Source organism: Canis lupus, chromosome 7 (assembly GCF_003254725.2).
Source record: "Canis lupus dingo isolate Sandy chromosome 7, ASM325472v2, whole genome shotgun sequence".
Classification (NCBI taxonomy): domain Eukaryota; kingdom Metazoa; phylum Chordata; class Mammalia; order Carnivora; family Canidae; genus Canis; species Canis lupus.
This window is the reverse complement of record NC_064249.1, coordinates 46906281-46978369: the sequence shown is the minus strand read 5'-3', so window position 1 is coordinate 46978369 and position 72089 is coordinate 46906281. Positions and strand designations below refer to the sequence as shown.

Below are 72089 nucleotides of genomic sequence, written 5' to 3'. Positions count from 1 at the left end.
TATGCTCTATCCCTAGCTCTGCCTTCTGCTGTGTTGGCTTCAGTCTCAGGTCCCACCTGGTAGCAAGCTAATGGGAACTGATCCATACAAGTTCATATTCAGCAGGAGAGAGTAAATGCACTACTCTGAAGGCTCAAACAAAAGTACTTGCATTGCGGCTGTGGAGTTCTGATTAATCTGGTAGAAGTATGTGTCTATCTCTAAACCATCCAGTGTTGGGGGGCAGAATGAGCTGATGGGTTCATAAGCATTGCTCACATATTCCACTAATAAGTTTCGGTTAGAGCCAGCTTTCTAGAAACTACACATCCTGAGAGTAAGGGAAAGGGTGGGAACCCTAAACAGATATGAGAACTCTTTCTCATAAGTATGTAATGGGATGTCTCGTAGCTCAAAATACAACGAATACCATATTGACGTCTTACTGCATTCATCAGATACAGAGAAAAGAAACTGAATAAACTCACAAATCAACAAAAGCTTATTGTTTCTAAAATTGTAAACATATACAGAAATCTGTATAGCTATTTTTTAGAGGGGAATTGAATCTTTGTAGATGACTCTAAATAAAACAAATTATTATTTTAAGGATGTGAATAAAAGATTCAGAACTCTAAAGACCAATATTACCAAAAAAATGGTATTTTAACAAAGTAATTTTTATTGACTACTAATGCATTCATAAACATTAGATATAAAGGTTTCTTAGCATCCCGTTGTAGATATTTTTTATACTAATACATTCATAAACATTAGATATGAAGGTTTCCTAGCATCCCGCTGTAGATATTTTTTAACTGTTTAAAAAACAAAAATAGTCATGAGCTCCCACCCATTGCCTCCATCTTAGAAAGAGTGAAAAAAAAAAAAAAAAAAGAGGTTGTTGTTGATTAAGCTTATTGAGAATGACATGGGCATTGTGTAGCTTCTCGGGTAATGAATGACCTTTCTTCCCCTGGTATCATCCATATTTCTCTCTGTGAAAGAAATTGAGAGAAAGAGATACATGGGTCTACCTGTTAAGATTTCTAACTATAGTGAATGTGAATGTTCAGAGTGAATTCAGACTTTAGTGGAGGGAGAGAATAGGCATTCGTTCTTCTATGCCAGGATATAGAGAGCCATTTTGTGCAATAAATGGTATTTCTGAGCCTAACCACACCTGCTAAAATAGTACATTTATAATCAGGCAGTAGTTCACTCATCTACCAGAGCCACTTTCAATATATAATTAGAATTCTGCTGCCTCAACTCTGTTCTCCAATGTCAGAATTATTTCTGGCCTCATACTGCAAACAGTATTCTATTTAGGATACACGGCTTTCTTGAATGCTTTGTTCTAGGAACTATTTACCATTAATTTGTGTTCAGGTGCATTTATTATGTTAGCCCAGCACAGTAATTAAATGGCTGAAGTCATTCTGTATGTGAATACACTATGCTCATTATTACCATTTCACTTAATTCAGCATCATCTGTAGACTTCTAAATATTGCTTCTACATCATCATCAGCTACATGCTAAGTAAGATTCTTGCAATTTAAATGTCTTTCATTTCCCGCTGTGATTTTTGCTCCTAAAGTTTCATCAACTGTAGACCACAATATAGATTTGTATAGTAATGAAATTGCAGCTCTGAGAAGGACTTGCATAGTTCATATGGTTTGTCTCCTGCATTTAGACTGAATCACATTCTAAAAGATTGGATTGCATTTTCTTTTCACATACTACTGAGACAAATCCTCAGTGTTCTCCCAGTGCTTGTTGGGCCTTATACTGCAGATATGATAGTGCTCAGCTCAGTTCTTATGTTTCGGGGAGTATAACTGCCATCCCTCTAGATCCACTATTTTCGCCAAGGTCATACTTCCTGTGACTGCCCGCAGGAAATGACTGAGCATTGCAGGAGCTAAAAGCAAGCTTAGTCCAGTAAGACCTACTCCTCCTCTGACAGATGACTTGGGTTTGAGGCTTTCCGTGGGCCTTGCCAAACCTTTGTTGGAACCATGCTGCAGTCAGAGACTCCCTGTTCCCCAATCCTTTTTACCTTCCCTCTCTCCTAGTCTGACGGCTTTCTTTTTCTTTCTTGCTTTGTCATCTGATATACCTCTGTCATTTCTAATTTCATCTTGATGTCTGCTTCTTGAAGGACACAAACTTCAAACACAAACTAATGCAATTTTCTATTAGGAAAACTTTCCTTAGGTCCAACTGTAATTCCACATACTGGGGGGAAAGAGAAAGATTCACCTCTTCCAGTTTGTTGGGGGTGGAGAAAAACCATAGGAGGATAAAATATTCCTATAACTGAAGAGTTGTGTACTAAGGTATTTGAAAGCATTTTTTCCTCCTCATTAGTGTAAAAACTCTGTAATTTAATGTGTTCTTACTGACATACACTTAATTTATTGTTTCTTTTGTTTCTACCATGTCATAGATTCTAAGGTAAATGTTTTTCACATTTTTACATCTCTGAAGTTGTGATGTATTTTACAAGTATGACTGTGTCATAATTTAAGTGGTACCTCTTCTCTTTAGTGTAAATTAATTAATGGAGTATCTTATAATTATTGGCATCTAAATTCTGCCAAGTTCTGTATTTTCTCTATTTAGTTTCTCTGTATTTTGTGTATACAGTGTGTATGTATGCATGTGTGTGTGTAGAGACCTGAACCAAAGCATTTTGTATTTTATCCATCTCTATTTCATCTGTGATTTATATGTCTAATAGAAGAGAATCTTTGAATTCCTCCATATTTCATCTCCATTTAGTCATTCTAGTATATCTTTCCTAGATATCTGAAATAAAATTTGTTCAGAAGTTGAAATGCTGGGACTCCATGACTTTTTTTTTTAATATCTTTACTGTGTTAGGTTTGGTGAATATATTGAAAGCTTATGATAAGAATGCTTGTTTGGAATGTAGATTCAATTTATTTTCATCAGATGAAGTTCCCATTTTCATTCATTTTTGGTGCATTTGCTTCCATGAAGGAACAAAGATCATTTCGGAAAAAAAAAAAAAAAAAAAAAAAAAAACTGCTGCCACCAAAGATCAATCTTACAATGTAATCTATTGATAAACAAGTTAGAGTTCAGCACCAAGAGGGTGTAATGTAAGGGAGTGATTATGGAGTGATTAAGAACAGGTTGTACAGAGTAAGCTCTACTTGAGTTCAAGTCTTTATGATATTAACTTGCCTTAAGTATTTTATATTTATTACAAATTACATCAGTGACCTTATACCTCATTAGGAAATTGCACCATCATCTCTCAGTTCCAAACCCACTCTTCTATATTCTGCTTTGTGATGCTGAGCTTCGGACTCTACAAATCACTTTTCTGCTTTGCCAGTGTTTCCCTGGTGGGTTCTGCATGTCAGGGAGACTGCAAAGCCAGAAGAAGAAGGGGCTCTTTCCTTTCTGCCCATCTGCTTTACTGTCGGTGTCACCATAGCAACACTTCTTCACTACAGCAGCAGGGATTCCTTCCTGTGGCAGCAACCAAGTCCAATTTGTAGTTGTTCCAATGTTTGTAGGACCAGCTTTATGGCACTCCTCTTTAGAGACATCAGCATCAGTAAACGTACTGGTGTCCACCCTTCAGGTATCTGGGGCCTAGTCCCATAGTGTCCCTCCTCCAGACGGAAGACTCCAGGACTAGTGAAGCAGCACCTCCTCCTCAGAGGTCAGGGTTTCCACTCCTTGAGGCTTTCTTCTAATCTTCTAGGTTTCCCTAATTCCAACAGTTTTATAGAATTTCACAATTTCATTAGTTCTTTGTTTTCTTAGTTCTCAGTGCCTGTGGTGTGCTGGAGCTCCTTGCAGCAAGCTGACAAAAGCTGATTATACTTGTTCCCCAGCTTTGTATTCAGTGATGTCAAATTGGGAGCTTGATATTAGCCAGAGGAGGAGTAGGTACACCACTAATATCAGAAAACACTAAAACAACAACAACAACGACAAAACAGCAGGGCTCTCCCCCAGCTCACAGCACAGGGCCAGGTGACTGGCCCACCTCTTACTTCCCTTTTTAATTTTTAACTTTTCAGTTACCTAGTTAATAACTTCATATTCAGCTGAGAGGTCTTTAACTTAAAATCTTTTTGTTTAAATAACTAGTGTGATTTTTGACTTCTAACTGGACCCTAAGTGATCCAGTATTATCTTTATCAACTATAAAATAAGGAAAATTGTGTTTTTTAAAAAAGACTTCATTTATTTATTCATGGGGGAGACACACACACAAACACAGAGGCAGAGACATAGGCAGAGGGAGAAGCAGGCTCCATGCAGGGAACCCATGCGAGACTTGATCCTGGGTCCCCAGGATCATGCCCTGAGCTAAAGACAGATGCAAAACCGCTGAGCCAGCCAGGTGTCCCAAATGAGGAAAATTATAATAATTACACCATAAGTTTCTTGGCAGGGCGGGGGGGAATTGGACAATGTAGATATTTAGGCTAGTATGTTTGAAGCAATTTTAAGTGATTTGGGGGCCAATTTATTAAATTTCAATCTATCTTTTTAAACCTGTAAACCTTTGTAAACCTTTAAAACCTTCCACCATTATTAGATCAGAAATGTCACAGAGGGGATAAATTAGTCCTCAAGAAAATATTTGTTAAGGTCGTGAGATGTTTTTAGTTGTCACAGTTTATAAGAGAGGGTGCTATAGACATCTAATGGGTAGCATCCAAGGATGTTTCCCAAACATGCAGTGTGTAGGACCGCCCCTCACAAGGAATTATCTAGCTTAGAATGACAATACTGCTGAGATGGAGAAACTCGGAGTCAGGTTCTGAGTATTTTCTTTCTCCAGCAATTTCCATTAAGCAGGAAACAGAAATGTTTCAAAGTCACTGGGTCTTCCCCATTTTGTAAAGGTGTGGGCTCACTGAAGAACTGATACTAAGAGAGAGAGACAGACAGAGACTGAGAGGTAGAGAGAGAATGAGAATGAAACAGAGAATGGAATTCCATGAGAGGATTGTAAGAGAGTAGAGAAAGGGAGAGGGATTTTTCCAAGAAGTCAGATAATGGAGAAGACCAGAGCTGTACCATTCCTGGCAGCAAGGTACCTAGAGCATTTGCAAAACTTCAGAGGCTGATAACTGTGTCAAGGGGGGCTAGAAGCTAGGTCCAAGCTTCCCAGCCTTAAAAAGGGGACCTGTGCCCCAGTGGCTCACAGAGGCAGAGGCTTGAGATCCTAGCTGCCGTGATGTGACCAAACAGATCCCCCATGCTTTGACTGTTTGCATAATTCTACGAGGAGGGAGCCCTCCACATAATTCACTGAATGTCCTACTGGCATGGCAGATTGGAAGTTAAACTCTGATTTACAGAAAATGGAAATAAAAGTGATTTTATTTTTTACACAACTTATTCTGAAGTCTGAGTCAAACTCCGTTATTTTACTATGACATACTGAATGTGGTAGATGGAACCTTAGTGGTAGCGTGGCGGCTGTGGTTCTGGAGTCAGTAACACCCTCAGCAGCTAGAGCAGCAGCTGCTTTCATCTACTCAGAGTAATGCAGACATATGTTTCTTCAAGTAAGTTAATGTTTCTATTTTCACAGGCTCTTTTGGTACAAACTTGCATGCCAACATAAATAGAAAAAGAACTGAGGGCAAAAAAAAAAACACAGTAGTGGTAATAGGGTGAGAGGCATTTTTCAATTTATGGATTTATAAAACCCAGAAAGATGTTTCCAGAAAATGACTCTTATTTTTAAAAAATTATTATTAATTCAAACTGTTTCTTGTATATGTGAATTTTTACTATAAGGTATAGATGTGTTCATCTGTATTATCAATGTTGCATACAGATATAAATATATACGATTAGATTTTTATTAATCTGTCATATATAACACAGGTATATAACTTGATCAAGGGTTTTGATTTTTTTCCCCTCATAATGTTTCTATTGCCCTAAAAAAGTCTAATTATCTACCAACATCTTCATGAATGAAATCAAGATAAAATGTTGCACTGACTTGATTTCCTATTACACAAAGTAAACGATGTAAGGGAACCAGTGCCAGCACCTTCAGTGAGAACTAAACACAATTCATAAAATGCCTCACCTACAAGCTTGGTGTACACATGTTTGAGGGTGTTTATGGTAAAGAAGGCTCACAGATTCGTAGTGGAAGGAATATGAAAAGGATATTGAGTTCTATCCCAGCCTTCAGGGAGGTCTGGCTCTATCATCTACATTGAAAAATGAGGTCAGTGAGGTTCCTGAGATTAAGAGACCTGCCCAAGGATCCAAAAGTACTAGTATACTAATAACCTCAGGAATCTTGTATCTATGGAACCTGTTATAACATGAGGTATTACCTCATGGTATCCTTTAGGTTACATTTGCTGTGAGTAATACAACCCGTCTTCCCACCAAACAGACAATGTAGCTTAAACAAGGCAGAAGATTCTGTTTTTCTCACATATGTAGCCTGGCTGAAGTCAGTCTAGATTTTGCATGATATTCCACAGTACTAGGAAGACAGATTCCTTCTATTCTGTGGTTTTGCCATGTGTATCTTCTATACTCAAATCACTTCATTGTCTAGGATGTTGCAGGGCCCCAGTGCGTATGTCTGCATTCTAATATGTACAAAGGAAGACCAGCTGAAAGGGGGAAGGCAATCCTTCTCATTTTAAAGGTATTTTTGGAACTTGCATGTATCACTTCTTATAAACCACTAGCTAGAACTTAGCTTCAAGAAAAGCAAGAAAAGAGGTCCTATTCCAGGTGATCATATGCTCAGTTAAGAATCTGGTATCCTATTACTTTAGAACAAGAGTAGGCACCTGGGTGGCTCAGTTGGTTTAAGCATGCATCTGACTCTTGATTTTGGCTCAGGTCATGATCTTAGGGTTTGACAATTAGCCAGGTCAGGTTCCTCACTCAGTGGGGAGTCTGTTTCAAATTTCTTCTCTCCTTCTCCCCTGCTCCTCCTCACCATGCTTTTTTTTTTCTCTCTTTAATAAATGAATACAACTTTTTATTTTATTAAATCTTTTATTTATTTATTTGAGTGAGGGAGACAGCATGAGCGGGAGGGGCACAGGAAGAGGGAGAGATAATCAAGCTGCCTCCAGGCTGAGTGTTGAGCCTGATGTAGGACCTGATCCCAGGGCCCTAAGATCATAAACTGAGTGAAACCAGGAGTCAGACATTTAAGCAACTGCAACATTCAGGCCCCTCAAATAAATAAATCTTTAGAAAGAGTCAGCAAATTTTTCCTTTTGCAAAGAGCAAGGCAGTAAGTATTTTAGGCTTTGTGGGCTGCAAAGTCTCTGTTGTAGTTACCCAAGTACTTGTGCTGTTATAGTGCAAATGCTGCCATCAACAAAAAGTAAATGAGTGATCATGGCTGTGTTCCAATAAAACTTTATTTACAGAAACAAGTGGCAGGCTAGATATGACCCAAGAGCCATAGTTTACCAATCCCACTCTAAAAGATGAGGCAAACAGATAACGAGACAGCTAGTGGTCTCTGACACCATGCAACTGCCAAACACAATATGGGAGTAGAACTATGAATTGCCTTTTTGCCAGGCCAATTCCTATCAACTTGAAAAGTCCTCTTTTGGTAGCCTGTCCTTAAGATGACTAAGAACTGGGTTTCCCAGGATTCCCAGGACAGACCAGTTCATTCCTGTTTTCCTGTTATCCCATCCTGTCTCTTTTCACCTTAGAGTGCCCCCAAATCTAGCCACACTCTTAGGAGATATTTACTAAGAAAAAAGAAAGCTTAAGTCTATATAAAGACTCATGCATAAATGTTCAGAGTATCCTTTATATGTAACAGCTAAAGGCTGGAAACAATACAAATGAACATAAACAGGAGACTGGATAAGCTGCAGTACATCCATAAAACAGAATACTGCTCAGGAATAAAAATAGCAGACCACTGATATATAAGACAACATGAATAACACTCAATAATTATGTTGAGTCAAAGAAATTAGACAAAAAATAATATTTACCTTTTTATTCCATTCATTTAAAACTCTAGGAAATATAAACTAATGTGTAGGGACAGAAACAGATTAGTTGATGCCTGGGGAAGTTGGAGGGGGGCAGGGTAGGAGCTAAGGATTACAAAGGTGCAAGAAGAAAGTGTTGTGGGTCATGTTTTCACAATGCTCATTGTGGTGCTGGTCCCATGGGTGTATACCTATATCAGAATGTCTCAAATTTTACCATTTAAATACGTGCAATTTATTCATATGTTCATTAAATTTTAATAAGGCTATTTTGAAAAAGTGTCTCAGTTTGAATCATAAGCTCTATCTAGCTCTATCATGCCATGTATATATCCCTAGTGTATGTCAAAGGAATTTTTGTTGAAATGAAAAGCTGTTTCTTTTTCAATAGCACCAAAACCAAAGGCATAAGATTAGATGAATTAGCAGGGGATGGGTGTGGGGTGAGAATTAAGGAAAGGGGGATCCCTGGGTGGCGCAGCGGTTTGGCGCCTGTCTTTGGCTCAGGGCACGATCCTGGAGACCCAGGATCGAATCCCACGTCAGGCTCCCGGTGCATGGAGCCTGCTTCTCCCTCTGCTTGTGTCTCTGACTCTCTCTCTCTCTCTCTCTCTGTGTGACTATCATAAATAAATAAAAAAAAATTAAAAAAAAAAAAAAGGAAAGGGAAAATCTCTGTAATGAGACCGTTAAGTTACCAAGTTAAAACCATGTTTTCTTAACCAGTAAATTCATCTTTAGTTAAAAAAAATCATAGGAGAATGTCTAAGATTTTTCATGGTTGAAATGGCTAGCTCTGCTACTAAATCAACTTCATTTAATTTATTGACTTAAAAATGGATATGACTGACTGCTTAGAAGTAATTTATTTTTCTCTAATTGGTCTCTCAAAGTGTCAATAAAAACAAATTGACATTTACAGTGATGAAACTTGTTGGGCATCTGTGCATAGATGTAGACAGACATCTATTCTTACTCTGTTATACGTGCTCTAGCACTTTATATTACCTTTGGGCTTTCCTTTTCCTGTCTAGATAGAGTGAGAGGAATTCACTTCTAAGATTTTTTCTAATTCCGAGATTCTGTGATTCCTTTACACAAATCTACTTGTACCATTTCTTCTTTGGTAAGACTTCTGGTTTTTTGTTTTTTGTTTTTTTGTTTTTGCATGTCTATCTTCCTTCTGTCTCTCTTCCATGAATATACGTATATTTCCAATCTTCCCTTTCTTCTCTGTCCTCCAATCTAATGCTTTTTCTATTTTTGTATTATTAATGACCCACATTTAGCAGGTTTTTCATTATAAGTATTTGAACTGAAAATTGTCTACAAAATTCTTAAAACAAAGCCCTGTTACTTAAGTCTGAAACAGGGGTGCTGCAGCCTATTTTTGCCAAGGTGTAGGCTTGTCTGTATTTTAAGAAATCAAATTCTTATGCCACCTGGTGTCTATCAAGAAAAACACAGTCAGAAATATTAAAAGTGCATTTTCAACAAAATCAGAGAGGCATATTCATTCCACTCTACCGAAGTTATGCATGATTTATTCTCTTCATATGACACATCTCTCCATGATGACATGCTGTCCCTCATTGAACCTCACCACTGAGCAACCCTAGTATCAGCCTACACAGGAATTTGTTACTCCTCCTTCATACTCCCTAGTTCTCTATTTCCTACAGAAAAAAAGAAATCCCTCATTTCCTCACTTCTCTGTTTATTGATACAATATCCGAAATTCTAGAGCTGGAAGTGACCTCAAAAATAAGCAGATGTAAACTTCTCACAAAATGCAACTAAGAAATTAGTGGCAGATTCATTGGAAGAACACAGGCCTCCAATAAAAAAATAAAAAATCCTCTCACATTATTTCTCCATGCCTATTTCAGAGTTTATGATCAATTGAGGAAGATGAGACATAACTAAGAGAAATAACTAAGAAGCATACATAAAAGAAAGAAAATACTATGAAAATTATGAATATGTAGCGCCTTTACAGCTTGTCATTTTTTTTAATTCACTTATTTATTCATGAGAGACACTGAGAGAGGCAGAGACATGGACAAAGGGAGAAACAGGCTCCCTGTAGGGGGCCCAATGCAGGACTCGATACCAGGACCCCGGGATCATGAGCCGAAGGCAGACACTCAACTACTGAGCCACCCAGGTGTCCCATACCTTCTTGTCATTTAAAATGAAGATTGTTGGTATAATTACATGTTTATTTACTTAGCTAATAAAAACAGAAAGAAGGCAGAGGTTGCTTGCCATATCAAGTGGAACCTAAAATATGCAAAGAGTTGCCATTTTCTGGAAAGAATAGTGCATCTGAAGTGGAAATGAATAATGTTTGTAATTAGGTGAGGCTCCTACATCACAATTCTTTAGGGGACTTGAATGGCAGAGTTACCTTTAATTCTGGGAGAAGGAATACTGGGAAGAATGAGGGCAGCCTTATGCTAAGCTCTGAATTTTGTTGCTGCAAAAGAAGACTTGAGTCTCAGATGTTACTTGAGCTATAGACAAGAATATCAAAGTAGTGGTTCAATATTCAGGGTAAGACAACATAGCAATGACAGAACCAGGCTGAGTCACTCTGAGTACACAGGAGCCCTGAAACTATCACTCCAAATGCTGAGCCAGTTGGTGCTAACGAGACTGTCTCTAGCTGTCCCCTATTAAAGAGAAGCTTCCTATTTCACACTCTAAGATTTCTTCATTTAACACTATTTACTGAGGGCTTACCCTGTGCTGGGTATAATGATGATTTCTAACATAGTAGTTAAACACAAAATGCATTTTCTGTCAACATGGAGCTGGAATTTCTGTGGGAACTACATGCAGCTGAAACTACAGGTTAATACACTAATTTTCTGCTAGGAGGTATGGCTGGAAAGTTGTAAGTTAACTGTGTCAGCTTGAATTATTTTTTATAATTGATAATTGTGGAAGCAGATTCAAATAATAATCCCCAAATTCAATACCTTCACTGTAATGTTTTAAAATAAAGTAAAAAAAATAAAAATAAAAAAATAAACTAAAGTAACTTTGGCCAATTGTAGACACTGAATTAATGAGTAAGAGGCAAACATCACTTTTGGCAACACAGCAGATAAAGAGCAAAGAGATTTCACTGAACAAGTGAAACTGTGCCAAGAGAGGCGGTGATGCAGGTAAACTTGGGACACTACAGGGTAACGCATTTCCTCAGAGCCTGTGGAGAAATGGATGCTCCTGAAGCTCCTATATTTCTCTGAATACATTAATGCCTTACTTGAGGATATTGACTGGCTCCCAGTCGGCATGCCATAAAGATTCATGGAGTGAATGAATAAATGTCCATGGTACTTAACATGACCTGTACTTCATTCTCCTTGGCCTGTGGTGACGAGCTGAGTAGACAGCCAACCTAATACTTTATCCACTTTCATTAGCAATTTGTATCTTAAGTATATCCTTTCACCATCCCTTCTGTTTTACTTGTTGGTCATTAAAAGCTTTGGAAAAGGGATCCCTGGGTGGCGCAGTGGTTTGGCGCCCGCCTTTGGCCCAGGGCGCGATCCTGGAGACCCGGGATCAAATCCCACATCCGGCTCCCGGTGCATGGAGCCTGCTTCTCCCTCTGCCTATGTCTCTGCCTCTCTCTCTCTCTCTTTCACTGTGTGCCTATCATAAATAAATAAAATAAAAAAAAAATTAAAAAAAAAAAAAAAGCTTTGGAAAATAAAAAGTATCTCTTCATTGATAAGAACAAAGGTTGGGGAACTATAGACCACAGAGTTAATCAAGACTTTTAGTTCTTGAGTCTGATGAGGCTGCTTTCAGTACACACCAGCCCGTCTTATTGACAATGCAGCAGACTGAACCATTCAGAATGACTGGCAGCTCCATTTGCCAGGCAGCCATCGTGAGTGGCAGTTTCACTAGCACAGTGTCCATTCTGAGTGGCATCTCAACACCAAGAACACCTAGTTTGATTGACAGCTTCATATACAAAGACATGAAGCCAGGATATCTCTGAAAAGCTGAGGAAAGGATGTGGGAGACTTATGTTCTTTGGGCCTTGGGTTCTTCCCCACTCTTTTTTCTGTGAATATTTCATCATCATTGCTAGAAGAGCATAAATACACACACGTCAAGAAGACAGCATTTGATTTCTCACAGCTGTGGTTCAAATCAAAATTGTTTTGTGTTGTTCCACATGAAAATATTTGCATCCCTCTAAATGATATGAAACACAATCTTATTCTTAAATTATTATTGAAATTTTAGGCACACCTACTAAAAGGGGCTGATTAGCCAGCAAAGAGAACTGATAAAACCCAATACTTCTCCAAGTGTGTGGCATAATTCTCATACTATTTTGGTGAACATTTTTGACTTTAGATTTGTGTTCAATGCAAAACATAAAACACAAACATTACCCACTCCATGTGAAAAAGTAAAATGATTGATTTTTTTAAAAAATAGGCTCTATACCCAACATGAGGCTTGAACCCATGACCCTGAGATCAAGAGTCAAATGCTCTATCAACTGAGCCAGTCAGGTGCCCCCTGGGAACTAGCAGTCCAAATCAAGGTGTTGGCAAGTTTGGTTCTCTTCATGGCTTGCAGATAGTAGTCTTATCACTTTGTCTTCACATAATCTCTCCTCTGTGTATGTACATCCCTGGTGTCTCTTGGTGTGTCCAAATTTTCTCTTCTTTCAAGGATACCAGTCAGACTGAGTAGGAGCCCACCCTAATGGCTTCATTTAGCTTAATCACCTCTTTAAAGACCAATTCTCCAAATGTAGTTACATTGAGAGGTACTGGGGTTCAGGGATTCAACATATAAATTTTAGGGGGCACATGAGTCAGCCTATAACCATCCCCTAACCAAATCTTACACTTAATTCTACAGAAATGTAGAATTCCCACTCCCTATATTTTCTCACCACCCCACCTTTGAGCTGAGTACTTTTGAGATGTAAGATAGGGATTACATAGGTCTAGTCAACTCATTAATATAAGAGAAGAAACCTGTGGCTTTCTGAAAAGAAAAATTAACTGACTGACCCAAGGACTCAGAGCTGGTCAGTCAGTGACATTGTTAGAAGTAGATAATGCCTTGCAAACAGGGCAGGGACTTTGTACTAATGGTAATGTTTCCTCTAATCTATTTCTTCTGATTAAAATGAGGCTCTCAGACGCTTTTACCATTTGGAAACTTATCTGAACTAAAAAGATTCCCTATGTGGAATCTTTCAGATGAAGACCTTTTGATTCCTCTAGATAGAAATTAACCTTCTCTTTCAGAACATTTAAGGCTTCATTGTATAGAGTTTCCCATGTTATATTTAGCTGTGTATTTGTTTCAATTGCCTCTATCTATACTATAAGTTTTTAAAGTAGTGATCTGATGAAAAAAAAGTCATTTTCTTTCCATGGTCACACTTAATATCTTTGTTTGCAATTGTATGTATCAGATGCTCAATAAACATTTTTTTTTCCTTTAGATTTTTTGTAGCGTCAACCTTACTATAAAACTGCCCCCAGTTTTAAAAAAATGAAGTAGTAGGAAGAGGCAGAAGCACTTAATAGTTACTTCAGGTGCTCCTCAAGTCAGGAACTCTCAGAACTTCTTTCTTTTTTTTAATAATAAATTTATTTTTTATTGGTGTTCAATTTGCCAACATACAGAATAACACCCAGTGCTCATCCCGTCAAGTGCCCCCGTCAGTGCCTGCCAACCAGTCACCCCTACCCCCTGCCCACCTCCCCTTCCACCACCCCTAGTTCGTTTCCCAGAGTTAGGAGTCTTCCATGTTCTGTCATGGAAGACTCAGAACTTCTTTCCATTACGTACCTATCATTGACAATTTTAATTAGATTGCAATCCCCACCCCCACCTCAAGAGGTTATGAGAACCTAACAAGAACCTGTTCTTGTTAATCTTTGTAGCCCTAATATTCGGGCTGCATATAGTATTGCTCTGGAAGTCCTGAATTAGTAAATATGTAAATGCAGAGACCCTTCTAATCACTGGAGTCCAGTATTCTGAAGTGCAACTTCAAGTTGCAAATGCTTTGTATTTAAAGACATCAAGTAGACATAGATTGCCATCTAGTGTAAAATATACAGCAATGCTACCAGAAAATGGAACTCCTCTCTTAGGACATCATTGAATTTTTACTGAGCTGCATTTGCCCTTACAAACGTCATCATCATTCTAAGATGAAGAGAGGATATAACTATTATTGCCAAACACCACAATTCATGTTAGAGATTCTTTATTATATATTTTTAAAACATTTCTTTGATTAAAAATTAGTGAAAAATTCTCTGAATTTATTGAAACCAGGATGCACCTTCCACTATGCTTACATGCAAATGTGTATCTATCCTTTTAAATAGAGTACCTCTTCATGCCCCACATTGGGCTCCACATTGGGGTTGGAGCCTCCCTAACAAAACAAACAAAAAATAAACAACAATAAAAAATCCTAACAAAGTCAAATAATGTCCATCTTGTTAATCTCACTCCTCTGCTCTGCTTTGTATGTCTGTTAGTTTTCTACCAGTAGACACACATTGAGCTATAGGCAACTTTTATCCAGGCAAGCACAGTCTCTCTTAATATCTTTACATATTCTAAAATTTAACAATATTTTAGGATGCCAATGACTTTTTTGTTGAAATGGCTTGAAACTGGAATCTGTGTTTATATTTTTGTATGCTTTTTTCCACTGTCTCTGAAATTAAAAATAGGACACTAAGATCTCAGAAGTACATTTGCTGATAAGGTATATGGTTTGAATGATTTTGCAAGCCACATCCCATCCTTGGTCATCTATTCCACACTTATGTAAAGAATTTAACATATTATACTATTAAGAGCTATTTATTTAATGTTATTCTATTGAAATATTTTATTTAACTTATATAACAGTTTAATACATGGCCCTAGTCTAGAAAAGTTTAGTCCATTAAGGGAACTCATATTTTTATTCAAAAATCTATATTAGGAATACTTTTAGTTCTGGCCATAATGGGGGTTTAGGTGTTGAACTTATTTGGATGCCACAGACACACACACACACACACATCAGACAAGACAAATATAATGAAGCAATTTTTTTTCAGTTACTAGGCGATAGGTGTAAAAGTGTTAAGATCCTTCAGAAAAGGAAAGCACATTAGATGAGTTCCACAACCACATGGGCTTTCTACCTGGGACATTTTTCAAATTGGCATAGCAAACACACAAAAGAAATGAGCACAGCATCAGTACGTTTGGGGAAAACTCCAAGCACTTTAATATAAAAGAGAGGAAAGAAAAAATATTTGAAAAAATATTGGAAAATTTGAAAAATGGCCAAACATTTTTCAAATTTGGTGAAAATTCTAAATCCACAGATCCAGAAAATGAATGAATCCCAAACAAAAGTATACCAAGTATTACTGTAGTAAAATTACTCAAAGTTAATGATAAACATAAAATCTTAGATTCATCATGAGGAAAAAAAATACATACAGAAAAACAAAGATTATAGCAGATTTGTCATGGAAAATAATGAGACAGTGAAATACCGAAAGGAGAAAAAAAGCTGGTAACCTAGAGTCCTATATCCAGCAAAATATCTTTCATGAATGATGCTATAGATTAAATGTTTGTATCCTCCTCAAGTTCATAGTTTGAAACCCTTCAGTGTGATGGAGTTAGAAAATGGAGACTTTGAGAGGTGATTAGGTGAGAGCAGAACCCTCATGAGTATGATGCATATCCGTATAAAAGAGACCTCAGAGAGAGCTGTCATGTTTTCCATCACATGAGGACACAGCAAAAAGATCGCTATAATCAGAAAGTGAGCTCTTGCCAGACACTGAATCTCTTATAGCCTTGATCTTGAACTTCCTGGTCTCCAGAACTGTGAGAAATAAGTTTCTGTTCTTTATAAGCTACCCAGTCTATGATACTCTTCTATAGTAGCCTGAATGTTTCAAGAGGTGGGGGTGCTACTGTAACTAACTAGAAATGTGGAAGTGGGGGACGCTGGGTGGCTTAGCGGTTGAGCATCTGCCTTCAGCTCAGGGCATGTTCCTGGGGTCCTGGGATCAAGTCCCACATCGGGTTCCCTGCAGGGAGCCTACTTCTCCCTCTGCCTGTGTCTCTGCCTTTCTCTCTGTCTCTCCCATGAATAAATAAATAAAATCTTTTAAAAATGTGGAAGTGGAGATCCATAATAGGTAGAGCTCCATAATAGGCAGAGGCTTGGAAAAGTTCTGAGGTGCACTAGAAAAAGTCTACATTGCCATGAATGGACAATTAAGGGAAGCAATTCTCTTTTGAGAGCTAAGAAAGGAAAGAGGAGAGCTTTAGAGAAAGCCTCAGCATTCTTGGAGAATTATCTGAACAATCATGAACAGAATGTTGATGGAAATAGGGACGGCACAGGCCATTCTGAAGAGGTTTGAGATAGGAATGAGGAACATGCTATTGGAAACTGGAGGAAAGGCGATCCTTGATAGAACATAACAAAGAACTTGGCCTAATTGTGTTCATGTCCTAGTCTTTGATGGAAGGTAGAACTTGTGAGTGATGAAACTAGGTATTTACCTGAAGTCACTTCTAAGCCAAGTGATGAAGGGTGGCTTGGCTCTTCTTGACAACTTATAATAAAATGTAAAAGAAAAGAAATGACTTAAATGCAAAGTTGTTAAGCAAAAAGGAACTAGAACTAAAGACCTGGAAAATTCTCAGTTTATCTATATTGCAAAAAAATAAGAAAGCTTGTTCAGAAGAGAAGAGTACAGCTGTTATCACCAATCAACTCTCTAATAAGGAGATTAGTATGAGTGTGAATCATGGCCCTAATCACCACCTAAACAGAGATGTGCTGTTCTGCCAGATGGAAAGATGATTCATAGATCATGAGGGCTGCCTCTTTGATTTCTAAGGAGGAACCACTGTCTCAGGTTCAACCAAGTGAGGACAAATGGCTCCTTCCCAAACCATGGGAGCCCAACCACCCTAGTAAAGCTGTGGGCAAGACAACTATTGCAGTGGTAGAAGGCAGAACCTCAACCCCAGCATGACTAGAGGGCAGAGCATTGAGCCAAAGAGGAAAATTTTTGAACCTTAATATCTCATAGTTTGCCTTATAGTTTTGACTTACTGGGTACCTATTTCTCCTTTCTTCTTGCCTGTTTCTCCCATTTAGAATGAAAACGTCTATCCTATACCTATCCTGCCATTGTATTTTGGAAGTGCCTAACTTCTCTGAATCCACAGGTTCATAGCTGGAAAAATATTTGCCTCAGAATGAATTGTACCTAAGTCTCACCCATATCTGATCTAGAACATATTTAGATGAAATTCTGGATTTCAGCCTTTAGAGTTGATGCTGGAACAAGTTAAAACTTTTGGGGCTGCTGGGATGGAATGAATGTATTTCGCATTCACATGAGAAGAACATGAATTTGGGGGTTTGCAGGGGTAGAATACTGTAGACTGAATATTTGTGTCCCCCTAAAATTTATATCCTGAAGCATAATCTCCAATCTGATTGTATTAGAAGGTAAGGCCTTTGAAAGGTGACTGGATTAAGAAAGTAAAACTCTTATGTATGGATTTAGTGGTCTTCTGAAAGAGACCTAGAGAGCTCCCTTGCCCCTTCCTCCATGTAAGCCCATAGTGAGATGATATTCCCCTATGGACCGGGAAGCAGATTCTCACTAGACAAAATCTACCATTAGTTTGGCTTGGACTTCCCAGCCTCCAAAACGATGAGAAATAAATCTGTTATTTATTAGTCATCCAGTCTATTTTTTTCTGTGATAGCAGGCTGAACAAACTGAGAAATGAAACTAAAATAAAGATACTTAGGAAATACCAAAAAGATGAAATAAATAATCACCAGTGGACCCCTACCAGCAGGCAGAAGGAAAATGATACAGTATATGAATTTGAATGTACACAAAGGAAGGAGGAGTATCAGAAATAGTAACTATATAGAAAAATATAAAAACTTCAAAATTTTATTTAAATTTATTTTAAAGATAATTGAATGTTTAAAGAATAACAACAGTGTGGGGATCCCTGGGTGGCTCAGCGGTTGGTTTGGCACCTGCCTTTGGCCCAGGGCGCGATCCTGGAGTCCCGGGATAGAGTCCCACGTCGGGCTCCCGGCATGGAGCCTGCTTCTCCCTCTGCCTGTGTCTCTGCCCCCCCCCCTCTCTCTCTCTCTCTCTGTCTATCATGAATAAACAAATAAATCTTTAAAAAAAAGAATAACAACAGTGGATCGTAGGACTTTATTCTACATAAAGGATTAAAGTGACATCAATAGAACAAAGGCTGGGAATGGAAAACTGGAATTGTGATATTGTTGCAAGTGTTTTTATTACAGAAAAAAAGGGTAAAAATAGCATTTGAAGGTCGATTGTGGAAAGTTAAAGATATATACTATAGACCCAAAACATCCACTGCAATAACAAAATGAAGAGTTACGGTTCATAAACTGACAAGAAGCCAAAGGGAATCATAAAAATAGCACAATTATTCCAAAAGAGTATGGAAAATATGGGAAAAGGAAGCAAAGAACAGCTGAAACAAATAGAAAACAAACTGAAATATGGTAGATTAAAATTAACAAAATAAATAATTACATTAAATGTAAATAATCTAACCATCCAGTTAAAAGGTACTGATTGTGAGATTGGACAAAAGACCATGACCCAAATGCATGCTGCCTATAAGAGATCCACTATAGGGGCCCCTGGGTTGCTTAGTCCTTTAAGTGTCTGCCTTCGACTCAGGTCTCCCAGGGTCTTGGGATCAAGCCCCAAGTCTGGCTCCCTGCCCAGTGGAAAGTCCCCCACCCCCATCCTGCTCTCTCTCTTACTCTCTCTCTCAAATAAATAAATAAAATTAAAAAAAAAGAAATCCACTGTAAATCTAAAGATAAAAATAGTTTAGAAGTAACAGGATAAAAAATAATACACTATGCTAACATTAATGAAAAGAAGCCTTGAATGGCTATATTAATATCAGTCAAAGTATATTTCAGAGCTAAGAACATTGCCAGTGATAAATATGTTCATTTCATAATGATAAAGAGGTTAACTCAGCAAGAAAACATAAGCAAACACTGAAATATTTATGCACCTAAAAACAGAATTTGAAAATATATGAAGCAAAAACTTATTTAACTGCAAAGAAAAACTGTCAAATAAACATGTTGGAGATTTACATACTTACCTCTCATTTGGTAGAACAAGTAGACAGTAAAATAGAATGGACATAAAAGACATTAATAACACTATCAGCCAACTCATCCTAACTAATATTTATAGGCTATTCTACCCAGCAGTAATAGAAACACAAACTTACCAAGCTAGACCATATTCTGGGCTTTCAAATAAGTATTAATGAATTTAAAATGAATTTGTTATAAAAAGTATGTTCTCAAGCCACAATAAAATTAAAAATCAATGTTTGAAAATCCCCAAACTCTAGGGTACCAAATATAAGAGAAATGATATAATTTCTAATTCAATAGAGTGGAAGACAGAATAATAAACTATAATTAATCCAAAAAGGAAGCAAGAAGGGGGAAAAAAAGGTAAGAAATAGGTAATTTATGCATGAATGAAATATAAGTTCCAATTAAAGCAAAGCCCAAAGGGGTAGGAAACATCACTACCGATCTTACAGACATTAAAATAGAAGGGTTTATGAGCAAATTTTTACTAATAAATTTGAAATTTTAAACAAAAAGACACATTTCTAGGCAAATAATTATTTGTAAAACTGAAACAAGATGTAATTTAAAAATTGGGATAGTCGTATGCCCCTAAAAATGAACCTAAAGTTAGAGTGTTTCCAAAAACAAAATTTCAAGTCAATAAAGATGATAAAAGTTGGACAAACAAAAGTGTTTATGTACATAGATGGTAAAGTTTTATACATAAAAAGTTAAATAATTTATTTTCAAATTTTCAGAATTAAACTTGTTGCATAGCAAGTAGATACAAGGGTAATTGTGGACAGTCTAGAAGGAGACTGTCACATTTATGATGAAGATGGCCCATAGTAAGTGGAATAAGTGATGATATTTCACTAAATGTTGATTGCTGGATCAATCAACATGGACAAAGAAATGAACTGTGATGACTATCACCTCTTACCATAATAAGATGTAAAAAGTGACTTGAGAAGGAAAAAATGATATTGAATTAGGTTAAAAAAAACCTCTTTATAAAGGACACTTGAAAGAAAAAAATACAAGACATAGAATGTGAGAAAATATTTAAAATCCATGTACAAGATAAAGAATCTATACTTTGAATACATATAAGGACCTACAAATCAATACGAAAAAGGTAGAAAATCTGATACAAATACGGGCAAAAGACTTACTGGGACACTTCACCAAAGAAAAAATGTACTTAACCAATAAACATTTGAAAGATTCCCAACTTAATTGGCTACTAGGAAAATGCTAATTAAAACTATAGTTCAATTTCACTGTGAGGATACACAGCAATTGAAACTTTCAAAAACTTCTGGTACAACCACTTCAAAAAACTTTCTGATGATATATAATAAAGTTAGTTAAACACATAGATTAAGACCAACCAATTTGACTCCTAAATAACAGATTTGTATACATATTTTTACCAAAATATCTGAACAAAAATTTCTATAAAAACAAGCGTAAAAGCCATAAATTAGTAATAAATAACCAATACAATGATAAACATAATATACTATATACTATGAGTTGATAAGTAATTGTGGTTCAATCATACAGAGAAATATTATACAGAAAGACAATGAACTACTTACAATTATCTGCAATAATATGGATGAATCTCACAAACATAAATTAAGCAAAAGACACAACAGAGAAATGATGCATATCATATAATTGAATAACATAAAGTTCTAAAGCAGGCAAAACTAATTTATGGAGCTAGAAGTTAGGATACTAATTAGCCTAGTCAGGTATGAGAAAGCTAGGAAAGAACACAAAGTTTCTGGTAATGTTTTGTTGCTTGAACAGGGTGATGGCTACATAAGTGTGTTTACTTATGAATATTCATCAAGCTGGATGCTTCTAAGGTGTGCATTTTTCTTTAGGTATATAAAACTTCAGGAAAATTTCCACTAAAACTGTAGATTGGATTAAGGGCCCTATGCTTAGAATACCCCAGGGACTTACCACTGTAATTACAATAACATTTATAATCATGAAATAATAATCAAGTCATAATTGTATGCCAAAATATTGAAAAATAAATGTGTACTCTGAAAAATATATTATCAATATTAATACTTGAAGAATATTATGGAGAATCTAAAGAGTCTAAGCATTACAAAAGAGAATAAAAATATTACCAAAGATCTACTCTAGAAAACATCAGTCCCTGAGAGTGTGATGGAAAAAAATCATACCAATTGTTTAGGGAACTGATAAAGCATGTGTTAAATAAACTGTTACAAATCATGATGAAAAAGAAAATTCTGCAACTCATTCTATAAGTCTGTAATAGTTTAGACATCAAAACCAAAACAAGATACTATAATGACACAAGCATCTGAATAAGCATAATAATACACACCTACACAAACACACAGAGAATAAAAGGCTAATCTCAGCTATAATCATAGACACACAAATTTGAAATAAAATATTTTACATCTACACTAGGCAAATAATAATACCACCACAAACAAGTATATATTATACTAGATATTCAAGAATGGTATGGTATTGTAAAGTATCTTGATAGAATTTATACTACTAATGGATTTTAAAAAGTAAAATAAATGTGATCCATTTAGTACATGTTGGAAAAAAATCACTTGATAAAATTCAGTAACTCTTCTTTATAATTTTCTCTTTATGATAAAGCTCGTCTATCAAAAACATATAGCATACCAACATGATTAATAAGGATAAAATGCTTAAAGATTTCTTGAAAGAAGTTAAATATGCCCACATTCAAGGAGAATAAACTGACAAGCTGTTATAAATAAAAAGTAAGTTTAACTAGGAAGGAAGAAACATTATCAATATACAAAAATCTGATTTCCAACATACCAGTTATACTTAACTAGAAAATGATTAATAAATTTAATGAGATATAAATTACTACAGCTATTTATTTAAGATTTCCAGCCAGAGAGAGATTCTTTAACATATAAGAACACTGGTATCCGAATGAGCAAGTAGGAAACAGAATGTAGAACATCTTAAAAGGAGAGTATAAAATAAAATGTATTCCTATGATACACAGAGCCAACTTCGGACAAAGTTATGAAATGCAAATGTTGACTCAGGCCTGTTGTCTAACCACTCCTAAGTTTCATTCCAGCTCCTGATGGATGTCAAAATCTGTCAGTGCAAATGTGTTGTTCACAGTGTTTGTGGTCTTCGCTGATATTGAGCTGTTCTGTGAGGTTTGCTTATCAACTAATGACTTAGTGATCAAACTGTGCAGTACTTTGTGCATTCTGGATTTTAAAAGCTTTATTATTATGCGTTATATCAAATCTACCACTGTATGAGTGGAAATTAAGACTTTATGTAGTTTTTATATGTTGTCATATTTCTTCAAATAAATCTCTCCTGGGATCCCTGGGTGGCGCAGCGGTTTGGCGCCTGCCTTTGGCCCAGGGCACGATCCTGGAGACCTGGGATCGAATCCCACGTCGGGCTCCCAGTGCATGGAGCCCGCTTCTCCCTCTGCCTATGTCTCTGCCTCTCTCTCTCTCTCTCTCTCTCTCTCTGTGTGTGTGTGTGTGACTATCATAAATAAATAAAAAAATAAAAAAAATTAAAAAAAAATAAATAAATCTCTCCTATAAAAAAAAAAAAAAAAAAAAAACCTGATGGATGGTGGTCTGATGCTGCTCCACAGATGTAACAGTCCCATTCTCCCAGACATGGAGACCCATGAAATACTGCCAAAAAAGGCCTCTCACAGCTCCCTCTTGAAAACATAGACTTCTCCACAATCCTCAGGTTTCAGGGCCCTGATCTTGCTTTTTCCTTTAAAAACTGCAGCTCAATAAGTATTAATGACTTATGCCTCCACTCCTACAAATAACTGCTTGTTATGGTAAACTGGAAACTTCACTTTAAAGGAAGTGACACAGGGTGACGTTTAAGAAGTAACTAAAGTTAACACCTAAGTAGGCTGACAAAATAAATTCTGGTTTCCTGTCATCTCATTGTGCTTACACACATTTGGATAAATAACAGTAACATTAATAAACTAAAAGGTTAAAACAGTGAATGAATCCAGCAAAAAACAAAAACAAAATGTTACACACATCTATGTGATGTTTAAAACTTGTAATTTTTCACCCTTGAGAGTAAGTACTTTGGTGATGGTGATGGCTTAAGGGGAAAATGAAAAGGTCTGTACAGCTGTGTCAAGAATAGTTCTGTGACAATACTTTCATTTAAAAAGCAGGAGACAGCCCGTGCTTAACACAGAGCGTTGCACATACCAAATGTGGATATATGTACCAAATTCTATGGCAAGTACTCTCTCCTCTCCTCTTGGTCAGCTTGTTGAAAATACAGGACCACAGTCTCCATACGGACACATTTGGTGGATTTCTGGGGTAGCATCCAAGAGCTATTATTTTCCATGCAGGTGACCTAGGGTCACACTTTAAAATACTAGAAATGTGATTACTTCTTTGAACAACAGATGGCAGTAAAGCCAAAAGAAAGATGGGATTTTTTTCCTAGCCTCAGAATTGTCAGGAAGCATCTCTGAACCTTTACTTCAGCATGGACACACTTTTGAATAAAGAGCTTCTTTGAAAGGTTGTTGGTTCAAAACATAATTCTTATACAGAATAATATATTATTATTTTACCTGATAATTTCTGTTTAGTAATTTAAAAATTTAAAAAGTCCTTTTAAAAATACATATTACTGAACTGTTCCATGAAGACTTTATTTACTCTAACCACTGATACTTGATATGAGCAAGTGTATTAAAATAATTATTTGTGTGTGTGTATTTCATCATTTTATCTATTCAACAATAGCTCTTAAGCTCATGCAATGTGTTCTCAGACAGGTTGTGAGAAAACAAGACTCACATAATTCTGATGGATATAAATAAGTCCAGAGATAAATAAGGACAGAGTCATTTAACAAATTTGGTAATGGGAATAATAACATGATACCAGTCTCTCTTTGGAGAATTAAAGATGTTTTTCTGCATGAGGGGACATGAGGATTGAAGCCTAATTTCTAAAAAGAGTAATCCAAACAAAGGAGTTGGAGAGAGAGAGAGGATGGAGTATTCTTTGCAGAGAGGGAACTCCATTATGAAAAAAACCTTCAAACCAAGAAACACTGCAGTGACTTTGAACAACTTCAGTTAATTTACTGTGGTTGGAGCAAAGATTTAAGGTAGAAATGAAAGAAATTTCATCCAAATGTTAAGAACCAAACCATGAAAGGTCTCAAATGACCAACTCAGTAATCTGAAAGCATTGCAAAGAAAGTTTTGGGGGTGTGGGCATGCCTGGGTGGCTTGGTGAGTTAAGCATCCTACCCTCATTTTCAGCTCAGGTCATGAACTCAGGATCCTGGGATTGAGCCCTGAATCAGGCTCCACCCCTAGCACAGTAAGCTTGAGATTCTTTCTCTCCCTCTCTCTCTCCTCTTCCTCCAGTTTGCATGCATGCTCTCTCTCTCTCAAATAAAGAAAATCTTTTTTTTTTTTTTTAAGGAAAGTTATTATGGGGGTTAAGGAGGTAAAAAAAAAAAAAGCTCAGTTACATCAATTATATTCTTTGCTACTCATTAAAGATAGAAGTTAGTCACAGAAGAATTCTCAAATAGAATTCTAAGAGGGAGAAGAAAACCATTAGAAACATTAAGTGATTTTCTTCAAGATCATGTAGGTCTGTTAGGCAAAGACTTAGAAAGAGCCAGGACTTCTGAGTTCTGCCCAGTGCCCTCTCTAAAGTAAGGGATAATCTTACATCTAACTGTGCTTGGACTGAAAGCCATAAACACCTCCATGACTCACTTTGTGTCAGTCAAAGACTAAGTATTTAACACGAAGTATTTCTAATCCATACCAAAAATCCAATACAGCTATTAAACCCACCAAACAGATAAGGATACTCTGAGGCTCTGGAAGTCTGAAAAGTGGAATTAATTTTAGCAAATGGAAGGATTGAAGGACTGTAAATGTTACTGGCCTTAAATTTAGATATATTTCCTATTTGGCTGAGTCAAAAGAAATAAAATAATCTCTGTTGTGTATTGGTGTTCAGGTGCTTTGTGGTTGAGAAAACATTGTGTTTATAAGGACTACATAAAAATGACAGAGATTAAAAGTCCCTATGGATTTAAAGCTTCCCCATACTTTGAAATGACCTTATATTCAGACTGCAACACTCTCATTTCATACTCCTAAACAGCTCACATGAAGGTTCATATTAATATTCATACTTTACAGATGAGGAAATTGAGATTCAGAGAGGTTAAGTGACTTGTACCTACATAGCTAATAAATGTCAGTCAGACAAAGCCAAGTGCAAGATAGAAAGAATAAAATGCTAATAAGCCCATTTATATATAGATAGCATATAAAAATAACAAAAGAAGATTATTTATCTTTGTAATGATATTTTATTTTCTGGTTATAAAAGTAATGTATGTTCATTATTGAAATTTGTAAAAAAAAATGGACTTTTATGGTCAAAACAACCTAAATACTGAAACTATAATATAAAAAGGAAAATGTCTAGAAAGAATATGGTGGGCACTTAACCAACATTCTATCTTCTCAAATTTTCTAAAAATACTATCCCTATCAACACAGGGAAATAGCAAGTTAACAATATATCTAATGGATTTGCAACTACAGAATATATCTTTTCTAAAAAAACCCATAGAAAATATGATAAGCATTAAAAACATTTCTAAGAGTTATGTTATCGAAGTTGCAATGAAACTTCAGACTAATATTTCAATAAAACAAGAGTAACTGTGATGCCTGGGTGGCTCAGTGGTTGAGCGTCTACTTTTGGCCCAGGTCATGATCCTGGGGTCTTGGGATCGAGTCCCACATAGGGCTCCTTGCATGGAGCCTATTCCTCCTCTGCCTATGTCTCTGCCTCTCTGTGTCTCTCATGAATGAATAAATAAAATTTTAAAAAGCCTCTTAAAAAATAATAAAAACCAAAAAAAGAGTAACCATTTATTCAATAAAACAAGAGAATAATGAAATAATGAAAACAAGTACAGTATAACAAACCTGAACTGGGAGGGAAATTCATTGCTTCAAATATTCTTTATAAATTATTATTATAAAAATAGAAAATGTAGGAAACATTCATTTTTGAATTAGTGACATTATACACACCACATGTCTGGAAAGTATCAGGGAATTGTATTAGGAAAATGACAGAATTATCATAAATATCTCAATCACATTTGCGTGATATATTAGAATTTCTTTGGTGGCAAGTGATAGTAACTCAGCTCAAAGCAGATTAAACATGAGGATATTTTTTCAATGAATTTTGAGAAGCTAATAGAAATTATTATAAATAAAAGAATCGGGGATATTGGGGACCACAAGGATAGAATGTACTTGATGCTTCCAGTCGCTCCCCCCTCCTCACTTTTACATCTTCTTGGTTTCATTTCTTCATGTGACTGCAGCAGAATGGCCACAGAAAGCTGTAGATTTTGTAGATTTGTGACCTGAGAAGTCAGTGAGTTTTCCTCACAAACTAGAATTAGAACAAGCCTGTGGAAGAATTTTTAAGTCTTATTTGAGTCATTTAGCTATTAAAAAATGAGGTATACTTCTGTAGTTTAGACAAGTTAAGTTTTCAAAAAAATAGTGGGGAGATCCTATGATTGGGAAAGCCCAAAGCAAAAGATGATAGGAACTTCCCAGAAAATGAAGCTATGTGATAGAAAATGTAAGATTCCAGCAGAAGCCAAGTTCTAATCCTCAGCTTGAACTGGAAGTTATGTCATGTTGAGACAAAGAAACAGTACTAAAACCTCTAATGAAAACAGGAAGTAAATAAAAATACGATGTAAAAAATATATAAATAAAAATATAAGTAAAATATAAAATAAAATATAGACTATATTCTCTATATACATATACACACATACTTATGTGTGCAGATATACAAAAAGAGGAAACTGTGAGTTTAACAAATAATGAAGTCAGAGGTTCTTTGTAATACCTATTTAGCAAATAAATTATGATGACAAAACACACTCAGGACCTGAAAGAAATAAATACAACTAGAGGCAGAAATCAAAAAACAATTATTTCTCAGAAGTTAGAAAACTTCAGGATGGATAACTATTAACATGATACCATATACATGATGCATTGCTTTAGGCTTCATTTAAAGATTTGAGGCTTCAAATAATAGCCTGAATTTCACTGTTTCCTTTAATCTGTCTCCCCTCCCCCTGAACTTATTACAAATGATTCTACTTAAACTCAACTAAGAAGCTCCCAGGGATGTCTTATGTGTCTATCCAACCACAGGTCTAGTAAACTGTCCAGTTAGTTACTGCATGGAATACCAGTTATTTCTTTCCTTTTCTATTATTCTGTTGTTGAGAACTGAGAGGTCCACTGGACTTACTGTCTTCTAGCAGGGACTGGAGTCCTCTCTGGACATCTTCCAGATGCCCCTGTGTTATCTAGGAATTATCATCTGCCAGAGCCCATAGTAGCTATGAATCCAGGAGATAAAAAGCTGAATGTTTCCTTTTTGAAAAGAACTGTCTTATAAAAGATACCAAAGTAGTGTTGTTCATATCCTAATGCCTTACAGGCTTTATGAAATAAAACAGCTCTTTCAATTTTTCAGTCTCCTTATTCATCATAATACTCACACATAAATCCAGATGGGATCTGGACAATGAAATAAATCTGAAGGACAGATAATGTGCTTTCCTCAAAAGTGACTCTCCTCCTCTCCTCTTTGTCAACCAACACAAGACATCTGTTGATTTCAATGAAGATGGTTCACTATTATTTGCTCCTATTGCCTTTGGAATGATTGTTCTTTCCGATGCATGTTAAGTGCAAATTTTCTGCAAAGCAGTAACCTGGACTTGAGTCTAGGTGTTCTGATATTGGATTAATTTCTCTAGGTACTGGTAACAATCATGGATAGTCTATTTTAAAAGGATAAACAAACCAAAGACAGACAGACAAACCTATACACAACTAGAGAAAATTGGAGCATCATGAATTGGACTCTCTGTTTCTGACTCTTCTCCATTTGAATGCTATGTCATTGAAACGTTCCTTGGTTTAATATTCTTCCAAGTCTCCAAATGAAACGATCACTTGCAGTCTAAAATAACACAACACTATTTTAATTCTATTTTGTCTCATTTTGTTCTCTAGTTGGTTCCTGTATGTTGATCATCTGACTACATAATGAACCTTGAACAGACAGGAAACATGTCTCACACTATTGTGACCTCAAAGTATCTAATATGGAGTTGCATACAGAACAGGGGCTCAGTAATTGCTTATTTCCACTCATATCTAACTTACATGTTGAGCCAGTCTTTCCCCTTTGCCAGGATTGGATACTGAAATCATTAATGCAAAAATCAATTTGTATTAGAAATTCCTCAAATCATATTCCTATTTTATTACCATGTAATTTTCTGAATATGGTAGAAAAATCTTTGCCTGTTAATGAATTCTGTTTCAAATGCTCTCATTATAAAACTTTCAAATCTCATTAACTAAACCAGGCATTAAAAATACAAGGATAATAGAATGAAATGGGAAACTGTTGATATGATTAGATTTGGGTAACTCTTCTTTTACTGTGGGGAAAAAAAATACACTGCCTGAGTAAATGATAATTTAAGCATAGGAAACATACACTTCTCTACATGTTCTAGAAGTATCAACAATTTTCTCAGCCAACTGCATCCTAGCTAGAATTATGGATAGAAGTATGAAAATGTGGTGTATCTTAACAAGGCCATGCCGATATTAGCATTTTTATGATGTGCATTTTCAATAGTGATATAGAGCGAAAATATGCATCTCATAAAGATACCCTCTACTAATTCCAATCTTCCTTCATGTATAGTCACCCAAGCCTTTATTCAAGTGTACTTACTGGAAATTTAAATTCAAGTTTATTGACCGTTATTTACTCTAGACACCTTACCACACTTTTCTGTAAATGCAGAAAAGAAATAACACTTAGGAAGTAGTGTAGAGTTCTAAAAAGTGTTGGCTTTTCCCCAAGTATTTTTCTTCTCTTTCAGTTGCATACTATATATACTTCCTGGAGGCAGAAAAGAAACAAAACAAAACAAAACAAAACATATGAATAATAACTCATCCTTTTCTGGCATATTTAAATCCATTAGAGAATCATAAAATGTTAGAGCTAGAAGCAATCATCAGATCACTAGACCTACCTACTATGTAACTGGGAGCAAAGGCAGTATATATTTATTCAAATCTGCTGCTAGTTGAAGGCAGAATAATCAGTCCCTGGCACACCTAGTAATATGCTTTCTAACATTCCCCAAAAGCTGAACGTTCAATAAAACAATTAATCCAACCCTTAATCTGCAATCTTTTTTTCCTATTTCCTGATACCACATTCCAACGGGGCCTGCCTGTATCTGTCGGCTGCTAAACTAACTTCTGTTTATGCTTTTTCTGCCACTTCTTGGTACTCTATGGTAAAAACTTAGGTTTGAGGAAGAGCCTGAGGAGATCTAACACCTATACTCATCCTGCCACAAAAATGTTGGTAAATTGAACACCAATAAAAAATAAATTTATCTAAAAAAAATCAGGTGGTGATGAAGGTTGCACAGCTCTGTGAGTATAGTAAAAACCATCAGGGGTGCCTGAGTGGTGCAGTTGTTTAAGCATCAGACTCTTGGTTTTGGCTCAGGATGTAATCTCATGTTTGTGAGATCGAGCCCAAGTTGGACCCGTCTCAGCATATAGTCTGCTTGAGATTCCCTCTCTCCCTCTCCCTCTACCCCTTCTGCTCATGCTCTTTCTTTCTCTCTCTCTAAAACAAATAAATAAATCTTTCTCTCTTTTTTTTTGTATTTTTTTATTGAAGTTCGATTTGCCAACATATAGCATAACATCCGGTGCTCATCCCGTCAAGTGCTCCCTTCAGTACCTGTCACCTAGTCACCATCCCCCCACCCACCTCCCATCTTTTTTTTTTTACTTCCCATCTTTCTAAAAAAGTATTTTTTAAAAGCCATCAAATTGTACCTGTGAAATAGCTAAGCAGTATTGGTGTAGTATATGAATGTCTCAATAAAGCTGCTTCAAAAAAACAAAAAAACCAAACCAAACCAAACAAAACAAAATATCTATGAGACCTTAACCACATCACTATATCTTTTTGGGTATCATTTTTTTTCACCACAAAAACAAAAACAGACACTAGAGAAGGGGATGTAGGTCTGATTTGTACTATTCAAAACATGGCCAAGGACCAGTAGCATTGGCAATACTTTGGACCTTGTCAGAAATGCAGAATCTCAGGCTCTGCCACAGACTATTGAATTGGGATCTGCATTTTAACAAAATGTTCAGGTGATTCATGTGCACACTGAAGTTTGAAAAGTGCTGAGGGAATTAAAAAAAATGTTTTTCTTCCTGTTACATATCATTTATAGTTTTTGGTAGAGGGATGATTCTACGCTATCAGTTTTTTCCCTTGAGAAAAGATACACTATTGGTGATACACAGAGGCAGGGAAGTTTTTTTCCAGATCCCTTACCATCAAATTCCCATTTCTCCCTCAATATTGTCATGGCTTTGAAGCAGACCTTTCTCCCACTCCAGTTCTGTTTCTGTCCATATAATGAAGTACCACTTTCTGTTAGCTTTGTCTGCATGATCTCATCCAGCTGGGGGATCCTCCTGCCAGGCCAGCAAAGGACCAATCACATCATCCCTTCTGAGGACAGCACCCTGGGATGGTAAGTGACTGGGCAAAGGTTACCTGGCAAATGGTAGGTGGAAATTAAAATCGAGGGAGATGGCTTACCACCTGGCGAGGTCCTGAGACCATTAGAGCACTTTGGGCATAATACTGCTCTCATCTGTATTATATTTCATGCACATTTCCTGCCCTGCAGCCATTGTTACCATTGTGATTACAGACTCATATTCAGCTGCCTTGAGAATGCTGATGGTTGTAAAAGAGAACACTCGCCACAGTGGGTGGGAAGGGCACCAGCAAATTGCAAAGCTCCTATTGTGTAAGACTGGAAATCTGTGATTTTGGCTGACTCCTCACCACAAAGAAAGACTTCATATGCACACTGTGCCCCCATCAACACCTTCTTTGCTTAATTTTGTCAAAAAAAAGTTAAATAGAAACAAGCAGGCAGAAGATGCTTCAGACCCAAGTGGAAAGCAAGCAGAACACTACTTCTGGATTAAGAATAACAGACTACATTGGTCAAGACTAATACCTAAAATTAGAAAAATGTTGCCTTACTTGATTTGACATGAAGCATATTTTTAAGGATGCTGTCTGCCCCAACACCATCATTCTACCTGAAACTGGACCACAAGCATTCATTCTATGAACGGAGGAATCATTTATTATTTAAGGATTCTTTAAAAAAAAAAAAAAGATGCTTTTTAAAAACTTGTTTTTGTTTGATGCAATCTTTTTAAGAGGAAACATAAAGGAAAAACATGGTCTAAAGGTTAAGTACCCCCCCTCACTGGACCAGAAGAGACCTCAAGAAATCATCAGTGTCCTTTCCACTGAGTCTGAACAAGGATCTAGATGCAGAATCTTTTGTAACACAGGAAAGCAGGAAGCAGAATTACTGGCAGATTAGAGGTAATATGATAAGATTTAGAACTCATTCCTGATTTGGAAGAACATTAATTTTAGAAAAGTTAAAGTTACTGAATTAAATTGATTTACGTAGTGCTTCTCCTAGCTCTCCTGCTACACCACCACATCTATACTCATCCAAACCTTTATTAACCTGATAGCCTATTAAAAAAAAGAGAAAGGAAACAAAGAAAAAGAAATATGGATTTTCTTTTTCCCTACATTAATACCTTGGAGGAAAGAGTTTTGTTGTTGTTGTTGTTTGTTTGTCTTTAAGATAAAATTCAACTAATATAAAATGGTTATCACATTGGAAAAGAGTTTGGCAGTTTCTTAACAACTTAAACATAAATTTACCATGTAATCCAGCAACTCTACTCTTAGGTATCTACGCAAATGAAACAATCTGTTCAAACAAAAACTTCCATGTTAATGGTCATAGTAGCATTATTCATAATAGTCAATAAATGGAAAAGACCCATATATCTATCAACTGGAGAATGATTAGGAAAAGTGTGGTACAGCCTCCACACAATGGATGCTATATAGCAATAAAAAGAAATGAGCCATTGATGAGTGCTACCACAAGGATGAACCTCAAAAACATTATAGTAAGTGAAAGAAACGAGGCACAGAGACCACATACTGTACAGTTTCATTTATCTGAAATGTACAGAAAAGGCAAATCTAAAGAGACAAAAAGTAGGTTAGTGGTTGCCTAGAGTTGGGGATGGAAATGGGGATTAACTATAAAAAAGCATGGGAGATCCTAGTGGGATGACAAAAATGCTCTACAACTCTGGTTATGGTTGCACAACTTGGTAACTTTACTAAAATTCAAATGCATGATTTTATGAAATGCAAATTATATCTCAATAGAGTTGTTAAAAATTTTCAGCTAACAAGGAGAGGGAAATAACATAGCCTTAAGTGAGAAGGGAAAAGTTAAAGAGTGGGAAGAGCTGGGAATGTATATTGACAGCCATCATTACCCGTAGACCAAATTTATCTTCTTCCCAAGAGAGCTGCTATAGTCAAGAGTAGTTATCTTATTTTAGAAGGAAGGATGTCCATGTGACACTGCTAACAAACCTGAGGTAGGAGAGTAGCACAACCAGGTAGTCCTCTGTTTATCTCCCATAGCTCCCAGTCCTGCAGCAACTTTTCTTATGAGTAACTCCTGGCTTAGGTCATTTTAGTCTTTCTCACTAATTCTTAAACATGAAATCAGATTTCTCAAAAAGAGTTTTTCCTCTGCAATGTTCTCCCTCATCTTTTCTATCAACCTATCACATCAAGACCACAGAATCTGTATTCACCTGAAGGAAATCTTAGAAACAATCAAAGGCAGGTGCGCAGACTGGGGAGACACTTGTTCAGAGTCTGAACTCAGGCAGAGTATGTCAAGATCTCACCGTGTTAATCACTGATCTATATTTCCTTGCTAAATTTAAGTCCACATTTGGGGATTTGGGTTTTAATGTAAAAGCAATGGGTTTTGAGAATTCTGTAGGGAAACAGCATGAGTGCCTTGTAGCTATGTGAAGAATAGCTAGGAGAGGGTAAATGTCTTCTTGATGACTCAGATGAAGAACTCTTCCACTTATACTACTGCCATGAATAGAAAAAAGTATAATGTTAAAGTTGTATTGGAGATTTTAAGATAAATATGGTTTAAACAGTGGATAGGAGAGAAACCAGTGCAACTGACTCTAGTAGGAGTTCTATTAATTGAGATAGAAAAAATGCAGGGCTACCAGTTGTTAAGGAAAAAGTTGATGAGGTCACATTTTCACAGGCTGATGTTGAGACAACAAGCCAGCAGAAATTCTTGGAAGACAGTTTGCTAAACATGTCTAGAATTATAAGGAGAGTTGGTGGTCTAGAGATTTAAATTTGAGACTTCACAATATATAAAGGGACAGCTGAAGGCATGTGATACCAGAGAATATATGAATCACAAGAGAAAATATTGGGAGAAGAGATTATAGTTATGTCTGAACTTTGTGCCAGTCTAAGGAAAAAAGTTAAAATAGTCAAAGAATTAGGAGGATGATAGGAGTACATGGTGATATTGAGAGTACATAAAAGAAAGGAGTGTCTTGCATTGTTGAATACCGCTGATTGTTAAGAGAAAGGTTGAAAACTGGGCAATACATTTAATAAAAAGGAGGTTATTGGAGACAGTAGAGACATTTTTGTCAGAGTACTGGGAGACTGGAGAGGTAGAAGAACTGCATGATGAGTATGCAAATTGAGAAACATGAGTAAACAACTCTGGAGAAAATGGACTACAAAGGAAATTCAAAAGTAATGGCACATCTAGAGGAAGGAAGCGTGGCCCAGTTAAGATTTTATTCTATACAGAAGTGATTGACATGTTATTAACAGCTAGTGAGCAGATCTAGGAGAGAGAAATATATATATTTAATAGTGTAAGGTAAGATGTGATAAGTTCTGTAATGTAAGTGAAAACACTCAATTTAGATAGGAGAATGGCAACCTCCTTTTTTGATATAAATGAGAGCAGAGTTAAATTTGGAAATCTGGTCCACAAAAAATCATTGGAGCTCCTGTCTGCTTTCTCTGTGAAATGAATGGGAAGGTTCGGATTAGGCACTAGATAGGAAGGGAGAGTGAACTGGCAAAAGAATAGTCATGTATTTGTGGAGCATTGTTGACAGCCAAGTTGAGGGTGGCAATCGTGATTTAGTGGAAGGACAAATCTGTCTCATTGTACGATTTTCCCCAGCATCACTGAGCTGCACTGGTACAAATCCGAGAAAGTGAAGAACCAGCTGTCTCTGGAGTTAGGATTTTGCCACTTGATTCTGATGTAAGATCAGCTGGGTCTGAAAGTTCTCTGAAACAATGATAATCTTTCAGAACCAGCTTTGGGTTAAGGATTAACTTCTCTCTTGTTGTTTAATATCAAGGGTTTATGGATGCAGCACTCTGAAGTTCATGGGTGCCTCTGTACTTCTGGTTCCCATTTCTGTGTCCCATTGACACTTCTTCCTGATTCAGGTGTTCTAACATGGTCACTTTGGTTGGTCCTGCCTTCTGCAAAGAATAGGTTATATACTTAATTTAAACTAAGGCTCCAAGCCTAAGAGTGGCTTTATATGTAACTTGTGTTTTAATGGGGCAGGAGTCCTTAATGCTATTGTGGAAAAGGGTCAGTCATGGTGAACACAGATATTAAAGTGGGAACTTCCTTATGTAATGGGGACAAAGATCATCTTGGGGACTCTCAAACACCTTACCAGCACTGCATATGGTTCCCACTTATCAGGCTGCCTATCATTCTATAGTTAGCTCATAAAATGACACAAAAGAGAGGTTCTAAGATATTTAGAATGAATAACTTTTCTTGCAAAACTGCATAGTCACTGAATGAAGAGAAGAAACAGGAAGAAACAGTGATTTAGTAATAGCTAGTTATATCACACCTAATTCCCTCTTCTGGCCTGAAATTCCTTTAAACTGATATTCAGCATACATTTAAGAAAGGAAAATAGTGTGGTAAAACAATATATCAAAGTAGCGATAGATGTTAGATTTCACTGCACCCGACCTTTTTCTTAATGGAAGTATCAAGCATCTTTAACAAAAGTCTTATAAAAGCTACTTCAACACTTCCCTTACTTCTTAAGACTATAAGGAGAAATTTAAGACTTTGAAATAAGCAAAAGATTAAAGAAGGTCCTTTCCTGGAATGATGGAGCCCCTCTGGATTGACAGACTTTATATGATGAGTGTCTTTGTCTTTGATTAGGCTATATTTCACAACCATATTGAGACAAAAGGTAATGTACAGAAAACTGAGACAAATAAGTACATTTTTCCCAATGGAGCTTCAGTCAGTTTTCTTATCCAGTATGAAAAAAGCCAGGTTTGCATTAATTTACAAATTCATTTCAATATTCCTGGTCTGTAAATGTGTCTGTTCTTTGGATTCTTTTTCAACTGGATGTAACATGTGTGTGTGTATGTGTGTTTCTCTACTTTAATGAATTAAATAAAAATTTGGCATGTGTAACTTTATGTATGTATAAAAGGCATAGCTTTACCTTTTTTTGAAAGTTGTCTTTTAACAAAAGTCAGAAAACTCCACTTTGGAACATCTCAACAACCATTAAAATCAAAAGGATATGGAACTTCTCCCTCTAAAATCCCAGGTTTGCTAGGTTTTATTTTTTTAAGTGTATCATTCATCTCCAAGTCACCCAGGCTTTAACCTTTTTTATTGTTTGTTTTGAAACTGTCAATCTTCTACTCATATCCAATTCTAATTACTAAATTCAAGTGACTCTATCTTTAACAAAATCATAATCCCTTTGAACTGATACTTTGCATACAACTAAGAAGAGCAAATAGTATCAAATATTTTAAAAGTATGAGAGTAGAATGATATCATCTCTCATAGTAAAGCTTTTAGTATATCCATGGATTATAATAGTCCATGAATTGGTTATAAGCAATTAATGGATAATTTAATTAAAAAGAGAATTTAGTAAATCAAGATAAAAGCTAGCCACAAAATGAAGTTTTCAGGAGATCACATTGAAAATAGGATAAAACTAATTAGGATCCAAGGCCCAACCATCATGTTTGAGTATTACTTGAATCTTCTGACATTCTGCTCAACATTTAAAGACCTTAGAAACAGAATAAATTTATCCACTTTAGATTAGCCACACCTTGGCTAGGAATGAATAATGAACCCTGATCTGCATTACATCCCTGTTAATTTATGTACACTGGGTAATTCTCTGTAGGAAATCAGTATGTGACTGGAACAGGTTAAGAGATACTGAGCGACCAAAAAGAAAAACCAAAGACAATTAGAATTATCATACCCCATCTAGCCTCCCATCTTATACCTCACCATACTTTTGGCACCTCTAAAATGCAGCCAAATTGTCTCTGATACATGATCCCTGCCTGTTATTTGGCCTATATATTTCTGCCCACAACATCTACTTTATTTGTAATGCCCTTTCCCCAGTGAATAAATGTCTAAATTTTATCCACTCTTTAACATTTACTCTAAGTTTCTTCTCTTCAATGGACATTTCCTTCATCTGAAATGCCCTTCCAAGAATCATATTGTAAATATTTGCATACATGTACTATCTCCTTTTTTTGAGTGTACTCTCCAGCTGCACAGGGATTGGGTCTTACTCACTTCTTTTTCCTACAAAGGTTAAAATGGATCTGGTGACACAGTACATATGCAACAAATACTTGTCAGATATATGAATACAGCAATAAGCAAGCACATATTATTCTACTAATTAGGAAAAGAACTAAAGAGAATATCCTATTTTTGCTTTATATTTAAAAGGATGTTATATTCTTCTTTAATCCATTCTGTCCGCCCTTTTAGTGCTAGACATTATGTCCAGCAATTAAGCAGTGAGAGACAATGAGTGAGATGTTTTTCTGTGCCATGCAGATGCAATTGCCAACAATAAGAATTAGCATTTTCTTTCCACCGGAGCCCTCAGCAGCTGCAGAGTGACTCACTGACTGGCATGTGACAGTGATTACATTATCTGGTGATAAGGGGGTCACAATTAAATAATGCCCTTTGCCAATGTGTACGTTGCAACTCCAACCCAGATGAACAATCCTCCCCTTTCCCACTGAGCTAATGCAGATCTTGGAATAATGGAAGATAGAGACTTCTGCCACCCTCTATCATTCCAGCAAGGTTCTGCTCTATAATATGTAGTAGTAATTCAGTTGTAATTAAGCAAGGCCTGATATATTATTTCCTAATGAACCCAAGTGAAGTCATCTCCCACTTCTTCCCCATGCCTCTAATTAGGCAATAAGGACTATATCACAAGCAATAAAGATCACTTTGCTGGGCCAGTGATGAGGGATCAGAGAGCACATTGGGAGGCTGCAATGGCCCAGAGTGAAAGGCAGGTAAGCAGCAGTTCTAATGGAACATCCTCCATTCTTCTTGCCATCTGCTCCCAAATTACCTAGGTGGCAAGCACTGATGAGGAACAAATTAAATTGAAGCTAGAACAAGAGGCTTGAAGCCATCAGTCAGAAGCCCAGCAATTTAAATCAGAGCTTTATGTGTTTTGGTTCACTCTATAATTACTCTGATACTTTATGTATTTCCCAGATTTTTATATCTACTATCGTGTTCAATCTCCAGGAAACTCAAGGGGATTAAAATAAGGGATTTTCATTTTCCTTGTCTTATGCATGAACAGATCAGGATTCCAAACCTTGAAGTGGGAAGGTTGTAGCATTCACAGCAGTCCACAAATGAACCTGCTATCAAGTTCACTCCAAAGCTGTTTTGCTCACCATAATACCCTCCAGTTCGATGGACACCGAGGCTCCTTCCACAGTTTCAGAGAAGGACAAACATTATATGGTCTCATTCATTTGGGGAATATAAAAAATAGTGAAACGGAATAAATGGGAAAGGAGAGAAAATGAGTGGGAAATATCAGAGAGGGAGACAGAACATGAGAGACTCCTAACTGGGAAACAAACAAGGGGTGGTGGAAAGGGAGGTGGGGGGGGTGGGGGTGACTGGGTGACGGGCACTGACGGGGGGGCACTTGATGGGATGAACACTGGGTGTTATGCTATATGTTGGCAAATTGAACTCCCAATTAAAAAAAAAATCTGTTTTGATTATATTTGATTTTCTGTGACACCAACCAGGAGGAATGCTATCCTTGCTTTCTTGTAGATTCTTAGGTGAGAAAAATAGCAGCTATCTTTCTTTACTTCCCTTCAGTTCATTTAAGGCAGTGGTAGACAAACAAACCTCCAAGTTCTTCATCTGTTTTTTGTAATGTCCATGAAAAACTAGGCACTGTTTATAGTATATCCTTCTGATTCTGGATGCTAGGGGAGCTGTTTCACAACATTAGGTTATAACTAACTGAGAACAAAGCAAAAGTAATTTGTGTTTGTAGACATGGAAATAAATACTATGAGTGCAGGGGACAGCTTATTTTCCCTCCTGTGGGAAGGCCAGTTTTCCCTCCATTTCTACATTCATGGCAATATTTTGATATATTAAAATATCTGTTTGGTTTCTTTCTGTGAGTTTAAAAAAATCTTTAACCCATATTTATTTTGCCTCTGTATAACAGAGTCTTTATTATACTCCTTTTTATAATTAGTAAGGTTAGCAAATGTTACTATATTAAGAGGTTAACATATTACTTTTATATTACAACAGCAGAGTTGAGTATTCCCAATGAAGACTATATGGCCTGTAAGCAAAACATTTTTACTATGTGACCCTTTATATAAAAAGTTGCAGATTCTCACTTAAAACAGATATTCAGCCAAGCCCCACACATCTGAAGGAGCCACTTTAAGTTTTTTCCCTACATGTTCAGGCAATAGGAGGGTGGCATAAAAGAGAAACAGTATAATAATTCTTTTTTTTTTTTTTTTTTTTTTTTTTTAGTAATTGAACTAAAAGCTATTTTGGAATATGAGATTTGGTTTTGGACTGGATGTTAAAAGACTTGCTATGATTAGCTGTGAGGCATTTAGCAAATTTTCATATTTCTGGGCTTGAGCTTTTTCATATGTAAAATGGATGTATAATTTTTAGTCTCATTTTAATAATCTTTTTTATGTTTATCCTTTAGAGATTAACCAAGACTGAATTTTTTTGTCCTTGCTGAAACTATTTTTTGGAAGCAAATCAGAATAAATCAGATTGGATCATTCTGTCCTCAAACAGATGGAACTTGTGCTTAGAGTTTATTATTAAATGATCTTGTTGGGTTACCAAATCATGTACTTCCAACCTGCCCCTCCTTCAGAATGACTGGGCTGACAGACATCAAGCAAAGAGGAGGCAGCAATGATACTTTGAAAATGGTGTAGCAATGAGGCCTGGGCTGGACTTCAGACATCTTGGCAATAAATTAAAATCTGAGTTTTATTTGCAAAACATCACTTCAGCTTATCCACGAATGGTAAGCAGTATATATATTGTTACTTTCCCAGCTCAGACTCTCAGATCAGAGAAGTTTATTTTGGTTTTGTTTTTTTGTTTTTTGTTTTTTTTAATTTATGATAGTCACACAGAAAGAGACAGAGAGGCAGAGACACAGGCAGAGGGAGAAGCAGGCTCCATGCACCGGGAGCCCGATGTGGGACTCGATCCCGGGTCTCCAGGATCGCACCCCGGGCCAAAGGCAGGCGCCAAACCGCTGCGCCACCCAGGGATCCCTTTTGTTTTTTTGTTTTTTTTTTAATTTATGATAGAGAAGTTTATTTTGGGACCTCTCTACCGTCACCTTGACATTCCCTTCCTCAGCTGCATCTCCTTTTTAAGTTCCACTATCAAGTACTCTTAGACTCTATTCTGAGTGGCAACCATAACTTTCCTCCTCAAGTTCCTTTATTGAGTCCTGTATGAGTTGTCAGTGTCCCAATTACAAAATCTAATTCCTCTTACCTGACATACACAAGCTTCACTTATCCATTCAATCACTTGACAATTACTGTCTTAGTCCATTCTGATTGCTGTAACAAAATACTATAAACTGAGTGGCTTATAAACAACAATTACTTTTCACAGTTTGGGAGGCTAGGAACTCCAAGACCATGCTGCCAGCACACTGTCTGATGAAGACCTGCTCCCTCATCTTTTCACTACAACATCAACCTCACAAGGTAGAAAGAGGAGGATCTCTCTGGAGCTCCTTTTATAAGCTACTAACTCTGTTCATTAGGGTTCTGACCAAATCATCAACTTATATTCCAGAGGCCCTAACTCCAAACACTATACATTGGAGATTAGGTTTCAACATACAAATTCTAGGGGGGCAAAAATATTTGGTCCATATTGAATGCACATCAGCAAGCATCTGGGATACCCTGATGAGCAAAAACAAAGGTACTTGTCCTCTTAGAGCTTATATTCTATTGAGGGATATAGCTATTATACAAATAATTAAGTAAAAACAAATGTAAAGTTGAAACTGTTACAAATTATATGTAGAAGAAATATAAGGGTGGGTCTAAGAAAACCAGGAGGGAGAAATTTTACTAAGCAAAAAGGTCAGCAAAGGCTTCCCTGAGGAAGGGATTCTTGAGCTGCTGGGCTCTGAAAGGTCAGTAAGATATTATTACATAATAAAGGGGAAATTCTCTGGAAAGAACAAAGGGGTTGTAAAGCAGTAGTGAAGAACTAAAGAAAGGCAAAGGAGCTGAGAGGTATGAACGAAGGACCATGTTTATGGTGAGTCAAAGATACAGACTGATTTTGACCATGATAATACAGAGCTTTAGAAGCTATTTAAAGGGGCTTCTGTCTTATTCTGAAGAGTGATGTTACCTAAAGGGAAGGTTTCCCTTACCATGGTATGGAAAGAGACTGAGGAAGGACAGAGTAGAGCTGAACAAATGAGTTACTCATTCATTGCAGTTGGGCAGGCAAGAGAACTAGCAAACGCTATATAGTGCTTGTTAAGTGTCAGACATTATTCTGAGAGATTTACCTATCTTCATTCATATCCCACCATTTTATAGATGAGTGAACTAATGCTGAATGAGGTTATTTTTCCAGATCACACTGCTAGTAAGTGGCAGAGGAGAAGTCACACATTGGAAGTCATGCTCCAAAGTCCACGCTCTTAAAATCTGTGCTTTGTTTCCCCTGGAAAATTTGTCAGAACAGCTATGAAAGTTGATTTCAGTAATCTTGGCAATACGTACATACACAAAATGTAAGAGTGTGTATACCTAAATACACATACATGTATGTTCAAATGCATTAATGTATCACACACAAATATCCCATCAGACAGTCTGAAGTTACAGATAGAAACTTATGGGATAGGCAAATATGGAAATCAGAGAATGTTTTAAAAATATATATTGAAGAGAGTAGATCAATACTGAAACATCTTTACTGTCCACAAGAGGTCCTTGGGGTATATTTCTGATTGTCTCAATGTGAAACCTCAGCAAGCAATAAAGGCCATTGGGCATGTAGCACTTAGGAAAATCAATGCTTGTTGCCTTCCATCTGAATTGATGTTTATAGTTAATCTACCTCAAGTCTCCTTTATGGAACAATGAGACCCAGGACTTATTAGCTATGAACTTAAAAAAGTTGCTTAACCTTGCTAAACTTGAATTTTGTCATCTCTAAAATTAGTCAATAAGATCTACCCCAAAAAGCTGTTGTGAAGCTTCAAAGAGATGACACATTTGTGAATATTTTAGTTTCTTCCTCATTGCTTATTTCTAAAATTGTCTTCCTGATTTCCTCCTTCCCTTTTTCTTCCTATCCTTCTTCTCTGTTTTTCCTTATATTGTATTTTCATTTCCTCTTTCTTCTTTTTTATCAGTTAATAAAGAGGAAACAGGTGTCAATTAAGTGTTTCATTATTTTTTTCAACCAAACTATGTCTATATTTCTTTTTTATCTACTTACCTATTGAGAGGCTAAAAAGAAAACACAATATACAAGTTCTTGTGCTGGTACTTTGACAAAAATTGACTTATTTTAAAATTAATTATAAGGGCCTTCAAAGTAGATTGACAGACCTATAGTACCATGTTCCTTTTTTTTTCTCCTTAAAAAGGAGGTATCCAAAAGGCCTCTGTCCCTTCATTATTATGAACATACTTCCTTCAATTATATTTTGGTGTTTCACTGAAATTATAATACTTTTCAAAGAGGCACTCTTTTTTTTTTTCCAAAGAGGGCATATACTCCTTACTACTGAATTTCTGCCTTAGAGCTATGATATTCCAAATATGACCTTCTAAGAAGAGAATGATCAGTTTACAAGCACACTGGTGCCAAATAGTATTGCTTTCCTAAGGATTTGTGTTTTATTTACATGAGTTCTGGCACTTCATCCCTTCCTTACTGACATCAGCATTGGCTAGGAATTGCTGCTGGGAAACCCCTTATCTTCCTGGAGCTTCACCCTTTTACCATGCATTATAAATAATTGAATTAATTATTCAAGACTGGATTTATGTTTTCACCAAGACAAACACGCTGACCCCTTCACTAATCATCAAGCCATCTTGAAGAAAGCTTCAGCTGCTGACCTAGCCAGATGATGACCCTTGAGGTCTGAGTTTATTTTAGAGACAAGCCAAGATCCACAGTCTATTCTGCAGCTGAGCTGACCTTGAGCCCTGACCCTACTGCCTTGCTTTTGAAATATGCAGAGGCTCTTCCATAGTGTGACATGAGCTCAAGCATTTGCCAAATAAAATAAAATAAAATAAGCCAAGAGAATTTGTTTTTGCTGCAAAAGGTTAGTTTGTAGAATTATTTTAACTTGCTTGCAAAAGGATATTAAATTCTATCCTAACCTCAAAATGATATGTTTAGTAAAAACTCCTGACACATCACACTAGAATTTGGAGTATGGGAAGAGATCTGCTACTTCCTACTACAGCTACACAAGTCACACCACTAGTCAATTCTTAGAAAATATATTTTCAAATCACATATTTTATAAAGTATTTTTATACTTTATAGAATCTAGAATATACAAAGAACTCTTGCTATTCAGTAATGAAAAGTCAAATAACTCAACTAAAAATGGGCAAAGGATGTGAATTCACATTTCTGTAAAGAAGGCAGACAAATAGCCAATCAGTATATAAAAAGATGCTCAATATAATTAACCATGAGGGAAATGTGAATCAAAACCACAATGACATACCATTTCTCACCCACTAGAATGGCTATAATAAAAATAAAACAAGTGCTGGTGAGGAAGTGGAAAAATTGGAATCCTCATGCCCTGCTGGTGGGAACATAAAATGGAGAGGTCACTGTGGAAAAGTCAGTCTAACAGTTCTTCAAAAAGTTAAACACAGAATTACCATATGAACCAGCAATTCCACTCCTAGGTATATATCCACAAAAATTAAAAACATACACCCACATTAAAAATGTACATAAAGGTTCACAGAAGTATTCATAATAGAAAAAAAAAAGAAACAACCCAAATGTGCATCAACTGATGACAGGATAACCAGGATTTGATACATCCACACAAGGCAATATTATTCAGCAATAAAAAGCAATGAACTATTAATACATGCTTACCGATACAAGTAGCATGAATGAACCTTGAAAACATTATACTAAGCTAAAGAAACCAAAACCTACATATTGTATGATGCTATTTATGCAAATCTATAGATACAAAGTAGAACAACAACTGTTTAAGCCTAGGTGGTTTGGGGGAAATCAGCAATGACTACTGATGTATATAGGTTTCTTTCTGCAGTGATGATATTTTAAAATTGATCACATTGATGCTTGCACAGCTTTGAATACACTAAAAATCATTAAATTTACACTTTAGATGGGTGAATGGTTACGAAATGTGAATTTTATCTGAATTTTGTCTCTATTACTACGGCACAAGGGATTCTTTTTCGATGTATGCCTATAATTTACTTTTCAGATTCCTCTGCAGGATTAAAGAGTCTTTTTGGCATCACACTGCCATGTTCCTGTTCTTCATCCTCTTTTCCATGTTCTCATTCTTCAAGCATTTTCTCATCTCCATATCAAGATCATTGCAATGACCAAAAAATTTCAGATTGCTGTGATTTTTGTGACATTCCTTTAGCAAGTTAGTTAAGACATTGCATGCTTCAGTGTCCAAGTATGGAGATGAGTCAGGATGCATCTTTAGGAGAAGGTGATGTAACACGGCAGAACAAGCCGAGTCATGTCTATACCAGGAAGGTGTCACCAGCGAAGACTCCTCATCCAAAGGCCAGCCTGGCCTGCCTGGGTTGCAAAGGCTCCCAAACCCTCTACAACTGACCCTGCTTGGCTCTGGTACAAGAGACTTTATAAAACACTTTTATATGCAATGTGTTCTGGATACTTCTAATTCTTATCTCAATGGTGAGGCTTCTCTGGGCTCTCTATCTAAATATAGTACCTTCCACATCCTGTTCCTTATCTTGCTCTATTTAATTTTGCTTCAAACCCTTGTCATAGTTCATTGAATCCAAGAGATTATTCATTATAAGACATATTCTGTCTTAGATATGAGGTGCCTGGGTGGCACAACAGGTTAAGCATCCTACTCTTGGTTTCACCTCAGGTCATGATCTCAGAGTCCTGGGATTGAGCCCGCATCAGGCTCTTTGCTCAGAGCAGAGTCTGCTAAAGTTTCTCTCTCCCTCTGCCCCTTTTCACCAGCCTGGCTCACATGCTTGCTCGTTTCCTCTTGCTAAATAAATAAATCTTTTTTTTTTAAAGCTTAGATATGTCTTAGATTTGCCAAAATACAGTGTGTGTTTATGACTGTGTGTGTGTATAAACTGGATTATATATATTAATTGGATACTGATTGGTAGTAGAGTTATTAAAATTATTTATTTTTGTATGTCTCCTCCAATTTCACCAGAAACATTGCTAACTAAGTTCATTAGTCTAACATTTTGGCCAAGAAGAGTGCCTGGCATGTAGTAGGTTCTCAGTGAGTATCTGCTAAGTGAATGAATGGCCATAGGTGAGCACAGTTTACCATCCTTAATGTGTCAGACTTATTATCCTACTAAAGCAACTGAGAATAAGTTGAAAGGAGAGGGCACTGATTTGGAAAAATTTTGCTTGAATCCTTTGATAAATTATCTCCCAGTTTGCATAGCTATTGGTTAAGGAAGTCAGAACACAAATAGATCCTGTTATAAAAAGTTATATGAACTTTCCTTTACACCACAGCCAGTACAGTGAATAAATCTTGGGCCATATTGATTAACTTTGAAGTTCAAGATGTCCCAACTTAGTGCCCTCTGGCCTCCAGGGAACTGATTCTTATTCACTCATGATACTTTAGACACATGGAAGAGGATAGTGCATGCACACTTGTGAGAGAAAGAGTGTTTGTGTGTGTGTGTGTGTGTGTGTGTGTGAGAGAGAGAGAGAGAGAGAAGAGAAAGACAGAGAGAGAGAGAGAGAGAGAGAGAGAGAGAGGAGAGTACGTTCAGCTTTATGACAGATCACTTGTCTTTGTAGGCTTCTCTCCAGAGAAACTCATTATTCCTATCATGTTAGAAATGTAGCTGGAGACCCCTGATGGCTCAGTAAATTGAGCCTCTGACTCTTGGTTTCAGCTCAGGCAGTGATTGCAGGGTTGTGAGATGGCGCCAGTCTAGACATCCAGCTCTGAATTCAATAGGGAGTTTGCTTGAGGTTCTCTCCCCTTTGTCCCCCCTCCTGCACTCTCTCTCTCTCTCAAATGAAGAAATAAATCTCTTAAAAAAAAAAAAAGAAATGCAGTAGCGGATGCTTTTTTTATCTCATCTCATTCTTTTCTTCTCTAAATAGGTCCCATGTTACAAGTGAAATTAAAAAGGGCAAGATTTTAAATTAAAACATTTAGTGTCAGTGTAGGAGGGATATTTATGAGGAGATTTCAGTGGTATTTTTGGCATTTCTGAAATAAAATCATAAAGGAAAAACTAGTGCAGAATATCAAAGTTAAGACTGTTTTGATATGTAAACTTAAATGTTGGCTTTCTCTTTCTTTGCTTCATTACAGTGGAATACAAGTAATTCCTTGCAGTTCCTCTGAGGGTTAGAAGACCTAGATGCTCACCTACACCACTTGCAAACTAGACAAAAGGGGCTGTGGCCCTGGATACCTAGAAGAGTTAGGAAGGAGAAGAAGGGAAGAATCTTCTGCACCTGTATATTAGTGCTGAACTAAAAACAATTTTGATATTCAGTGAAATTTGGAGTTAAATAATGACATATTCCTCATAAAACCTGTATTTCTTTGGCTCAAGCACGTCCTGGAAGCAGATAGCAAAGTGACACAAATTTTCAATCAGCATTTGATATTTCAAAAAAGTTATCTGATTTTCATAAAAAGCAGGTGTCCTAGTTTACGAGGGATACCATAACAAATACCATAGACTGGGTATCCTAAAATTAAATTGAAATTTAATTTTTCAATAGTTTGGAAAGAAGAAGTCTAATATCACCGTGTTGGCAGGTTTGGATTCTTCTGTGGCCCCTTCCTTACTTACAGATGGCTGGCCTTCTTCCTATGTCCTCATATGGTCTTTCTCTACATGTGCATCCTTGATGTCTTCTTGTGTGTCTGAATTTCCTCTTTTTACAAGGGTACGAGTCAGATTAGATGAGAACTCACCTAACCATTGCACTTTAACTTAATTACCTCTTTAAAAGAAAATCCCTACGGCCTACTTACATTCTGAGTATTGGGCCTTCAACATATGAATTTGGAGGGACACAATTTAGCCCATAACAGCTGTATTCATAATTACTGATTTCATAACACACTCCAACTGTGGATATAATCATGTACATATTATTATATTTCCACATGTAGACATGTATTATCTATTTCACCTAATACGTATTTCCTAACAGGATATATCTGACTGCACGTCACGTCACTTAGTCCAGTAAGGGCTTAATCACCATGCCTCGAGAAACCATCAATCCTTGCGCGAAGTGTTCTTCTCGCTCTGGGCCCATGTTATGTGGGGGTTTCTATACTGAAACTATACCTGGCATCGGGTTCTTACTTCAGGGCCATATCCTTATTAACTCCAATCCTACTAATCCTCTCAAATGGGACATCTCGGTGGACTAATGACTAATCAGCCCATGACCACACATAACTGTGGTGTCATGCATTTGGTTTCTTTTATTTTTCGGGGGGGAACTTGCTATTACTCAGCTATGACCACAACGGCCACTAACTCTAATATGTATCTGCACTCTGGGAATATGCCCGTCGTGGCCCCGACGCAGTCAAATAACTCGTAGCTGGACTTATTTATTATCATTTATCAACTCCGTGGACAATTCAAGGTGCTATTCAGTCAATGGTTTCAGGACATACAGATTTTAAACACATACACACGTACACGTGTACACACGTACACACGCACGTATACACGCGAGACAGTGAATTAACTAATCCAAACCTCCCTTACCCCCCATAAACCCATGTTATTTACTATATACTTATTTATGTCCTGCCAAACCCCAAAAACAGGACTAAGTCTATGCAACATCCATAAGCCTCGACTAAATTTTATACAAGTACATCACAACACTAGTTAATTCAACAAAACGACTTTATATGCCTATCTCGCAATCTATCTATAGATAGGGTTTCCTTAACTTCACTCCTTCTATTTAACTCACAAAAATCCAAACCCACACACTCACTAACATAGCAATGCAATACCATAAATATTTGTTAATGTAGCTTAATTAGTAAAGCAAGGCACTGAAAATGCCAAGATGAGTCATAAGACTCCATCAACACAAAGGTTTGGTCCTAGCCTTCCTATTAGTCCTTAGTAAGCTTACACATGCAAGCCTCCACGCCCTAGTGAGAATGCCCTCAAAGTCACCAACGATTTAAAGGAGCAGGCATCAAGCACACTTTAAAGTAGCTTATAACACTTTGCTAAGCCACACCCCCCATGGGATTCAGCAGTGGTAAAAATTAAGCCATGAACGAAAGTTCGACTAAGCTATACTAAAGAGGGCTGGTAAATTTCGTGCCAGCCACCGTGGTCATACGATTAACCCAAACTAATAGGCCCACGGAGTAAAGCATGTTTAAGATAATATTCTACTAAAGTTAAAACTTAACTAAGCCGTAAAAAGCTACAGTTACCATAAAATCTGCTACGAAAGTGACTTTAAAATTTCTGATTACAAGATAGCTAAAATCCAAACTGGGATTAGATACCCCACTATGCTTAGCCCTAAACATAAACCATTCTATAACAAAATAATTCGCCAGAGAACTACTAGCAACAGCTTAAAACTCAAAGGACTTGGCGGTGCTTTATATCCCTCTAGAGGAGCCTGTTCTATAATTGATAAACCCCAATAAACCTCACCATCTCTTGCTAATGCAGTCTATATACTGCCATCTTCAGCAAACCCTTAAAGTTTGCTTTAAGCAAACTTTAGTAAGCACAATCATTTCGCATAAAAAAGTTAGGTCAAGGTGTAACTTATGAGATGGGAAGAAATGGGCTACATTTTCTGTTCCGAGAATATCTCACAAAAGTTTTTATGAAATTAAAAGCCAAAGGAGGATTTAGTAGTAAATTAAGAATAGAGAGCTTAATTGAATAGGGCCATAAAGCACACACACACCGCCAGTCACCCTCCTCAAGTAAAAACTGAACCCATAATCATATTAGCTGTAGTAAAACACGAGAGGAGACAAGTTGTAACAAGGTAAGCACACTAGAAGGTGTGCTTGGATTAACCAAAGTGTAGCTTTATTAAAGCATCTGGCTTACACCCAGAAGATTTCATACCTCATGACCATTTTGAACAAAAGCTAGCCCAACTAACCCTAAACCAAAACACCATAACACTACAATATAAAACATTCAGTTAAACCATAAAAGTATAGGAAATAGAAATTCTAATTGGAGCTATTGAGATAGTACCGTAAGGGAATGATGAAAGACGTTTTAAAAGTACAAAACAGCAAAGATTACCCCTTTTACCTTTTGCATAATGAATTAGCCCGAAATAACAAAGAGAACTTAAGCTAAGTCCCCCGAAATCAGAGGAGCTACCTATGAACAATCTAGAAGGATCAACTCATCTATGTCGCAAAATAGTGAGATTTATAGGTAGTGGTGAAAAGCCTAACGAGCCTGGTGATAGCTGGTTACCCATAAACAGAATTTTAGTTCAACTTTAAATTTGCCTAAATTACCTAAAAAATTAAAATTTTAATGTAAATTTAAAATATATTCTAAAAAGGTACAGCATTTTAACTTTTTCTCAAAAATTTTCCCAAATCTCAAATATCCTATAATTCTATCTTCTTTTTTAAATTCTATCTTCTTGAGTCAAATCTACTGTGAGTCTGAATTTAATCAATCAATTTTAATGAATTTTTATGTATAATATATAGTTTAACTTTCCACCTTTTATATATAGGTGAAACTCAATGTTCCATTTATAATGAGTTCTATTACCTAAGGTTAAAAAAGTTAAAATCTACTAAATAATACCAGAAATTTCAGACTCATTACTTTGGACTCCAATAAGCCTGTCATTTTTTTTTTCAATTGCTTTCATTAGCATGCTGAGAGGTATATTATCCAAGTTTCAATGAACCTGTAGCAGAAAACAACTCATGAAGAGGTATCAGTGTATCCATGGTTTCCCTTGTTTTAAAACAAGAGGATTTATTAAAAAAATAAAATTGCCTTTTAATTTTCTTATGATACTAATATCTTCTATGATTAAAAACTTGTACTTATGCATTAGCTTTTGAATTAGTATTTGTTTAACAAATATGATAATTAGCATGGTAGAGGTATTTTAAAAATACACTATCTGTTAATAATCCTTGCAATTATTAATGTACAGGACATAAGACACAGGACCTCTCCTTGGATAGATTATAATAATCACACAATAAACAAAAATCATGTAAAGTTAAATGTAATCAGTGTTATTTGTTCAGATTCAATAAATAATGCAAGGATAATTCAAGAAAGCGAAAAGTAGATTTAATTAGGAAAAAAAATCCATGATAAAGTAGAAATTAAGCTCTCATTAAATAGTTATATTTAATTGCAGAATAATTTTAGGACATGGAAACCATGAGTTCAAACCTCTGCTCTTTCAATTATTAATTATAGAACTTTCACCAAGTTTCCCAAATTAACTGATACTCATTTCACTCCTCAAAAATAAGGATAATAAGATCTACCCAGTAAACATGGTCTTCTTGAATTGTGCTCCTATGATTTAAATACTTAGAATCCTACATGTTTTGAGAACATGAGCATATATTGAACATCTCCCACCCCCATCCTTTAAAATGAAGAAGATAAAAAAACCACTTTTATATTTTTGTATCTTAAAAAGATTTCAAAATACTATGTGGTATAGCAGTATGTTGGCAATTGTTAAAACTAAGTACTGGGCACAGCAGAGTTCATTACACTATTTTCTCTATTTTTGTTTGTTTAAATGTACTCATAATAAAGAATTTAAAAAAAAGATTTTATTTATTTACTTGAGAGAGCCAGAGACAGAGAGAGAGAGAGAGAGAGAGAGCAGAGGAGTGGAGCAGAGGGAGAAGCAGACTCTCACTGAGCAGGGAGCTCAATTCAGAGCTTGATCCCAGGATCCTGGGATCATGACTTAAGCCAAAGGCAGATGCTTAACTGAATGAGCCACCCAGATGCTCCTAAATGTACTCATAATTTTAAAAATTCTTAAAAAAAACAATCTTAATATTACCACTTATTTATATAATAATATGAAAGTCTATTTGTCCAGTTTTACTATAAAATTGTATTCTAAGTAATGAACCTATGGCATCCTCCGTGTGTGTGTGTGTGTGTGTGTATGTGTGTGTGTTTAAATTTCCTACAACGCTATCTTTGTCATAGAGATTTGTAACCCCATAAACCAAAATTTAACATTTTTTTTCTGTCCTCTGTATTTAAGTGACCTTCCTCTTTCTTCAAGATGATAGGCACATACTAAAATGATGGCCTTTACTCTATGTTGATGACTCATCTAGTTCAGCATTGTTTCTTACCTTTGAAGTATCTGTGTTCCATTTAAAGTAGAGCGAAAAACAGATCACTGAATTTCTCAAAACAATTGCCATGAGAAGTATCTACTTTTGAAAGTGTTTTTTTCATTCTGAGTAGGAACGAATTTCGTTCTACCATCATGTCCCTGATCCCAAAAGCAGCAAGTTTGGGGAATAAAGAAATGTAGTGCTTTATATATATGGATACCTGTTTACATGTTTATATGTGTTTGCAGATGAGAGAAACCTTAGAGTAAGTTCTGCCCTCCATCCATTCCTTGATCTGTTCATTCATTTAACCCCTGTAGGTTGATAAGCACCGTCCTAGACACTGGGAATTCAATAGTGAACAATACACTAAATTCTCTGCCTAAGTATAATGTGTTGGGAGGGAAGGAAGAAGAGAAAATGATAAAAAAAAATAAATGGGTAAAATACATGCCATGTCAGATGGCAATAGTATTATGGAGAAAAAGAAAGCACAGAAGGGAAAAAGTGAGGAGACAGAAAGTCCTTTTGAAGTATGATAGTGAGGAAAGTGTCACTACTGGGGTGACATCTGAGCAGACACCTGCAAGATGTGAAATTAAGAATCATGTGCACACAGCCAGGTAGGTGTCTATTCCAGGTGGGATAAGCACAGACGAGTTTCTGATAGGGAAGTGGCCTGATCAAGAAACAGAGAGTAGCTGATCATGACCCAAGTAGGGAGAGATGCAGGAAAAGAAGTAGCAGGATTTGGGTTTCTTGTCCAAATCAGAGGGAAGCCTCTGGCTGCTTTTGAGTAGAGGGATGTCTTACTCAGCTTTAGCGGAGGAGTACATTCCAAGGCAGAAGGAAGAGGCAGACAGATTATCAACACATGCCAAAAAATGGTTTCACTGAGACATTCAAGGTGACTGGGTTGATTGAACAACTGGGATGGTTTATATGTAGGTGTGGCTGAAAGTATGTTGGGATCTGTTGTGTGGCAGATATTACTTTGAGTTAAATATCCTACAATGTAGATTGTTTTCAGTTAATTTAAAAAAGCAGGGGAACAGCCAAGATTTCAGGTTCTGGCTAACTCAGGCTCAGCCTTCAAATGTCATCATAATAACTCCTATTCAAGTCTTCTCTACCTCAGGGATGTAGATTCCCCAGTTATATACTTCCTAATGCATCTTATATTTTTTTTCCTTTCAGGAACCTAATACAATTTATGTAATGAGATTAATATTTTGGTATGATTTCCTCTTTTATTTGAGTACCAGATCTCTGAGTACCAGAACTTAACTATTGAGCCCATTTATGGGAATTTAATATTTTGTAAAAGCAAAATATCAAGGTAATATTCAGCTTCTCACATAAAAAAACTAATAAAGCAGGTAAGTGTCAATTGAGGAAACTGTCCAAGTATCCTTAATATTCCAGATTTATCATATAAAGGACTAAACCTAGGGACTCAACACACAATAGAGAGAAGACTCCTGGCAGCAGGACCAGCTCTTGCATCTTGAGAGTATCTTAGAAGAAGTAATAGAAAAGCTTGCTCTTTCCCAGCTTTAGTGGCTGGAGATAAGGCCAGCAAAGAGTAGAGTCAAGAATGTGCTGAGGGCTTGCCCTGATACCTGTTTGTGCCTCTGGGAGGAGGCTGTCACATGTAGACCTGGACAGACGCCATAACCAAGTGAATCTGACAACCTATCATAACCAAGCAGAGAGAGGGCTTGATGTTTATTTCCACAGCTGTTTTTATTTCCTTTGTGGCATGGATGTAGAAATGAAAGACAGCTGGCCTCTCACAGGGCCTGGTATGCTGGGGCAAATTGCCTACTGAGTGGAGGCTAGAGGACCAAATGAAAGAAGGAAGTAAAGGCTCACTGAGCATACTCAGTGAGAACCAAAGAAAGGTGTAAATAGCAAGGGGGAAGATGGTAATGATTTTCTGGAGCTGAGATGGGCATAAAAATGGACATAGGTTCACCAGTCATAGACTTCAGCATCAGAATCCAGCAGGTTACAAGGGCACCTCAGTCGGTTAAATGTCTGACTTTGGCTTAGGTCATCCTCAGGGTCCTGGGATCAAGCCCTGTGTAGGGCTCCCATGGAATGGAGAGTCTGCCTGTATCTCTCCCTCCGCTTTAGCCCCCCTCATGCTTTCTCTCTCTCCCTCTCTCTCTCAAATAAATAAAATCTTTAAAACAGGAAAAAAAAGGAACCCAGCAGGATATAGAGCAACCAGCCAGACTAGAGGCCAGGGCACACCAAGACCTGGAACTCCTTTACCCAACCCCACAGACACAAGTATGTCTGAACCACCCCATTCTTTCCCTCATTCCTATAGATTCCATCTTGGAGAGGGCATTGGGAGGACATTATCTGAGGGGTGGAAAATGTTATTCAACAGAGGATGCTATTAAGTTAGTGGATCATAATAAGCTTCAGACTTTATTTAACATTTAATTTTCTACTAAACAGTGGGTGGGAAAAGCAGGTGAAAAATCAGAAATGTTACCAAAAAAAATTTAAAAATTACACTGTCTTTGCATATTCACAACGTAGATGAGGGAATTTCACTATCCCACTCCATATGTTTATCTGTGTGATTATCTCTTTAATATCTGTCTTCCCAGATAAGTTCCATGTGAGGAAGATTATATTTACTGTGATATTCCCAGTGCATAAAATTTTCTCAAGAGGCACTGATTTGAAGAATGATGAATAAATAAACTGATGAATAATGGAGGAATTCATAAATTAATGAAGGCATGTGAAAGGAACTTTACACTATATTTTTGATACACATATCTAAATGTTACTGGACTACAATGGTGGCTAAGAAGAAGGAAGATTGTGGCAACCCTGTCTTCTTTACTGGAATGCAAGGAAGTGGCTTAGATATTAGGCACTAGAGAGCAGCTACTCAGTACTCAAAACCCATGTGCCCTCATGGGGCACCTTCTCAGATTGAAAGAGACAGCTGAGACTCAGCAGGGAAAAATGCCATAGAAGTGCTATGTTCAGCAGCTTTTGTGTATCCACATTATTATTTTTTTATAATCCTTTACTAAGAATTAATAACAAAATAATGCACAACATTCCTTTTGTCAGAACAATGAGCAAAGGGGCTGGCTGAGCATCCTCACAATTTATCTGAAAATATTATTTCAGGGGGAATTTTTTTTAGCACCAATTCTCCAAAGAAATAGTCTCAGCAATTAATTCATGTTTTCTAAATTTAAAGCACACTAATTAGATATCCATCAGAGTGAGAGGAGAGAAGAAAACCTTCTAAGTAGCTTCCTGGGTGACGGGCACTGAGGGGGGGCACTTGACAGGATGAGCACTGGGTGATATATGTTGTCAAATTGAATCCCAATAAAAAAAAAAAAGAAGCTAGTAGCTTCAAATATAATGGACATAAATTCTCTTCTACAAATACATTATCCCATCATGTATACATTAAGTGACTACATGTGCTTTTGAATTTTATCACCTATTTGCCTGGAGGTGTTTGGAACATGTATGTGTTAGTTCTAAATACGAATTTTCTTGGGACGCCTGGGTGGCTCAGGGGTTGAGCGTCTGCCTTCAGCTCAGGGCATGATCCTGGGGGTGGGATCAAGTTCTGCACTGGGCTCTTTGCAGGGAACCTGCTTCTCTCTCTACCTATGTCTCTGCCTCTCTTTCTCTCTGTCTCTCATGAATAAATAAATAAAATCTTTAAAAAATAAATATGAATTTTGATACACATGTGCTTTTATCAATTAGGAAGTATTCATAGAGAAATTATTCCAGGACTATCCCATGCCACGTATATATTTTTTAAAGATTTTATTTATTTATTCATGAGAGACACAGAAAGAGAGAGGTAGAGACACAGGCAGAGGGAGAAGCAGGCTCCATGCAGCAGCCCGATGTGGGACTTGATCCCGGGACTCCAGGATCATGCCCTTGGCCAAAGGCAGGTGCCAACCCACTGAGCCACCCAGGGATCCCCTCATGCCACATATTATGAAAGCTACAGTAAGACAAAAAGATTTTGTCTCTATTATCAAAGGATTACATTCTTGGGGAAATGGGCTCACAGGCGTTCTGTCAACTAGAATATAATCAAATGCTAAAATCAAGCTGATTCTACAAAAGTGAGAAAATCACTGGGATCTGAGTCACTGAGTAACATCATAGAGGCGTTATTCAAAGTGAGCCTTGAAGCAGGGAAGATTGCTTTAGATGGGGTCAGGGAAGAGGACCAGACAATTCTGAGTAAAAAAACCTGAAATTTAGTGTAATTTTTTTTATTTGTTTAGGGCAGAGAACAGCATGTTCTACTGGAAGGGCAAAGCACTGGTATCCAAGAGAACCAGAAAGTGGTTGTGATTTGGTGGCTACCATTCACTGGGCAGCATCACAAAACCTCTTAAGAAATTGAACCAGAAAAAACTGACCACAGAAACGCATTCCAACGTACACAGTAAAAAATAATTTGAGTAAATTCTAAAATCATCAATGTCATTCTCTTAGGTGCTTAACAAGAATTACAGTTGTAATTCTAGGTGTCCCAAGCACAAATATCAGAGATGATCCCCTGCCCCTTTACTGATAACAAAACATACCAACTCCAATGCAGAGGTGTTTAATGCATGTGGAGAAAGAAAGGACTAATCATGACAATTCCAATGCATAGAAAGCCATCAAATTCCCTGTAGACCACTGAGTTTAAAGAATTCAAATCAAGTATGATGGTGCCAATGGCAAGATTTAGTGATACCTTTGAGGTCTGAATATACTTTGTTGATTTCAGATTCCTGAGTTACTAATAATATCTCACATGTATATAACAAATCAAACTTCTCATAATAATCATTTAGCTTTTAACATTTATTCTTCTGTGTAAATCATTTCCATTTGATAGGCAAAAACACTTAGACACACAGATGTCAAGTGATTTATTTAAGTTCAGATGGGGAAACTATAGTAGCACACAACCTGAAACATAAATCATCTACTAATACTATACTCTTGCTATATAGGTTGTATGGCAGATCCAGTGGTGTTCTGGTAAATGTTTAATAACAGACTCTCTGGGGGAAAATGTCAAGTACTGATTTATAGCATATGCCTATTTCTATGGCACAAGTACTTTCCATCATGGCTAACATAAAATTACCAATGCAACGTCACTTAACTCATAGTTGAAAAGAAAGGCAATGTCAGCGGGCTCTGATACGACATGGGTTGAAATATTCCTTACTTTCTGTGCCTTGTTAGTTCAGTTCTAGATAAACTAATATGATTCACCAGGACTGAAAAAAAACTTGATTATCTCCTTAAGCTTTCATTTTGCCCAAGCCTCAGTACATAGGATCTAGTTATGTTTAATTTATTATAATACTGTATACCTGGCTGCAACCATACTATCTCTTCTATTTTCCTTCATTAGAAAACCAAGATTCTACTTAGATCTCTCTTCCATCCTCATTACTATTGCCAACTTGTTAGCAAATCCTACTAATTTCATGATCCAATTTTTATTAAATTTATGTTCAATTACTATTTTGTTATTTCTAAGTTTTTACCAATGTGACTTAATGAGTTCAGGCTGTTATAACAAAATATCATAGACCAAGTAGTTTAAAAAGCAGACATTTACTTCTCATAGTTCTGGGGACAGGAAGTCCAAAATTAAGATGCTGGCAGATTTGATTCCTGGTGAGAACTCCCTTTCAGTCTTGCAGCTTTCCCACTGTGTCCTCCCATGAGAAAGACAGAAAACTCTGGTCTTTCTTCCTCTTATAAGGAAGTCACTAATTCATTCCATCATGGAGGTTCCACCCTCATGATCTCCTCTAAACTTAATTATCTCCCAAAGCCCCTAAGCATAAATACCATCACTTTAGGAGTTAGGATTTCAACACATGAATTTGGGGAACATAAATATTCAGTACATAACACATGGTGTACAGGGTCTATCTTTGGCCTTTGCTCTCCAGAACCACTGCTTACTACTCATGTCTCATACTTTACATTGTGATGCCAGTCTTGCTGTAATGACCCAACATATATTCATCCTGTTGCACTCCTTAGGCTTATACTGCCTGGCACATAGTCTGCACAGTTTTATCTCCTCTACCTATAGAATTATTCTTTATCCTTTAATATCTATCTCTAGAGGCAACTCCTCTAGAAAAATCTTCCCTGAATGCCATCCTCTTATTGCTGGCCTAAGTGTTGTTCTGTATTCTTATGCATACTTTACAGATTCCTGACTTTAGAATATTACAAAAAATTAGATGTTTATAGGTCTCCTTTCACTTATGTTTTTTAAACTCTTGAAGATAGACATAATACAGTATTTGCTTTTGTACTTCCAAGACTAAGCACAGAATTTGGAATATGATAAACAGTGTCATTGAAGGATAAAGAAGTTATCTCAGCATAAGCCTTAAAGTCAGAACAATTATATTAGAGAGCTATGAAATGGAAGCAATAACCTAAGAAGTGGAAATTCCTGCTCGATTTGATCATGACTGCAGCTTATTTTGCCTGCAGGTCCTAATATATACTAGCCCATTTACAGTATTTGTAAATAAATGTTGAATGTGGATGAAGGAGAGACAGCATTAGGAAGTAGGAATGAACTGCTTTAATCCAGTTTTGAGTGCCTAGCTCAGGCCCTTGCAAAAAGCACTGAGGGGGATATGGCACTGCAACTTAAAGTTACAGTTATATTCCAGAATTTTAGGGAGGGTGGTCACTTGGTGTCACTTGGTGTCTCAAACAAAGAACTAAACAAACCTTCCTACTCTTAAAAAGTGGTCTCGTATAAGGCTAAAATTCCTTGACTGTAATTTATAAAAAAATATAATTTTAGATTAAAATACTAGTAGAAGGACAGTTGGAAGGCCATGTCCAAGGCAAACCTTGGAAAGACGAGTAGTAGCAAGCACAAAACTACAGAAACTTTCTAACCAGAATGACATCACTATGGAAGATACACCTGGCACTCCTCTACCTCTGTATTTACCCAGTATGAATTCTAACTTTCTCTTAGGTTTTGTGTTACCAACCCCAGATTCAGAGTCTTGGGGACCTACTCATGTTATCACATCATTTTCCTGAGACTGGAAGAGAGATAGTTACTTTTTTTATAGCTTCTCTAGTAGTGGATGGACTCTCACCAATCTTCAAGATAATTGAGGATTCTTCCCAAATAGGATGGAAGGATTAAATTCTGGTCAATAAAAAAATTTGACAAATGGCTATTATGATCAATCTATGGTCTGTCCATCATCTGCAGGTACTCTTCTTTCCCTACATATACAAGATTACTCCTTCTTTCTGTCCCTGTCCCTCTTACAACCAAAAAACAAACAAAAACATACTCAGTATCTCCTCAAAGGGAATAATTCAGATCCACAAATTGCCCCATGCAACTCTTCAATCTAATATTTGGGGGTAAAGCATACCCATCTATCTTGATTCTCTCTTGATATTTGCAAAATATTGACTAAAGGATTAATACAATTAACAATACAACACTTTTTAAAAATATAGTGACTAAATATGATAGAAAAATAAAATTACTATGAGGAAATAAATATATGTGAGAACAATAACAACAAACAAGGGCAGGGGGCTTCTACAAGGGACTTTACAGTCTCTGTGGCTGAACTAGTCACACTGGCACCACTAGTATTTATGATTCTTGTTCTTCCATTCCCATTTAATGACTCTTTGTTTTCAGCTAGCACCTCAGCTGGTCAGGAACACCTAACCAATGGTATGACAAAAACTTTTATTTGTGAGAGATATATGCCTATATTAGGTTGCTGAGTCTTTTGTTGACTTAAATAAAACCTTTTTACTGAAGTATATGATACACAGAGGAATGCACATAAGTGTGCACTTCAGTAGCTTTTCACAAACTAATTCCACTATGAACTCAAACTGAGACTGAAAAACAGGTTTATAAGATCACCAGAAGTCCCAAGTTTCCTCTTGGTCTTTATTACATCCAAATATGACCACGCATCTACATAGTAACTCTAAATTAGCTTTACCAGTTAGTCTTCCATTAACCTTTATTAACTAGACCCTGTAGCAGTCTCCCTAAGTTCCATTCATAACTTCTCCCTGGCAATCCTGTGTTGCAGAAATCTAGTTTTGCTTGATAGTAAAAAGCAATTATCCCAACTGACACAATGCTTTCTTCTTCTCTCTCTTTGCCTAGTTGCATGAGGAATACTGAAACATGTTGGTAGGAATAAGATATTATTCCAGGTGCAAGTTAACTGCTTTCTATTTATCAGACTAATGACCAAACATTTGTCACCAGATGCTAGGGACAATGCAATTTTGCTCTATAAGAAATCCACTTTTGCTACTGGTGTTTATCAGGTAATCCACTGTTATTCTTCAATGACACATGTGTCTTTGTATTTGGTCACATGAAGATGCAATGAGAATGTGTGGGAATTATCTCCCTTACATCTTACAAGTCTTAACAGTTGCATTCACCTCTGATACTCCCCCAGGCACCTGAGAATTTACAATGTCAGTAGGAATGGAGTTCAGTGGTTCATGTTTAGCCACTTCTATAACTTCTCCTCCATGAAGTTGAAGACTCAGCTTGGTAAAGCCTACTAACTTGTGTATAAGAACTAGTGTTCTCAGAGTCAAGATGCTAAAAGTCCTGAAATTTTTGATGATCTATATTTTTTCTTGTATCATTTCAGCCATCTTGTTAAAGGGTAGGAAAAAATAAAGTAAAAATTTTGGTGGTGTTACATTGTCTTTTCTTAAAAGTATATGGACTCTTCTTCTTTCAAGGGACTCTTTAGTTGTGAACTAATTCAGGCTTGAAAAATAAGTTAGAAGCCCCCAAATATAAAAGGACTTTAGTGAGCTGCTCATTGTTTGTTCCCAGTAACCCTCATGATCATATAAAAGTCTCTAAATATACCTGCTTATTGGAAAATTCTGATCATTACTCCCAATCTCTGTATTAGCCAGTATACTTTAGAAAAACAGAACCGACAGGATCTAACTATATATCTAACTATATATCTATGGATCTACCTATCTATAGAGAGATTTATTATGGGAATTAACTCACATTATTATGGAAGCCAAGAAGTCCCACAATCTGCTATCTGCATGCTAGAGAAGAAGGTAAGCTGATGACGTAATTTAGTCTGAGTCCAAAGGACTGAAAGCCAGGGAAGCTAATGGTGTTAAGTTCCACTCTGATTTCAAAGGCCTGAGAACTGGGGGACCAAAGGCATGAGTTAGGTTGTCAGTCTGAATGCTCAAAAACCAGGAATGCCAATTCTGAGGACAAAAGAAGATGGAGGTCTCACCTCAAATAAAGAGCAAATTTGCCCTTTCTCTGTCCTTTGCTCTATTCAGGCTCTCAGAATATCAGTTGATACTAACCTGCCTTGGTGAGGGCTATCTTCATGATTCAATAGCTAATCTCTTTCAGAAACACCCTCACAGATACACATGAAAATATTTTATCAGCAACCTACACATCCTTTAGCCTAGTCAAGTTAACACATAAAATAAACCAACACAAGTAGGAATTTTTAATAAAAGTTATATTATTTTATAGTTTTATATATAGTTTAATTAGACAGCTGAGGAATTTGATCCTTTTTTAAATTCTAGTTATTTTCATTCAGAAGCAGCAATTACCTTCTGCAGTAATTGAATTCCTCATGTCCCTTATACAGTTCAAGAGATCAGCATTCAGAGCCTTGTCTTCAATGGACCTTTGATTCCATATGAATACAACTGATATTTCTGACACTCATTTCCACATTACGTATCTTGAGTTGCCAGATTCTCATTTTGAAAAAATTAATGGAATATTCACTTCCTGTTATCCCAGATAAGCAAGAAGGCAAGTCTGGGGCTCTCCACATTTTCTTTACAAGTCTGATGTCTATATGACTTTCTCAGTACTGATTTCTATATCTGTTAAGTTTCTTGGTTCAAGTGACAGAAACAAATCTGCCTATCTTAATGGTTTGGAGGAGGATGAATAAAAGAGAAATAGATTAAATCAAGTGGAAGGATAATGAGGGGTCATACAATTGAACAAAAGTTGAAACCTAGACTTGGATGGGGCTCAGAATCTAAGGTGAAAGCTCTAGCAGGTCAAGAATAAAAAAGAGCAACCTTATTTCAATATAAAGAATTTAACCAACATGCTTCCATCCTTTCAGCAGATCATTGTCAGACACAACACACTCTCTTTTTTTTTATTCCACAACACACTATCTATACCACTATTAATTTAAATGAACACTGAACATCTTTCACCTTGTATTATTTACCCTGTATTCAAAGTCCTCTGTAAGAGCACTGAAGGGATAAGACTGAGTCATGTATTCATATTCTACTTGATAAGCTTTACAGAATAATTCTTTTCTTTTGGTTTCTATAGAAGGAAATGAGACACTGTGGCCCAAATGAAAATACACAATGGCATATTCCACAACAATAAGTAGAGATGTATGATAGACAACCAAATATTACAAAGGCCCCCACAGAAAATAGAGATAAAGACAATGCTTGGTACACATTAGGGGCTCATAGTCACTATTTTTGAACCACTGGTGTGCAGAAAATATGCCACAAAGATTAACTGTGCTCAGAAGGGGAACAACCTGTTTTTTAAAATAAGTTGCAGATAACTCTACTTTTCAAGATCTTCCATCATTATGATCTGGTCTATTTCTCATTATGGCACCCCAAAAAAGTTGATAAACACTGAGGCTCTCTAAGCCACTGCGATTTAAATGCATTCCAGCTTCATCATTATACATTTAGAATTTACTAGTGAGATTAAAAGAGGAAAAGGAAGAGGACTTTGTCTTTTCTTTTTCTTTCTTTCTGTCTTAGTCACAAAATTACCATAGACTGGCTGACTTAAACAACAGAAGCTTATTCCTTCACAGTTCTGGTGGCTGGAGAGTCTAAGATAATAGTGCTAACCAATTTAATTCCTGGTGAAAGCTTTATTTCTGGCCTACAGATGGCTGCCATCTTGCTATAACTTCACATGGTGGCAAGAGAGTGTGCTCTCTAGGGTCTCTTATAAGGACACTAATACTGTTGGTGATTTCATTTAACCTTAATCACCACCTTACTCCAAATACAGTCACACTGTGGGTTAAGGCCTCAAAATATAAATTCTAAAGGGACAAAATTCAGATCGTAGCACCTTCCCTTTATATTCCAGATACGAATGTACTTCTCCCTATTCATGCTGCTAAGCACAACTAAAAAGTCTAGAAATTATACATAAAACAAATTAAGAAGACTCTGAAAGGTAGAATGAAGACAGACTGGCTAGGACTTTGGGACCTAAGAAATGACATAATGGTAAGTTTTCTTGTTGCTTCAAACATCTCAGATGTTTGAATTATGTGATAAAGATTTTAAAGCAGCTATCATATATAATTCTGTAATGATCAAATATGAACATGCTAAAAAAAGGAAGTCCTAGCAAAGAAATAGAATATATAGAGAAGTTAAAAGAAATTTAGAACGGAAAAATAACTAAAATTTTTTAAAAAGACAATAACACAAAAACTGAAAACTCACTAAGGCAGCTCAATAGCATAAGAGTATAGAAAAGTTAATCAGTGAACTTGGAGATAGAACAATAGAAATCTTAATAGGAAATAGACTAAATGCAAAAAAAAAAAAAAAAAAACACACACAAGCAAACAAACAAAAAAAAACTTCAGGGAAGCCTTGAGACTATAAATGAATTAGTATTCATACTAGTAGATTCCCAGAAGAAAAAGAGGGACTTAAAAAGAGTCTCTGAAAAATGATAGCTGGAAGTTTCCTAAATCTGTTAAAAGACATGCTACAGATGCAAAAAGCTGTATGAACTCCTAATAGGACAAACTTAAAGAAATTCCTCAATGTAAACTTCATGGAATCTCTCTGTACTATCATCACATGTGCCTGTGAATCTAGAATTCTTTCAAAATAAAAGTGTTTGAAAAGTCAAGAGGAGCATACAAGGTTGTCTTGGGTGCATTCTAATATAGATATCAGTATTTACAGTATAGCTTGGGATAAACTATTGCTTAAAATATGAGTACACAGTTGCAAACACAGGCAGTCAATAGATAACTGTGTTACTTGCACACGTGTTTGTGCAAAAACTGGCAAATTTTTGGCAGCTTCTTATAAAACTAAGCGTATTCTTGATATAAAAAACACATGTACACACATTTCTTCATAAAGTAAGAAATTTACTCCTAAATGTCAAAACTTGGAAGTAAGATGTCTATGTCTGTGTCTGACTCTACTGTGTTTCCCTGAAATTCGTATGTTGAAGCCCTAACCCTTAGTACCTCAGAATGTGACTATATTTGGAGACAGAACATTTAAAGAGGTGATAAGGGGCACCTGGGTTGCTCAGTGTTAGAGTGCCTGCCTTTGGCTGAGGTCGTGATCCCAGGGTCCTAGGATGGAGTCCCACATCAGGATCTCCACAGGGAGCCTGCTTCTCCCTCTGCCTATGTCTCTGCCTCTCTCTGTGTGTCTCTCATGAATAATTAAATAAAATCTTTAAAAAAAAAGTTCATAAATAAAAAGGTGATAAATATAAAAGAGTTCATGAGAATTAATCCTAATCCAATCTGAGTGGTGTCCTTATAAAAAGAGAAAATTTGGACACACAAAGAGACAACAAGGCATGTGTATGCAACGGAGAAAGCCCATGTAACAACACAGTGAGAAGATGGTCATCTGCAAGCCAAGGAGAGAGGCAGTAGAAGACACCCGAACTTTTGAAACCTTGATCTTAGATTTCTAGCCTCCAGAACTGTAAGAAAAAAAATTTCTGTTGTTTGTGCATGCAGTCTGTAGTATTTTGTTATGGAAACCCTAACAAACTATCTTTCAGGATGAATAAACAGTAGTACATTCATACAGTGGGGTATGAATCAGTGCTAAAAAAGAAATGAATTATCAAGCCATGAAAAGACATGGAAGAACATTAAATAAATATTGCTAAGTGAAAGAAGTCAATCTGAAAATACTACATATGATGATTCCACTTCTAAGTCATTCTCAATGAGGCAACACTAAAGAGACATTAAAAAGATCAGAGGTTGTGAGAGGTTCAGAGGGAGGAAGAGAGAGTAATAAATGGAGCACGGGTTTTTTTATAGGGCAGTGAAACTATTTTGTATGTTGCTGTAATGGTTGATATATGTCATTACCTATGTCAGACTACAGAATGTACAACACGAAGAATGAACCCTAATGTGAACTGTGGACATTAGTTAATAATATTAATATTGGCTTATTGGGCAGCCCGGGTGGCTCAGCAGTTTAGTGCTGCCTTCAGCCCAGGGCCTGATCCTGGAGACCCGGGATCGAGTCCCATGTCGGGCTCCCCGCATGGAGCTTGCTTCTCCCTCTGCCTGTGTCTCTGCCTCCCTCTCTCTCTCTCTCTCATAAATCATAAATAAATAAATAAATATTTAAAAAAATAATAATAATATTGGCTTATTAATTCTAATAAATGTGCTGTTCTAAAACAAGATGCTAATAATAAGGGTAATGGGGAAAGGCAGGGGAGGGGTGTATATGGGAACTCTGTACTTCCCAGTTAACATTATCATAAACTTAAAATCGCTCAAAAAATAAAGTATATTCATTTAAAAAATGAATTTTTATAAACTACTCTGCAAAATGCATTTACTAATAACACATTTGTTTATATTGAATAAATTTAGAATGTACAGCTATGTGACTTTTTCTATGAAGAATAAACATAACATTACATAATATTCTGCCTAAAAATTCATAGCTTCAGTATCTTAGACTAAATAATTTTCAAGACATTTATCTTTTCAAAGATAGTTATTTTTGTTCAATTCTTTGCCTTCAATTTTTTTCTCTTCCTTCCTTCCTTAAAAAAAAAAGATTTTACTTATTGACAGAGAGACTGAGAGATAGCACAAGCAGGGGGAGCAGCAGGCAGAGGGAAAGGGAGAAGCAGGCTCCCGGCAGAGCAGGGAGCCCAATGCGGGCCTTGATTCCAGGACCCTAGGATCATGACGCTTAACCAACTGAGCCACCCAGGAGCCCTCTTCCTTCCTTTTTTAAGAACAGAGAAGGTCATTTATTTCTTTCCAGGAACTTGTCACCACTTTTTTTTTTTTTGAAAGAATTTATTTATTTTTAGAGAGAAAGGGAGAGAAAAAATAAGTTGGGGAGGGCCAGAAGGAGGAGGGAAAGGGAGAGAATCTCAAGTAGACTCTGTGCTGAGCATGGAGCCAGATATGGGGCTCAATCTCAGGACCTTGAGATCACGCCCTAAACCAAAACCAAGGGGCAGAGGCTTAACTGACTGAGCTGCACAGGTGCCCCATTGTCACCACTTTTAACACAAATTTCCCTCATTGGTCAAGTTGCCAGGTGCTACTTTGATACTTAGTTTCTTTTTAGCTCTTCTCCACTAAACTTCATGAGATATATTATATTCTCCTTTCTTTTAAGAAACTTTTCTCCCCTCTTCTTTCCTTTCCTCCACTTTGAAAAGGGTCTCTCCAAAGAGGGCCCTTCCTATTTATATGTATTTATTGGTTATTTATTTGCCCCCTGGGTCCCTGGGCAGGTACTGTAGCTCCAGGATTCAGGTATGAGGAATGACGGTAGAGGGTAGTGTCCCTGGTGCCCACAGGGTGACCCTGTGCTGCTCAGACCCATATGCAGTCTCTGTTTACCCTTCTGGCAAAAACAACTGGGCCAGAAGGAATCTTTTTATTATTCTAGAACTTGTGAAACAACAGAAAAGATGTTCTGATGTTTCCCCCCCGCCATGTCCATGGTTCCCTGGGCTCCCCTCACACACTCACAGGCTCCAGCCCCCCACCCCCAAGAAACAAGTACTCCTGTATTTCTAAAACAACTGTGTGAAAAAAAATCCTTTTTTCCCTTTATGCCACTTTTCATCTTGTTCTCAACAAGAACAATAATATTCCCTTACTAGGATATGATTTTTTTAATAAACAGGGATAATAGTGAAAGTAAAAATTCCTTGCAGAAAGAATTCTGTGAATGACTGCCTCGCTGGTGGTTATCAGAATTACCTCCAGACAACAAGGAGAAAAATAAATCTTTAAAAGAGTCTTAGGAGGGCCTTAGAGATAAAATGTGCTCTGTTCACAATTTTATCCACAATTAGCACCATCCAAATATACAAATTGAAACATATGGATCCAAAAACTCACATAAATATGAATGAGCAATGTGTATACACAAAATCACCTTCCACTCTATGAAACTATATTATAGTCTACATAAGTCTGTATATTACTGTGTAAATAAGAATTTTTAAGATGCTGGATCCCATATGACATTTAAAAAATCTATTTACTATTTAATTTTATAGAAAGTCTGATATCTGAAACCATTTTGTCTTGGGTCATAACAAGTGAAATTTAGTAAATCTCTTAATATTGCGGCAAGTGTCCTTTTAATCAAACTGGAATTTTCAGCTTCATTTAATTAGCAAGTAAAGAATATACAGGTTATTCATTTCTGGCTGCAAAATTTGGCAGAAAACACATGTATTAGAAGCAGTCTATGAGTAATGTTAATAATGATACAGTAATTCTGCTTTTATTGAACTCTGATAAATGAGTCACTCTCAGTAATGTAGGAGGTGTGGCTGCAATGTGATCATGTAATTATTGGTAGAAATTCGGAAGACTATTAAGTGTAATACATTAATCTAGTATATTCTTGAATAGTTTTCCCCTTGGTGGTCATAGGTTGTCCAAATCCAGACATCTCTCTCCCATTCTTGTTTGTCAACACTGCTCACACTTGCCAAATAGGAGGACAAAGTCATAGAAGTGATGACGCTCATGCTCCAGAGCTGGGAATTAATAAATATATGATCATTAGCACTGAGAGTCCCTCCTATAGGAGTAAAAGGTTTAGTGAGTTGATTGTAGTGTTCATATGTGAGGGTCCATTAATATCATCTGGAATTTAAAGTCACCTAAATAGATGCGGCACTTGTGTGTATGCATTAGTTGGGGGTAGAGAAAAAGGGAGTAGAGCTAGTCAATGACTTACTGAACTCTAAAATAAAATTCCAGGGAGAATCAACCTGAACTAAAGAAGAATGAATGTTCAGAAAAGTGAGAACATCCTAATCTAGCATCAGATTCTGTGGATGAACTTACAGAAGAATGGCAAACTACCTGCCCAACTGAAGGAGAGTAAGAACTCTACATCAAAACTCAAAAAGCTTGACGCATCTTTGCATAATTCCTAAAGGAAGGCAGATACGATTCATTTTACTCAACACTGCTGGTACTTTTTTCCCTCAAGAGAATTTGCTAGTGCATGAACTATTTTGTCTTATCCTGGTTACTGACCTTTTCTCTGTGAATCAAATCTTAAGTTCTCCAACAGTTCAAGAATGGCTTCCCCATTGATTTTGTCCTTCCACACAGAATTTGGTTTGGATACATGATATTTTGGGATTACTATATATATATTATATACAATACATATATATATATATGTATGTATTGTATATAATATATATAGACATATATATATAACCTTTCCTTCTAAAACTGTTTTCTAATAATTTTAATAATAGATAAAGTCTGCATATCACCTAGTTCTATAGCTCCCTTAATTTATGAGCTATGTAATCAAACTGAATTCATTTAATCTAGCCAATATTTCTGTTTTTAATTTAGGGTTTTCTTGGGGCACCTAGGTGGCTCGGTTGGTTAAGCATCTGCCTTTGGATCAAGTCATGATCTTAGGATCCTAGGATAAAGCTCTGCATCAAGCTACCTGTTCAGCAGGGAGTCTGCTTCTCCCCATCCCTTTCCCTCTGTTGCTCTCCCCCCACCACTTGTGCTTTCTCTCAAATAAATAAATTCTTCTTAAAAAGTTTATGGTTTTCTCCTCATCTTTTAGTAAAAATGAATAAATGAGGGATGCCTGGGTGGCTCGGCGGTTGAGCATCTGACTTTGGCTCAGGGTGTGATCACACAGGGCTCCTTGCAGGGGGCCTGCTTCTCCCTCTGCCTGTGTCTCTGCCTCTCTCTCTCTCTGCATCTCTCATGAATAAGTAAATAAAGAAATAATAAAATAAATAAATGAATATGAAATAAATCAATTTCAATTTCATTTAGATTGAAGTAATGTATTTATGACTTAATTTTTTGGGTATTATTTCTTTCCATTATATTTTGTTGTGAGGTGTGGGAGAGGAACATTTTTCTTCTGTATTTCACTAAAGGAAAAAAATGTAACATTCATTACTTGCTACAAACAATATTTGGAAATTATTATTAAGAAACTGAATTTCTCTGTGAAACTAATTATGCCTAAAGAAACTCAATTTAGTGCATTTCTGCCAGTGACAAAACCAGTTCACTTAAGTTTTAAAGATACCTTTTTTTCCCGTTTAATATTAAAGCTTTTTCATAGTCTACAGAACTCTAATTTGGCTATTACATTCTTTGGGCACTTTAAAGATAACATTCCATTGTCTTCTGACTCCAATGGTTTCTTTTAAAGAGCTTCTTTTAATTCTAATTGTTGTTTACTTTCAGGGTGATAAACTATTTTAAATTTTCTTCAAGCTGTTTTTAATATATTTTTAGCTTAAAAAATTTTCCTTTAGGAAGCTTTGTTATGATTGTGGTTTTTCTTTTATTTATTATGCTTAGAAATTTTCAACCACTGTCTCTTTAAATTTTGTTTTAGCCTCATTTTTTCTTCATTCTTTCAGAAATTCTAAATATCTTTTAACTGTATCATCTATTTTCCCTTATCCTCTGTGTCTTTCCTTTAGTCTCTTCATACTTCTGTTTTGTTTTTTCCTTTTTTCTGATCTTCCAATCTACTAAGTCTTTCAGTATGATTACTTGGTAACTTCAGTTTTTGTTTTTCAGTTAGGTAATTGTTATTTGGTTCTTTTTAGTTCTATTTTCTACCAAATTTCTTCCTGTCTTTCATCTAACTAAACATTTAGACATGCATCTGATAACTACAATTTCTAGATCCCTCCAATATCTACTTGCCTGTTGCTCTTGATTTTAAATCATATTTCTTGTTTCTTAATGAGTATGGTTATTTTCTTATATGGTGGGTAGTGTATCTAAAAACAATGCAGAAATTAAAATATAGAAATAAATTAAACCATCATAATGTCACTTTACCTCAGAAAAGATGTTTGCTTGTTTTAGGAAAAAAAGGGGCACCTTAATACAATTTCAGGGATGGGTAGATGATTCAGAGCTGATCTTCAATCCTTGCAATCAATGGTTGTGTACTCCAGTTTACAATTTTTGGTAGGTTGAGCCTTTTAAGGACACAGAATGGGTATTTTTGCCAAACCCCATCCTCCTTGTAGGCCATGTTTTGTCACCCTAATTCAGTCTCATAACCTAACTCTAATTACCAAAAGCTCTAACAAGTATCTCAGCCTTTGCCCAAATCTTCAACATTTAGTAGGATGGATCTAGGGAAAAAGTAATACCAAACGCCAGGCTATCTTCTCTGTATCTCCTTCTTCTGGATGTTGACCTCTATTCGTCATTGTATTATTTGACACATTCAATTATATATGGATTTGGTATTTTGAATAGGTTTTCTCCTTAATATCAATGGGAGTTTTGGGTTTAATAACCTCATTTTTTTATTACCAGAGGTATGCAATCTGAATATTCTTATATGACTTTCTACGATTTATTTTTATGTTTCTAACCAATGCCAAATTTATTTTATTATAATGGCTCTATTAATATCCAGCATAGTCAAACTTCCATTGGAATTTACTTTCAATATACATATCTTAGTTACTACTTGGCATTTATTTTTCTCATATAAATCTTAGGACAATTTAATATAATCTTTAAAACCTGTTAGTATTCAAGGTATAAGTGCAATATTAAAAAATGAATAAATGGAAGAAATATTGGTATAAATATGTTCTGTATATTTTGCTTTGAGTTTAGAGTTACATATCTATAAAGACTGATACTTTTAATATTATTAAAATGTCTTAGGCTAATATGATTGGCTACAATATAAATGCACACAAACTAATACTTTATGGTGTTCTAGCACAAAAACATCCACCTAGAAATAAAAATCCCATCCTTCCTAAAATCCATTTAGAATTAACTAGAAAAGTTGAAAAATCGCACAAACATATTAAGAGTAAAATACACAAGACTCAAGTGAAGAAAACATAAGGCCTTACTGAAAGATATAAAATGATCTAAAAATATAAAGTTAATTTAAAAAAGTAACATATTTTTGAATGATCTCCATCACTGGTGAGAATATTAACCCTTCACCCATCATAATGGTTGAAAGTATGTTTAGGTTGTTTGTTTCTTTTATTTAATTTACCACTTTGGATCTTTGAATCATATAGCATTTGTTAATTCAAAATTTTGATAATCATCTACTCAGTCTCATTTTTAATTATGATGCTATTTATTTCTCCAGCCCAGTGATCAACTTTCAGAAACTCTTACATAATTGTTTAATTAAAGGCCTTTGGCACATGCTATTTCTCTGCCCTGATTGTTTTCTTCATTCTCATTGCTACCTACCCTTCAGATATCATTTTGTTTTTTACTATTTCATAGAAATGTGTCCTCTAGGAAAGAGAGAGAGCTATACTGAACAAAAATAGAGGGATCAAGTTAATTCAACATAGAAGTGACAAACATGCAAAGTCATGAATGACATGAAGAGTCATGAATGGGCCATGGATTCCTAAAGTAACACAGAATAAGTGATGCTAGGAGTATGTGTTTAGCATATGAGTAGTTACCCCTTAGTTGTTTTCTCTAAGTAAATAGGTTGAAATAAAATTTACAAAGGATATTGATGATTTTAAGATGAAAGCTAGAAGAGTTAACTCAGTAGAAGGGTAGCTAAACATGCCACCCCACAATATGTCTGTAGGAGTTCAAGACGTGCTACCCTAAAATATACAGTTAGCATATCGATTATTTTGAACTAAAAGCGCCTGAGAAAGAAAATGCAAGGAGAGCCTTTCTCTTTCTTTAAATCTGCCTAAAACAAGTCTGTTAACAGAAGCTTGATTATCATGAATCTCCACCCTGGGAGTTTCATCAACGAGGGAAGGATGACTCATCACAAGAGACTATAATTTGATGCCATATCCAGAGGAACTTGGTCACCAACTATCAATACCTCCCATCTATCTTTCTAAGGGCCCATGATCTTCTCTAATAATTACTTATCCCCCTCTAAGACACCTATATCTCTCCTCCCCTTTCCCTATTAAAATGGTATTTAATCCTGAATTCTATGCCACCTCAGGGATTACTCATTATTCCCTGGGTGTCTCCCATGTATACATGAGGTATACATGTTAATAAATTTGTTTTTCTTCTATTCATTGGACTTTTATTATAGAAGTCTTAAGAACTCAGAGGAATAAAGGGGAAATTATTTTTCCTCCTGTACACCATTATTAATCTATGGAAATTTAAGGGCAGCCAAAGCCACAGGAAATAATACCTAGCATTTATTGAGACCACTGCCTATGTATAAAATTCAT

General features: G+C 36.3%; 1 long non-coding RNA gene and 1 pseudogene across 1 annotated transcript; one reads left to right on the top strand and one right to left on the bottom strand.

Annotated features, from left to right (window-relative positions):
• The first annotated feature begins 41044 nt into the window (after window positions 1–41044).
• LOC112647812 (uncharacterized) lies at window positions 41045–68415 on the top strand. The gene is made up of 3 exons (XR_003128485.2): window positions 41045–41139; window positions 67615–67831; window positions 68230–68415. It is a non-coding gene; the product is annotated as an uncharacterized LOC112647812 (long non-coding RNA).
• On the bottom strand, window positions 44337–44767 carry LOC112647811 (COX assembly mitochondrial protein 2 homolog; annotated as a pseudogene).
• Window positions 68416–72089: the final 3674 nt, after the last annotated feature.